The following is a 72089-nucleotide window of genomic DNA, read 5'->3' on the forward strand; positions in this document are numbered from 1 at the left end:
AAGGAATTTAGGACGATCTTTGCTTCCACTCAAAGGATCTTTTCCGAAAATTTCCTTTAATCTTTAGGTCCATAAGGTTCCCCTACTAGCTCATGTCGGACAAAACCATAGAACAGTGTGACGAACGAATTTGAAGTGTTCAAATTCAATTTTTTGGAGCAAATCGTTAAATATATACGATATATTTAACCTAATGTTTAATTGTAAATTAAACAGAAAGAGAGAGAAAATAAGAGATATTTAAATAAGATTTAAATATCAAGATTATGAATAGAAATTCATATAAATAGGGATTAGTGTTGAATTTAATATTAAATTAAATTATTTATTTATTTATTTATTTATTTTTAATTTTAATTTGAAAATTGATTATTAGAATTAATTTTTAAAATTAAATGGATTTGGTCAAAATTGCATTAAAAGTCAAATTGTTGACTAGGTAAAAAAAATGCAATGGAAGTCAAATTGTTGATATTTTATTTTTTGAAAATCAAAAAGTCAAATTTGTTTAAAAGATTTTACTTTGAGAGTCAAACTTTGACCAAGTTAGTGGAAAGATCCAACATTTGTGAGTGGGAAATGCCAACTTTTGCTTGGCTTAGTGTTGTTTTCATTTAAAGACACTTGTCCCACTAAATCCCATTTTTTGAGTTAGTGGATTTTTTAGTGTCAAATTCTCATCAAACTCAAAGTTGCATGTTTGCATGTAATGGTCTTTAAAAGGAGTGTTTAATGCTTTTGAAGACCTCTTGGCCATAGTGGGTTAAGATGAGATTTTTTTTTTCTCAAAGCTTTAGCTTTTTTCTCTCCAAATTAGTCACTCATCGGATTCCACTATCCTGTTCTAATGCTGGAGAATAGTCGGGAAGACTCTCATGGTGGTCTACAAACCATTCTGAGGAGATTGGAGTTGATTTGGAGAAGATTCAAAGACCACAAATGTTGTATTCTTTTCCCCTTTTACTTGTTTGATTCCATACATGCTTATCTTTATAATTAATCTAATTATAGTACTTTAGATTTGTTTTTCTTCCACTGCGCATGTGTTTGTTCCATCAGCTAATTGGGCAGGCAACTAAGAGGATAGAAAGAGCAATTTTGGAGGTTGTTTCTTCTTGGGCAGCAACTTGATTTCGTGGTTCAAAAGAAATAAAATTGTTTCCCTGTCAACGGCTGAAGCTGAATACATTGCAGCCAGAAGTAGTTGTACTCAATTGATCTGGATGAAGCAAATGTTACTGGAGTATGATGTCCCACAAGATGTCATGACTTTTTACTGTGACAACATAAGTGCGATTAATATAGCCAAAAATCCAGTTTAATTCCACCATACCAAACATATTGACTCTTGGGGTCAATGCCCTAAATCTCATTGGGTTCTATAATCGGTAAATATTATTGAACAAACTCATTGTTTATTTAATAAAATATATGATATTTTATTTAAACTCATTGTCTATCTAATAAAATATATGATATTTTAGTTGCATTAACCACAAACCAATAAACTAACATCCAAGGTTATTTTGTAACTTAAACATGTATGTAGAGACATACGGGTGATCATGTATAAGTGATAACCTAAATGGTTTGTAGTAGATGGATAAGGTTGGGTACCCTATCCTGGTGACGCTACGAGTATGGCCCGCTTTGTAGGTGTTACGATTATTGTAAAGTGCTACAAATGATTTGATCCCGATCATTCATGTATAGATATGTGAGCGGGGATATTCTATACAAAGGAGTTTGTATAAGACCGGACCACGAAATGTTTAGTCTCATTATAACATCGTTCATAATGAGACTTACATTTCACCAAGATGATCATAGATAACATGACCTGAATCCTGACTGAGTTGTGAACTTCTGCCTATGATGGCGATCCTTTAATTTGTATGGGTGAGAGTGGCCAGATCACTAATAGCTTGTAGAAATACAAGCTATTGTAGTCTTTTACTTAGAATTATGAGGGTTAATGAGCAGAATATGCGTTGATAATACTAAGAATTCATGTGTAAAAGCGAGCTTGCGTCGACCAGCACTGAAAATCCTCGCTAACCCTATATCATGCATTATTCTGCGTCAAAATGTCTATTTTTGTAGCTATTGCAGGAATTGATCACATGCGTTGATCCCTGACCATCGCAAAGTTGATCGCATGCGTTAATCTTTATGAAGACTAGTTTGTCGCATGGAATGCTGCAGCTACATGAGTGATAACTGTGATAGAAGGTTGATCGCAAGGTGGGTGGAATATGTTGATAATTTAGAAGAAACAATCATGAACGCATTCCTTGGGAGTATAAAAAAGATAAGATGATGCTGACATTTCACCTACTGCGTTAGAAGTGAAAGTGATTGAGAGCGGGACTACCAATGTTGTCGGCATTTTAGCTCTATAAATAGAGCCTTAGAGCCCAACTTCAAGCCATCCGAGTCTCTGCCTTAGGCATATTCTTTTGATCACAAATGAGATTGTGAGCAAGACATTCTTTGAGAGTTCTTCACTTCCACAACCCTTTCCGAGTGACGACCAGAGTTTCATCAGATATAGAGCTCGAGAGAGACTTCTCCACCACTCATCCATGGCATCACCAGCAGCCTTGACGTTTCTGATAGAAGCAAGAGATTGCCTACATCTAGCTTTCAACCTATCCTCTTATCTCTGCATTGTATTACATTTTGGCTTAAGACATTAATATATTTTGTAATCAATGCATCTCTTTAGTTTCTTCAGCACCATCTCATCATCTTCTTCTTCTTTCATTTACGTTCATCGTTTAGTTAAGTGTTGATTGCAAGAGTTATCGTATACTCAATCATGTGGTATAGAAATATGATGCATGCAGTAAACCATCGAGAGGTGTGCGTTGCGTGAGTATAACGAGCAAATCCTCTTTGCTTAGTGCGAGGCTATTGCAATGCTTGTCTATGAGCTGAGTAGCTATAGCTAACTACCCGAGAGGGTAACTCACTAAGCAAAGTAAGCAGTGTTCCTAGAGATAGGAATAATCTTATGCTCAATGAAACCATACGTTACAGAGATATAAACATGTGGCTAACCACCGAGAAGTGTGCGATGCGTTAGTGTGACAAGCTAGGATTACTCTTGCGACCAAGCATAATGATGTGGTAAATTTATTCCCTCCATAATTCTATTTCTTCATGTACCTTATTATACATTAACAGTTGTCGCATCTCTACCAACTCTCATAGACACACTTCCATTGCTCAATCTATTTAGTTAGGAGTAGGAGTAGCGCATAGTCCATTAACTTCTTTTTTTTTTTTTTACTTTTATTCACCACCTCAAATGCATTACTTTACAAACATCATTTAGTTACAAGCCCCTGTGTTCGACCTCAGATCATCCTTCTCGTTATACTTGGCGAGAAAGCAAGAAAACTTGTAACAGGAATACATGGTCATCGCATACACGATTAACGCATATTGCATACCCTTCAGTTCAATGCATGACCATCAACGCATAGAAATCAACGCATATCAAAAAAAGATTACATTTTCTTCTCATCAATTGTCGACTCAACAAGCCTACCATTTTGGGGATTTGTTTAATTGGGGAGCTGTGAACACAGTTACACAAGAAGAAATTCACTTCTTTCCCGAGGTCAGGGTAAGTAGATAAATTGCTCCCTTAAGCACTGATTCTGGGACTTGAACAATGTGACGTCACACCTTCTCCTGGCTCGAGAAGGTTTAGTCATTGTTGGACTATGATCTATTGTTCATTAGAGGGATCAGTAGTACTTAAGAAGTTAGATGTAACTACAGGGGGAAAATGGTAACTTTGGCCTAATTATACTTACAAGCAATTTGTGAAGAGTCATCGTACTGTTGATTGGTTATATCCAATGAATATATATCTGTAGTGTGAAGAGGTGCAACTGTCGATCTTTAGTGAGTGTCCGACAGTTAACGGATGATGAATAATTTAATTAAAGAATTTAATTAATTATTCATGTACCATTGGAGCTTCAAGCTATAGATCCATGAGGTCCCCATGGTAGCTAAATATGATTAATTGAGAATAAGTTTTTGGATTAATTTGAATTTTTCAAATTAGTAGAGGGATTTAATTATATATGATATAATTAAGTTTTTTTAATTATATTTGATATAATTATTATAATATATTTGATACATTATAGCTTAATGAGATGAAATAAATATTTGAATAAGATTCAAATATAGACTATATGAATTGGTAGTTGTTAAATTTAATATAAATGTCATATTAGAGAGAAAAGAAACTATAGATTATATTGTATATGATACAATATTAAAATTATAGGTTATATGTTATATTTGATATAACATATAATTTAGGAAAAATCTTATAAATAAAAAAATTCCTAAAATATTTACATTTTATAACAACAAGTTCTAAAAGTGCTTGTGCTTTTGGAACTTTTTGCTATAAAGTGTAAATATTTTTAAATATTTTTTATATTTAAAAAGACCCCTATAATTATATATATATATATATATATATATATATATATATATATAATATGATAAGTTAGTTATCATATTTATATTTATATTAAATATTATTTTTTAAAAATAAGGAAGAGTGTCTCTCTTTTCTCTCCACCCACGTGAGTGAGTGGTTGATATATTTGGCATGTTGAAAAAGAGATTTTTTTTTCTTCTTCATTATTGTGATTGGAAAACAATAGAAGAGTTCAGTGTGTGGTTTTGAGTTGTTGGTGAACAATTTCAAACCTTCCTCTTTACTACTAAAATTTTCCCAATCCAAAATAGCCAGAGCCAACCACTCATGGGCTCTCTATCTGAGAATACCAAGGAAGCCTTTGTGGTAGTGTTCGTGATCGAAGTTTTCTTGAAGAAAGTCTTCAAGATGTTCGTGTGTTGTTCGAGGGATTCTTGAAGAAAGGTCTTCAAAGGTAATGTTTCTAAAAACCTTTTTTATAGCATGTTGTAATTTATATAAATGCATATTTTGTTCTTTATTTACTGTAAATTTTACATTCAATGAAAAATGGACTTGGGTCGATCTTGCTTCTGCTCAAGGATCTCTTCAGTATGAGTTCCTCCATTGACATGATACACCACTTTATTCCTAACCTTGTGGAAAGTAAGCAAATCAAGTTAAAGCATATCAACACTAAAAATCAATTAGCAGACATTTTTACAAGGCATTAGATGTTGATCGTTTTGAGGCCCTGAGAGTAGCTTTGGGTCTTTGTGTCTTGAAGGCATAACAATTAAATTCGTGGACCGTTTAATTGAGGATTTTGGCCCATCAAGCATGAAAGCCCATGAAGTTATTGTTACAAATAACTACCTTAATGATAGTTGTAGGGAGTTCAGGGAAGTTTAACAGTGTTTTATTTTCAAATTACTTTTTGAATTTGAATTGTTGGAAGTCTAAGCGTGGCAAGACTCCCTGATATCTCATGGGTTTGTCCTTCTCTCAACTGTCTCTTTACAAAATTTGTGTGCTTGCTTGTCATACTAAGCCTCCTCTAATGGTGAGTACTCGTCAAAGGACTCACACTTCTGACTAAAAAATGATAAGATACAAAGAGAAGGCCACGAAAGTTGCATGTGCCTAAGGATGTCCCTCCCGCTTCAATCAACAAATATGGAGTTCATGTGCTTGGACTTCCCTCTCAACAAAATGAAATCAAAGTTCTTCCTCCCTCGGCAAAGTGGAGACGTTTTAGGGTAGGATTGATTTACGAATCAAAAAGAAAAGAAAAGGTGAGCTCCTCTGTCTTGACATTGTCTGACCTGATTGGACCTGAGAAAGAAATCCGTCCAAATATTGAAAAATATACTTTAAGTGATTCTTTTGATCACATGCATGATTTTATATCCATGCCTAGAAACCCTAATAAGATTGTCGAACCACCAATCAAAGATCAAGTAAGAGCTAGGGTTCTCGAGATTAGATTAATTTATAATAAAAATCTTGCATCTTGTTCTAGCACTGTTGAATCTACTGCTCGTGCTTCTTATATTATTTTGGGAAAAAAATGTTATTATTCCTTGTAGTTATGAGTTTAATCATTTGTTTGTACCTTTTGAGTGTACTATTGAGACTATTGCTGAGTTAGTTGAAACTGAAAGGGTGAATGTCTTTGAAGAAAATATTTTAAGGACTGATGTTGAAAATATTTCTTATGCTTTTTCTTGATGTTATTGATTCGGTAAATGCTCCTGCGATTCTGGTTGTGACTAATATTGGGCCTAGTGAAGAGGCTCAAACTGTTGAAGAGAATGTCAAGACTCTGACTGAGTCTTCCTCTTTACCGAATCAAAGACTTGTTTCTGATGATTTGTTGACTACTGAAATTCCTGAGAATGTGAAACATGCTGCTTTATTTGATGATGCTACTGACTCCAATGATTAAAGTCATGTGAATTCTCCCCATTCTGTTCATTCTGATGACAAAGACGATGAAGACAATATGACTATCGCAGAGATTCGATCAAGAAAAATTGTACTTGATGTTGGTGTTTTTTATGTTGTTAATGTGAATGTTGATGCCTCCTCTAAGACATCTGGGAATGAATCTAGAAAATTCGCTTTTGAGGAAGCTTTAGACTAGGGTTTCAAGAGCAGTTTGGACAATGATGATACTGGTTCTGCTCATGTCACTAGGGTTTCCACTTAGGCGAAAAGAAAACAGCCAGCTACTTCCAACATTCCCTCTGTGTCTTTAAATGGTGTTTCTTTCCACTCTGAGGAGGATGCCAACCTATGGAAGTATGTTATTAAATGCAAAATTGTGGATGAGAAAGCATTGTCGAAGTATGTTATTAAATGCAAAATTGTGGATGAGAAAGCATTATCTAACCGTACTCAATAATGTGTTGAGCTTATGAAGTTGATTCATGCTGCTGGACTTGAACGGACTGTTTTGAACTTGGGACCCTACTATCCCCAGCTTGTTCGTGAGTTTATTGTGAATCTTTCTTTTGGATTTTCATATTCAGCCAGGCTAGATTACTAGAGGGTGCATATTAGGCGTCATCCATTTGTTTTCTCTACTGCTTTGATCAATCAATTTCTGCATTGAAATGTGCCTTGAGAATGTGAAGGAACAATGTCCTTTCCTTAGAGATTTAGTGTCTCAACTGACTAGAGGAGCCCGTTCCACATGGCTACGAAGGGGTCAATTGCCTACAGTTGTTTTGAGTGTTAAATATGCCCTTCTGCATGGGATTGGCATTTATAATTAATGTCCCTCCTTTCACAAATTGGGCTTATCCATTTCTCTTGTGACCTTGTTATATCAGATAGGGACTCAAGCTCAGTTTAATTATAGTGTATTTGTGCTGAACCAGATTAAAACCCACATTGGAACCACAGCTCTTAAATTGCCTATTTGTTTTCCTCGTCTTATATGCGGTATTTTGTTGTCTTAGAAGCCTGATTTTCTCTCCCCTACAGAATCTTTTGGGCCTACTCTAAGTCTTTTCTCCATCAACCCAAAGTTTCTATAGGGAAGATTTGAACACTACCACCACAACTCATCATTTTCATGTTCCAAGCAAAGCTTTAATTGAGTTTCTTTTGGTAACCGTATCACTCACTTGTTATCAAATGAATCTCGTGACCTTGAGTCCGTGATGAACAGACTTCAGGAAAGAAAGACTGAGGTTGATGAGGTTCTACAGATTATGCAGTATGTTTTGTCCAAGGATGGAGGAGCTTTTTCTTCTCAACCGAATAGTTGATTTTTTTTTTTTTTTTACAACCAGAAAAGAGGAGTATTTGGTTGTGGTTGTTGTATTTGGCTTTTCTTATGGATTTTTTGTTTGATATTTTGTTAAATATGATCTTGTGTTTGGATTGTTGTTGCTCTAGACTTATGGTTATGTTTTGATTTGCTTTGGAAGCCTTAGCTGCTTGGGCTTGTTTTATGTTGTTACTAATGATGCTATACTTTTTATCAAGCCTTTATTTCAAACATCTTTTTTTCTTTATGAACAGTTGTTGTTGGGATTGGTGTCCTAATTTTCCCGGAGTCTCGTAGTTTGTAAACAGTTTTGCACACATTGTTATTAATAAAATAAGAGTTATTTCATTTGCATTTACTCATATCCAATAAACTAAGATTCGTGGTTATTTTATGAAACTTGAGCATGTATGTGAGACATACAAGTGGATCATGCCTTAAAAAATAACCTAAATGGTCCGTAGTATAAGGATAAATTAGGGATACCTTATCCTGGTGACACTACGGATACGACCCGTTTTGTAGATGTTTTAAGTGTTGTAAACTGTTACAGATGGTCTGATCCTGACCATTCATGTGGAGACATTCGAGCAGAGGTGTCCTATACAAAGAGTTTGTATAAGACCGAACCACGAGATGATTAGTCTCTTTATATAACGCCGTTGATAATTGAGATTTACATTTCACTAAAATGACCATAGGTGACATGACCTTAATCCTGAGTGTTTTGGGAACTCTTGCCTTTGAGGCGGTTCTTTGATTAGTATGGGTGAAAGTAGTCAAATTGCCAACTCAACAAGCCTACCTTTTTGGGGATTTGTCTGATTGGGGAGCTGGGAACTCAGTTACACAAGACAAAATTCACTTCTTCCCCAAAGCAAGGGTAAATAGATAAATTTCTCCCTTAAGGGTTGATTCCGGGTCTTGAACATAGTTGTCACATCCTCTCTTTGGAAGAGAGGACTCAGTCATAGTAGGACTATGACTTATTTTTCATTAGAGGAATCAGTGGTACTTAAGGAGTTAGATGTAACTACAGGGAAAAAACGGTAAATTGGCCCAACTGTACTCACAAGCGATTTGTGAAAGGTTATTGCACAGTTGATTGGCTATATGGACACATAAATATATCTTTTAGTGAGAATAGTGCAGCTATCGGTCTTTAGTGGAGTGTCCGACAGTTAACGAATGGTAAATCTCGTGACTAAAGAGTTTAGTCAGTTATTCATGTACTGTTGGAGCTTCAATCTACAGGTCCATAAGGTCCCATTGGTAGCTTAATGGGTTCAAGTTGAGAATCTGATTTTGGGGTTAGATCGAAGCATTCAAATTAATAAGAGGAAATTCAATTATATGTGATATAATTGGTGTGATGTATGAGATACATTAAATGGAGGAATTAATATAAATATGATTTATATTAAGTACCATAAACTAGAAAAAGAACTATGTTTTATATGTTTCATGTGATGAAATATTAAAACTATATGTTATAAATATAATAAAATATGTTGGTTATCATATTTATTCATAATATATTGATTATATAATAATTAATTTCTTTTTCTCTAATAACCAATTAAATGGGAGGTTACTGGTAGTTTTATGGTAACCGTGAGATAAAAGGAAAATTATTTTCCAAAATTAGAAGTTGTTTCATTCCAAAAGTACTCACGAAAAAGAGCTGTCAAGTAAAATTGTTTTACTAAGTGATACCATTGAGAGACTAAACGATTGTGTAGAGTTGATATACGATAGTTACTTAGCTGATCATTACTACACGATCGAGTAACAAAGTCTATGCGATAGGTGGGCTTACTAAACGATCGAGTACATCGTCTATGCGATAAACAGTGTTTTATCTCCCACTTACTCGATCATAGACCCCTTCTCTTCCTTAAGCCAAGATCACACAGGGCCTACAACTTTTGGATTCTCACACCGAGAATACTAAGGTAACACTTGTGGTGGTGTCTTTACTAAGTTCGTGAATCGAGTTGGACTCAATTGAGTTCGAGGAGCATTGAAACGTTCGTTATGTCCATGTACATGTTGTGTGCTATTCGTTGCATTCGAGTACTGCGTTTGGACACATTGGAGATTGATCGAGGGATTCTTGAAGAATGGTTCTTCAAAGGTACACATACTTTATCCCTTGTTTCTTAAAGTAGCATGCTGTAATTTCGGTTTGTGCATAACTTGTTAATTTTCGGTTAGACTGTAATTGTATGTGTTCATTCGAATGAGATTTAGAACGATCCACTTCCGCTGCTCATGGAGATCCCCGATTGTGATTTTCTTCAGTTGTTTGCTTTTGTTCTTCCTATAAAAAATAATAAAAATATATATACCAAAGGAGGACTTTGCTGGAGATTTGTTTAGTTGGCTTTATATTTTTCTAAGGCAGTGATTTTTGCATATGTCTCAAATAAAGTCTTAACATCTGTCTATGACAATAGAGTATCTTTCTGCAAAATATCTCCTTATCTGAAAATATTCGACTGTAATATTTTGCTGGTATTTTCCTTTATCAAAACGTGTCCTTGTTATTCCGAATGGAGATTTGTTTTCTTTCTTGAATTTGTCTACTTAAAAGAGAATTATGTTTTCCATTTATGCCAGCCACATATTTTATTAAGCAAGACGATTTCCTTCAACAATCGATTTGTTTTACATTGTGTTCTTGCTCCTTGATCATTATTCCACCGTGCAAGTTCTTCATCCATTGAAGTGTAATATCTCGAAGTGAATCACGGTCTTAAAGGGAGCCTAAGACATTACTGTTAGAGAAGGAATTCTCAGTCTTAGGGAAGCCTAAGATTCAACTTCGAAGGAGTTTTCCATCTTAGAAGGGTCCTAAGATTCATCAGTGAAGGGAGTTCGTTGACTTGAGGAAAGATATCATCATGAGAGGAGTCTTAGTCATCGTCAGAAGTCAAGATGATCAACACTAATATTGTCAAGCTTAAGGGAAGCCTAAGTACACTTTGGAGGGAGTTCCACATCTAGAAGGGAGAGTGATCAGTGAGTTGAGTTCTATGTGAGTCACTGTAGTGGTCGTGTATTACAGATAAGTACTATGTTATAAACTACTTAACTCTTTAATATTAGTGGATTATCTTTCTTGGGTACACTGCCCTCAAACGTAGGTGGTTCATCACCGAACTGGGTTACCAACTTCTATGTGTCCTTACTTGTTTATTTGCAGTTAATATGTTTGTTGTTTCAATGGTTGTCAGTGCTTTCCGTTTAACATCTGCATATCAAGTGACGAGTCATCCTAGCACTTTTCAATTGTCTACTTTTTACTAATGTTTTAAAAAATTGGATTAATTTTTAAAACTAAAAAAAATAGTTTTTAGAAAACTTATTTTTGTTTTTGGAATTTGACTAAGAATGCAACTCTTTAGCTTAAGAAAAATGTAAATCATTGCAATAAATTGAAAAGAAATATATTTAATTTTAAAAAATAAAAAACTAAATAGTTTTGAAACAGAGTATAAAATATAGTTTTTAAAAACTTGTTTTTTTGTTATTGAAATTTAACTAAGAATCTAACTATTTTGCTTAAAAAAATGCAAATTCTTATATAAAAAAAAAAAAAAAAGAAAAAAAAGAAAGAAAGAAAATAGACTTAATATTTATAAAAAGAAACAAAAACAAACGGGAGATCTATTGTACCTTTTTAAAATTGTAGGGATCAAATAGATGAATATGTGAAAGTTTAGGACTAATTTTGTAAATTGTTAAATTAAAATTAGATAAAGAAGGGATAAAAGATTCCATTCCACTACTATAACGTACGGATAACTTTTTGCCTATAGTGAGAAACAAAACACGGTCCTTTCTTTCTACGTGAATGTGGGACCCACTTTCGGCCTACTTTCATGGGTCCTGCGAACCCTTTTTTTATAGACCTAAGACACTCAAAATACTGCCATTTTTTTTTTCTTTCCTTTTATATTTCACTTATTTGGGATTTAAATATTTTATAATAGTTATTGATCCAGAATTTGGACCGAAAAAATTACCTGACAATAATAATAAATTCATAATTTAAAAAAGAGAGTACTTATAAAATAAAATAAAAAAACTCCGATGCAAAATAAAACTCTAAAATAGAAAAAATTTTAAAATTTAAGTTTAAAGTGAAATTTCATATCTCATATCTAGTTTAGTTATCTCGTATGAAGTTATAATTAGTAACTAAAGAGAGAATAAGATGAATTCTTCCTTATCCTACATAAGCTAGGATTTGATTTGATGAATATATTTGAACCCAAATCCATTTATCTTGTATTTATCTTCTATTATCCTTTTCTAATTTTTGGCCTATTTTCATCTAGTCCTAATTCACCTATAACGATGGTTTTCATATTTCTTAATTTTAAAAAAATGAATTCTCGAAAATAAATTTTTAATAATTTTTTTTTAAAAAAAAAACATAGAGATCATCACCAGAAATTTAGAGATATAAAAAATGTTTGTATACTTAATTTCTTAAAATCAAATAATTATGGTCTAAAATAATAATAATAAATTATTCATGACCTTTTATACTTGTTTTTAAAAACTTGAACATGGTAAATTTTGAAATCTAGGGACAATTCACCTATTGCTAGAAAAACAAGAGACTGAAAAAAGTGTTTTTTTTTTTTAATTTTTTCAAACCTTTTTATAACTAATCTACGTATTTTAAAATGATCGATAATAGTGGGTAAAAAAAATAATGAGATAAGAATCTAAGCTTAAGAATCTTGTCAGAATTTATTTATTAAATTTGGAAGTGGTCAGAAGAACCAAACAGCTCCATCATTATAATATAAAGAACTTTTCATTTCTATAAATTATAATCAAGACATTCTATATTAAAAATTTCACTCCCTTTTGCATGGATGATACCAAAGTTCGTTATCATAATATTTTTCTCAACTGTCAAGTTGAACAAATCATGTTATTATTTTAACATACAATATACAAGTTGGTTCAAAATAATTATAGAGTCAATATCTGACCTAAAGTATTTATCCTCGATCAAGAATCTTCCATTTTATATATTGTTTGATCTGAGAAAAAAATATATATTATAGAAGAGTATTAGCTAGCTTTTTCTTACTTTGAAGCAAATTTAAAATGACATCGATAATTATATTAAAAAAAATGTTAAATTACAAGTCGATCAACTCTTATATTTGTATCTATTCCTTATTTGAATTTTCAATTTTGTTCAAAGGTGGATAGCTTTTAAGAAATAGTCTAATAAGTTGTTAAATTTTTAAGGATAAAATTTTTAGTTTTTAATTTTGTATCTAATAGTTTTTTTTTTCTTTTTACCTCTATTCAATTTTTTTTAATAAAAAGTTTATGGATTTACCTGATAAAAAGTTGAAATATTTGATTTCATCATACAGGCCATAGTTATTTTCCTAAAAATATAATACATTAGGTAATTTAAAAAGTATACCTCATTTGATTACATTTACCCGTATTCTATAATCGTAATGAAATAGGAGGTCCACAACAAAATCCGTAATCAACAAACACAATTCGATTGTGGAACTAAGGATGATCAATATGATTGTATTTTTTATTATGTGGGGTCCACTAGGAGATACCGTTACTATTACTATTATCATTATAGATATAGTTACAATTACAATTAGAGAATTGTGAATTTGTGATCAATATTTTTACCTTTACAGATACCATGACCAATTGACATTAAACGGTGATGGTGATAGTAACGGTAATGGTAAGAAGGCAATGATACCAAAAAATGCAAAGTAAATAATCTCAACCGTAATCAAATTACGTTTCCAAAATAGTTAAATAAATGTAATCAAAAGTAATTCAATTACATTTGCGATTAATGCTCATGCCCAAAATTCAAATTTCCTCTAATAGATAAATAAGTTTAGAGTTCCATTAGACATAAAATTTTAATTTAAATCTAATAGATAAATTAACTTTTAAAGACTTCAGCATATATGAAAGACCTTTTAAACACATAATTATTAAAAATTTAGAGGCTCTAATTATATAATTTTAATTTAAATCTAATAGATAGATTGATTTTTAAAGACTTCAGCATATATGAAAGACCTTTTAAACATATAATTATTATTAAAAATTTAGAGACTCTAATTATATAATATTTTAGAGGGAAAATATAAATTTATACCTCTGAACTTTGGAGTTGTATCAATCTAAATCCTAAACTAATAATTGATCAATTTAGACCGTAAACTTTTATAAATGTATCAATTTAAACCCCGAATTTTCATAATTCTATCAATGTAAACCCTCCATTAAGTTTTATTTAGATACACTTATGAAGTTTAGAATTTAAATGGATATACTTATGGATGCTCGTGGTTTAAATTGATATACTTATGAAAGTTTAATATTTAAATTGATACAATTATTAATTTGGGCTTTAAATTAATATAACTCCCAAAGTTCAAAGTCTAAATTGATATAACACTCAAAATTCATGATTTAAATTGATATAATATCAAAGTTTAAATTATTCAACCCCAAAGTTAGATATAAATTGATATTTTCTTTTTCTTCTTTATTTTTTTTAATTTATAGATTTATTTATCATCTTCTAAAACTAAAGGACCAAATAAACATAAAGTTTAGAGGTTTAAGTAACTTAACCTAAATACAAAATGGGAACAAATATTGGGGGAAAGAAAATAATTGGAGTGAATGAAAACATTTATGAAGCACAAATACTTCATGTGAGGCAAACAATTTGTATCAGACACACATCAAATATCGATACTTCCATATACTTCTCATATGTATCCGATACCTGATTTGACATATCTATTTTTATACTAACATTTTTTTTAAAGAAAAAGATAAAAAAATTTCCAATCTAAAACTAGGTAGTCTATTCAAAAAGTTCAAGTCCAAAATTAAAAGGGAAGAAAATAAAAGACCAAACCCCAGAATCATCTAATCTTCATCTTCACATTTGCGTCCCCACAAAATCCACCAATATATAACTGATATCTTCAACAATTCAATGAAGAAGTTGTTCATTTATCTTCATAATTCTCTCTCTAATCTTCTTCTTCTTTTTAATCAATATGAGTCACTTTTCTATTGCATTTTATTAACTATTGGGCTTTAACCTCTTAGATATTATTTTTTGTATTATATTTCAGTATTTATATTGTATGTCATACTATTGTCATTAACTTGTATGATAATTTTTTCTATATCCTAGATTTTTTTTTAAGAAAAGTATCAATATTCTAATTTTTTTTAAAAATTGACATATCGACGTATGTCATCATATCTATGTCCCACAATTTTATCCTTGAAAATGAGGGGGAGGTTTTAAAGTAAGTTGCATGAGAAGCGGAAGATACTCGACACGCGCGAAAAAAAAAAGGTTGATGTGGGGCCCACGGCAGCTTTATTTTTGAGGTGTTGATTAAAAAATTGAAAATTGAAAATAATAATGATAAATGTAGAGAGAGAGAAACACGCGGAATGGGAAGAGAGATAAAGACCGTATACGGAAGAGGACCATACGGCCTTGTCCGACAAACCCACGGATACCTCCCTGTAGTGTGGGCCCCACCTCTCCACCTCCTCTTCTGTTTCCGTTACTTCACTTAACTACTTCTCCCTCCCATTTCCCCATTCTACCCCCTTCACTATTCCTTTTCCTTTTCATTCAAAATCCCAAATATTTACTATTTCCCACTCATTTCTAATAATTTGATCACATTTAAGATGTCGAGATGATTGGATTTTATTATCTAATGTTTCTAATGAACGAGTATGGGTATTGTTCCTATTTTCAATCCATTTTATTTAGTGTTTAAGAGGGGTATGGCATATACAAACCTTCAAAATCGTACATGCACACTTTGTCTCATGCCATATACAAACCTTCAAAACCGTACATGTGCACTTTGTCTCTCTATTATGTACTATGTTGCTCCTCAGGATAATAAACCGGTTTCTCTCACATATCTTCACCATTTATTTTTCTATTTTGGGCTTATTCTATTTAACGTTTAAGAGTAACGCCATATATAAATCTTCAAAACCTATCTGCACATTATTTTTATACCATATATTTTGTTGCTTCATTAGATAATAAAGTTGTTTCTTTGTGGGAGTAGGGTCAATGCACTCTTAGTGAACTATATAAATCTTTGTGTTGATTTCTTCTTCTTCTTCTTCTTTTTTATTCTTTGCTTGTCAATTGTTTTTGTCATAACATAGATATAGATATATATATATATATATTGTGTGTGAGATTTAAACTTCTGATCGCTTAAAGAATAACTGGATCATTGGATAGGTTTTGATGGGTCTAAACAATATAGCTAAGAGTTTCACAATCATATATTCAATGACGATCAAGAAAGTGATAGCAACTATGTCGATTGTAAAGACTACTTGGCATTCATTCGATAGTTCTATAATTATAAATTCAACCATTATAAGTACAACAACGAGGTCACATGGACTAGGCATTCATTTTTTGAGAGAGGGTAACAACATGGCTAATATATTTACAATCAGACGTTCAATAATTAAGAAATAATGTACTATTCATAATTGTTGGTACAAATGGGGTAGGGGAGGAATTTGAGAGGAAGGGAGGAAGGGAAGGGCAAGATGGAAAAAAAGAAGAAGGTAAGGGGTGAAAAGGGGAGAAAATGAAAGGGTAGGGGTCATAATCAAAGTGGACCCATATTGTCCCCTAAGAAGAGGATCTTTACACGTTATGAGTGTAAAGGGGCATAAAACCAAAGGCATTGCCATTAACTTTGGCTTTGCCACAAGGCCAAGAGAAAGGAAAAAAAAGAGAGAAAATGGCCTAAGAAGACGAGTCTTTAATCTTTTACACACACACACAGACAGAGAGAAACCCGCCAGCTCTTCCCCCATATGCTTTCACTGCACCACCAGAAACAACAACTACATCTCAACCGACCCTTTTAGCTGTAAACCCTTTCTCAATCTCTATGGGGAAGAAAACCCATCTTCTTCTTTTTCCCATTTCTCTCTGTTTCAGCTGTGAATTTCGATTCTAGTGTTTGAAATAAACCACTGTGCTTTTCTTCTGTTGAGTCTGAGATGTATATGCAGATTTGTTTATGTTTGTGTGTCTAATTTGAATGAGTTTGGGGCGGGTTTGAGTTTTATCGCTGGGATGAGTTCCATTCGTGTAGCTTTTTCTTGTTTCTTTCTTGCATGAGTATCAGGAAAGGAAAATGTAGCTGAAACAGTGAAACCCATTAGACAAGAGGTTAGTTCTGTGTTCTCCAGCTATAGATCTCGTTCTTGCATCGATTGATTTTAGCAAATTTTGAGTGGATTTAGAGTCTACATTGGGAAGGGGAAGGGTTTAAGGATTGAAGGGGGGGAGATTGATGAGATTGATGATATTGGTTAGATTTGGCCACGCCCCATGAGGAATTTAAACTGGTTTAAGCCAATTTCGATTAATGGGAAGCCTGGGAGGAGGCTCTCACTTGGAGAATACCAACGGGCTGTGTCGTGGTCCAAGTATTTGGTGTCATCCGGAGCAGAGATAAAAGGAGAGGGAGAAGAGGAATGGAGTGCTGACATGTCCCAGTTGTTCATTGGCTTTAAATTTGCTACTGGAAGGCACAGTAGGATTTACAGAGGCGTGTATAAGCAGAGGGATGTTGCAATTAAGCTGATAAGCCAACCTGAGGAGGATGAAAATTTGGCTAACTTTCTTGAGAATCAGTTCATTTCAGAGGTGGCATTGCTGTTTCGATTGAGACATCCCAATATCATCACTGTATGTTTTCATTACTTGTTCTTTTTTTTTTTTTTGTGGGTCTGTTATTTTTTTGTCTGAAGCACCTGAATGTTTCATGAAAGGGAATAGTGATGTATTGTGCTAAATTCTTCTTATGTTGTTTACTTTTTTTTTCTTTTTTGTTATGTCCTATTAGCAATCTCATTCCTTAAAAGGGTTTTTGATAAGTTCACATATTCTACTGATTTCTGTAGTGCCTTTTTATGGCAGCATGCAATGCTTTTAGCATCTTATCACGGGAAGTGCAGAGAAAAATGACTTCTATATTCCTTGAAAACGATAAAGATAATATTTTCTTTTACCATAGGGAACCTCTACTTCATAATGTCAGATTTCCTTTGGAGATTCTTTCTGTTTATTGAGTCATTTGATTTTGAGATTAATTAAGTGGTTTTCCCCATTAACTCTAATCTTAGCCCAAGTAAAATAAGATTGAAGCGCAAGTTACTTTCCTTAATATCCCTTGATCCTTTTCCTTCGTTATACACTACAACACAGAAATCTCCAAAAAAGGGGAACTATTGGATGTTGGAGCTAAAGAAGGCAACACAGTAATCTTTCATAGTTGCAAAATGAAGAATGGGAAACTTTAATAGAGCATTGATCTGAGTTCATTTCTTACAAGGGGTTATGAGCAGTCGTTTATTAGGACTTGAGCCCACTTTGGAATTATAAATTTATTGACTTTGTTTTGATTTCCATTTCATGTAATTTTCATTAGAACTTGATCTCCCTCTGCTGATTGTGACCTGCATTTCTAACCTGTTATATAAAGAACTCTGAATTAGATCTGCAAACATTCGCATAATTGAAGGCAAAAGCTATGCTGCTATGCAGTTTCAAAAGTCCCTATACTCATTGATGAGATATTTTATACTGCTAAAATGCTAGTTTCTGCCTTCGTCCTGCAGTTCATTGCAGCTTGCAAGAAACCTCCAGTGTTTTGTATTATCACGGAGTATATGACAGGGGGTTCATTAAGAAAATATCTCCATCAACAGGAGCCACATTCCGTTCCACTAAACTTGGTTCTGAAACTAGCCCTCGAAATCTCACGTGGGATGCAGTACCTTCATTCTCAGGGAATTCTTCACAGAGATCTCAAATCAGAAAATCTTTTACTTGGTGAAGATATGTGTGTTAAGGTAGCAGATTTCGGTATCTCGTGCTTAGAATCTCAGTGTGGAAGTGCGAAGGGATTCACGGGAACTTACCGCTGGATGGCACCTGAAATGATCAAAGAAAAACACCACACTAAGAAAGTTGATGTTTATAGCTTTGGCATTGTCTTATGGGAGCTCTTAACTGCATTGACACCATTTGATAACATGACTCCTGAACAGGCAGCATTTGCAGTCTGCCAGAAGGTAACATTCACTTTTTTATGTTAATTTCTTTTGGTATCAACAATGTCAAATCCTAATATAAGAAAGAACCTCATTTGCTAATTTTCGCTTCAGTTGACCGTTAACCATTTCGTTCTTGTGCTAATTTAATCTTTACTCCGTGTAAACAATCATATTAGCTTATGTCTGTGCTCTTCAGAATGCAAGACCACCCTTGCCTTCTGCATGTCCGCAGGCATTTCGTCATCTGATCCAGAGATGCTGGTCGAAAAATCCCGACAAGCGACCGCATTTTGACGAGGTTGTTTCAATTTTGGAAACTTATGTGGAGTCTTACAATGAAGATCCAGATTTTTTTTGTCATTATGTTCCCTCATCTAGATATACTGCTTTGCAATGCTTACCAAAATGTATTACCAAACAATTATCTACTTCCTTGAAGCCTAGGAATTCTTCATCCTCTTGAATCCTGTATAATTGCCAAATATAGCATCTTCTTATCTCGCTTCAAGCCTTAGGGTATTATTATTAAATCAAGGTTGTGAATTTTTGTGCCCTTTTTTCTTTTTTATGTGGAACAACTATTTTATTTTGATGATGCAAATTGTAAATAGATTCCATGTGCATTATTATTTTTTTTGTTTTTCAATTTCCAAAGCTTCTATATTATATGGTGCTGACTGCTCAGTGATAGAATAGTTATAATAGATATATTTTTATGAGTTTTTATTCAACATATTGACAGTTTGGCCGAGTGGTCTAAGGCGCCAGATTTAGGCTCTGGTCCAAAAGGGCGTGGGTTCAAATCCCACAGCTGTCAATATTATTTTTTCTGTTTTTTTAATGGGCCTTCAAATTAATGAAGCTCGGCCCAACCTTGGCGGGGGAACTAAAGAGCGATTAATTTATTAATAATATTTAATAACCGTTTAAATTAAGAGACTAAATCTGCTTCCAAAAAAACAATTTCGCGATTATCATTATCGTTCTGCTTCTATGATTTCCATTGTGATTCTGTTTTTTAAGAAAGTTATTATTATGGCGTCTCGATCAGGAGCTCTTCCGATGGCGGCAGAGAATGTGGATTAAATATCTCTTTCATCTTTCCAAGATCGAGTATCTTTTTCATTCTGCGTGTTGCGATTTTCAATTGAAGCATCTAATTTTAACTGTTCTTTGTGATTAGTGGAGGAATTTTAGGGCAATGTCAGTGTTTTGAGTGAGTTGAATTGTTGCTATCGATGTTGAAACTAAGAATTTCTTCGAGTTATTAATTGAAGTGTCATGTATGCTTTTCAAGACTAGGATTCTCGTTTAACGTCGGTTCAAAGAATCTTGAAAAGAGATTATATTATCACTATTGAGCTTCCAGGATCGTTCCATCAGCTACCCACTTCGTTTTCAAGTATCACACGAAAGATTGATATTCTGCACGAAGCTTGTTAGTTGGATTATTGGACTCTGATTGGATTCCGATTGCTAATTATATGCAAGCTTTGGAATTAGGTATAAGCCTTTGGCATAAACTACTTATTTTCATTCCTCCCGTATCATTTTTTCAATGGGACCTTTCTGCATGATAGAGAAATTTGTGCCGTTATGTTTGCAATGAATTAGTCTTTTTTTTTTTTTTAATTGCTTTATAAGCATGTAAATGTTGACTTTGTTATTCGATTTTATCAGTATATCAGTTATGCCATTCTGCTTGTAGTCCTTTTAACCTCTTTAAGTCGTCAAGGGATTAACATCTACACCAAATTATATATCCCCAACACTTCAATATATCAAACAAGTCCTATAAGCACTCATATTGGTTGAAAATTATCGCAGTGACAACTATCGAAACTATTGATTCTGGACTACATATTATGAACATAATGCTTGGAGATGCTTTTCTACCACTTCAAAAGTTTCCACGTGATAGAAGTACTTGGTATCTTCATTTTGGCCACAGGGACTGACAAACAACAAAAAGAGGTTCAGCAAGGTGGAAAAGCTAGAGTTGATAAACTAAATTCTACAACCCCCTTGATTGTCAACCTTGAACCTGTTCAACAAGTACAAAATGGTGTGAAGTTCCTTTCATATCCCAAAGTAAGGGGCTCTCCCGTCATCTAAAGAAGATCTTTTCTTGAGCAGAATGGCTTGCAAAGGAGGAGATAGATTAAGCATTTAGGCACGTGCCTGTAAGCAAATGTCTTATTCTATCAGTCATATATGCTTGATTTTTGTCATCCTAAACTTGTGTACCATGGATTGCGATTTACATGCTTTTCAGTTATCTGTCCGACCTATCTCAATATTACAATTAGTCACCACTGATAGTAACACTGTACCCGAATTTTATTCTAATGGGCAAATCCCAGGACCCACCTCCAACAGCAGTGATATCTAGTGGGAGTCAAGGTAATTTATGGACTTGAGCCAGTTATTTTGACATGAATTTTTTGAATTACTTCATCCAGTAGCTTTATAATGAACAGATGAACGGGTGAAGTCACCTTCAAACAATCACCTACAAGCTTCAGTACAAACTTTTCTGCCTTCAGCTAGTGCACCCGTTGCACCCCCCATGGTTGTTTCATCATCGGCTACATTGAAGTGGTCTGATATAGCTGTAGGACTCCTGTCGTTTTCAGGTGCTGGAACAACTTTCATAATTAAAGCAAGAGAGATCGACGTAAGAGTTAACGTGGTTCAGTAACAATGTATTAGTTATGTTCACGGGGTAGGGGGATAACAGTTTTATTAGATTGAGTAATACAGTAAGACTCTTGTACTTGGTCGTTCGAAGCACTACATACTAGATTTAAGGCATTTCAACAAAACTTTATTTTACCATAGCTTATCCAAGCTTTTGATGAATTCCTGCTGACACTGTGAGGAAAGATTGCAATACATCTTAGATGCATTTGGAATTCATTAATGCATATGTGCTTGCACAACTTCTGATTTCACATTACTTGTTTCAGAACGAAATAGTTCCAAGATTGAAATCCTGGATCCGCATGTTTTTATACGATGGACATGAAAATATTGTAAAAGGAGATAGTTCCATATCAAGTTTGGTAGAAGAAGCAGCTTCAGAAGCGGCAATTGATGTAGCAAGAGCAAGCCAGGATATGTTGAACTCAAACTGCCCTATCTCATATTCTTCAAAATACCGGCTAACTATCATCTTTACCCATACCTATTCACATTTTTTTTCTGCATACTGTAATTATCAGAGATTAATTGTGATGATCGAACCTCATTTTGTACGTTGCCAGAGATGCGAAAATTGAGGAAATTATTTTTTTATTACATATGCAACTACGGAAAATGAAGACTCTGACAAGTCTCTTGTTGGGTTCGGAAGGTAATGCTACTTTCATATTTTGATTGAACTCCTAAACTACTTTCGTTTCTTTCAATCATATTTTTCCTGACCACTATAAAATTCATGAATGCCAACAACCTGTGCTATGTGAAGATTTTCTTTTTCTTTTATATTTTTTTATAAAAAAGATTGTCCTTTTATTGTCAAGGAGATTTTTTAGAATAAATATGTTTTTCGCTAGATATCTTCTGCACCTTTGGAGAGAAATACTTGATCGTTAGCAAATTTCCTCTTAGCTCTCCAGATTCAATAACCTTCCCCTATGTAGGTTCGTTCGAAAGATTTCTACGTTGGATTTTGAATAAAACGTTACATCTTTAAGCCTCGGTAGTTGCTTCTGAGCTGCAAATAAACTTGATAGTTCATGAACAATTTTATTTAAAAAAGGTCTTAATCAATATACTAGGAACCTAGGAATGCAACCATTGAACGTCCTCTCTTCTTTTCACATTTTCAGGCGATTCAAAACGAACAAATTATTCTGGTGTAACAGCATGTGGTAACTCCAATCCTTTACACAAATTGCAGAGCCAGGGGGGAAGTTTTTATTCCACGATGCAGAATTATGGGACGAACTATCAGTGGAACGAAAGTATCAAAGTTATAAAAATACTGTAAGTATACTTCTATAGCATTGTAATTATCAAAATTTCTATCCACAATAGACTATAGATCTCAGAGCTGCTCATCTATTTTGAGGTGATGGGTGTCTGTACGTTTATCTATTTTTAGGCAACAAAAGTGTCAGTATGTGCATTGACATGTTTGTTACTATGCATTCTAAACAACATGTGACAACTGCATTTTTCTCACATAGTTATTTGACAACTTAGATACTCTCTCAATAAGCCAAATATGTTTCCTTTTTCCTTGGTGGTCAGTTGAGATTGGAGTGGAAATGTAGAAATTTAAATAACAGTTTAGGGAAGTGCTTCTGGACATGCACATGGGTGGGTTGGCTATTTATTTTAGAAAAAAGAAAAATGTGGAGTAGCAAAAAGACAGAAAAAACTTTAACTTTTAGTAAAGAATACAGATATTGGAGGATACGCTTTGGAAAGAAACTTCATTGTTCCCTTAACAACTGCGTCTCTCTCTACATGATTGACGCTAACCAAACGACAAAGGGATTTGCACTACTGTTTACAGACAAACATTCATTTCAAGGAATTTACCGGAAAACCATAGGTTCTAACTTTAGTGCTTAAAGCCAGAAAAGTCGATTGGAGAAGAAGCTGCAGATTGAAAAATCGGTTAGATAAAAAAAAAAATATATAATAAAAATAAAAAAATAAACAGCAAATTCTTCTTCTTCTTCTTCTTTTTTTTTTTTAAAAAAAGAAAGCTACTAAAGAAGGAAGAAACATACCCGTGGTAATTTTACATGACACTGACACAAGTAGAAAGCCAAAATTACTTGATTTTCAAAGGGTTAAGTTTGTTCCAGCGCCCTGTTCTGTTTCTTATTTTGTGGCGGAAGACGATGGCACCACCACTTTGGCAGCCAGCCGCTGCCTTATTTTTACAACTTAAGGGCTGTTCATTACACAGTTTTGTTATTAGACAATAGACTCTCCAACTAATCCCAATTTGGGAGAAATTTCTAATATGATTAGAGTATCATATTCCTCTTATCTATATTAAAAATTGGTATCCATAAATATATATATTATATTATTGGAATACCTTGAATCTAATATGTGACACTCGAAATCTAAGTTGTTTACGTATTTGTCATCTTTATGTCATTTACGTTTATGACTCTAAGGTGTAAAGAAGTGTATTATGTAAACTCTCTAACTTTAGAGATATAGTTTATATTATTTTCTGTAATAAATTAATTTTTCTTTTACTTCGTGGACATAGCTAACGCATTTTTAATGAGTTACATAAATCTCTGTGTTGATTTGTTTTGCTTTACGTTTCTATTTTTATATATATATCAATTCTATAACGTGTTTATATATAATACTAGTAGAGATAGTGAGAGAATTCTTTCTTTGAAATTTCTCCCTTGCAAAGCCCACCGTTTTGGAATTTTCAAGGAGTCTCGTCTTCTTTTAACGTCCCATTTTCCAAGCTAGGAATTAGCTTTTGCCATTGGATTATTGCCTTTGTCTTCATCCATCATTGTGATTACCCTTTTTTAATCTTGACGATAAGAAATAATTGCAATTACTTTCTTCTTTTATTTTCTTTTTTTTCTCTCTCTCTTTTGTAGGTTTAAACTTACTACTTTAAGAGGCTGAGTTGTTTTCACTATTGAACTATGTTCAATTTTTAATGTTAACATAGTGCTTAACGATTATAATATATATATATATATATATATTTACACTACATTTATTAATAAAAATTAGTTGTAAAGTAAGAATCAGATGTAAAATCCTGTGTAAGCTTAGATTTTCATGTGAATATCATTATTATAGATATTGAAGTATTCAAGATATTACAACTTTACTCAAGACATAGAATAGAATAGGATTTGGATAAATGGATGAGTATCTTTATAAGCTAAGATTTAGGGTAATTGCAATTATTAGTATTTTTTGGGATAATAACCAAGTGTATAACATTATTTTTTATAAATTGCAAATATAGCAAAGTTCATGTACACGATTTTGCTACCATATTTTTGTCAATATTTTGATATCTACCTTATATTTGTTTTTATTAATTTAAACTACATTATTTATTAAAAAATGAAAAAAACCGTAAAAAGTAATCAGCTCCTTTATTATAAGCCATGGTAAAATTCTATTAAAGAGATGACGTGTCTCAATTAAAAGAAAAAAAAAGGATAGTTAAAAGGGGATAAAGCCTTTGATAAAAGGGATTGAAATAAGTACAAGAAGAAAAGTTGGCGGCTGTCAATTTGATTGAAATGAAAATATGTTTTGAAGATGAAAGTTAACCTAATTAAGGACAGGCTATCGATGTGTCAGTGGAACGATTTCATGGTCGAAATTTTCACCCATAGAAAAAATATCAAATTATTTATAGAAATAGTAAAATATATATATATATATATGGATAGACATAGATTCTATCAGTTTCTATCACTGATAAATATTGATAGATTTCTATCCATCTCTATTAAAAAAATATTAAAATTTTACTATTTTGAGTAAATAACTTTTCTTGTTTTGCTATTTTTGAAAATCTTCCTATTATTTATTAGTTAAATTGTAAATTTGATCTCGATGGTTTAGATAAGGTTAAAATTTAATCCTTATAGTTTATAATTAGAATTTTGTTCCTGTGGTTTGATAAACTCTTCTTGAATAACCCTGAACCGATTTTATTAAATCATAATAATTATTTATAAGATTTTATCAAACTACCTGAAATTAGTAATATTGAATTAAATGTTTAGATTGACTAGAGAAAAAAAAATTTAAAAAAACATTTTTATTCAAACTTTTTTGATAAAAACTATTTAAAATATACTTTGAAAAGCTATTTTGAGGGTTGTCAAACAACTCAATTTTTTTCAAAATTATTTATTTTTAAAATTAACACGTAAAAAATTAAACTAAATACACCATAAATTTAAACAAGGAATGGTTTATTTTAATCACAACTATTCTAATTAGTTTCTTTGAATATATCTCATTACAATGGCTAAGATACCAATTATCATCTCAAAATATGGAGTACGATTCTCACACCACAATTGTTGAACTTTGAAAATAGATTGCTTTCCTTAACCTCTATAAGTTTTAGAAGAATAACTTCAACCAAAAAAAATTAAACAGAATAACGTTGATAGACTAATTGACATTTTAAAAGAACATTATAAAAAAAAACAATATATTTTCAAGACGAATACAATCCAAGAATGTGTTAAATAATTTTTTTTTTGTTAAAAAAATATTTTTATCTCTAAACTTACAAAGAAAGTCATAATTTGAATTTTAAACTTTAGTTAGTAATAATTTAATTTCTATATTTTCAAAAATTAAATGGTAATTTAGGTTTTTTAACCATAAAAAAATGGTGTTAGAAAGAATCTCTCTCTTTTATTCCTTTTCCCGATAGAGGAGTTAAAATGTCTTGATATCAAAGAAATTTTAATAATTCAATAAATAATTGAAACATAAATATCCTATTATAATGTATATTGATTAACTCAACATTTCTAATTTTCCATCGTCTCCATTCTGATCATCTTAAGATATGTTTAATTTAACTTTTAAGCATCTAATTTTAAAAATAAATCATTACGAAAAAATTTGATAATCAATTAAAATAATTTTTTAAAATAACTAATTTTTATTAAAAGAGTTTAAATAAAAATGATTTTTTTAAAAAAAAAATAATAATTTTTTTCTTTAATCAATCTAAATTAACCCTTAAACTTACCTAACAAACTCCATCCTAATCCATATAATCATCAAACGCATTAATAAATGTAGAAAACATTTTAATTTGTAAAAAGTTCATTTGGTTATATTAAGAGTTACACATTTTTTGATGTAATTGACAATAATAATTAACGTGAAAAATACCCACCAAATTAAATGATATATTTTGAAATCCATTGATATTAAAAGGCCTATTTAATTTTGTCGATTCGATTACCTTTTCACAAAGGTAAAAGCATACATCTAAACCATAAAGGGTTCCTTACAATTTTTTTTTGTTGAAAAATTCTCGAAATAACTCTCTTCACCTCTCGAGGTTGAACACCAAGATGTGTATAAAAAGTTACATTTTTCAACTCATATCTAAACTATTGATTCGTTTGGATTTTTTCGATACAATCTCAAACAGGATGAAGATCCAAATCTACATAATTTTTTCAAATCTTTCTTAGTCTATGTTGTATCTCATTTATTATTTCACAATTTATCTAGGAAGAAAGTAACAAATATTTTTAAACATTTAGTGAACTCAAGTTCATTCATCTTACAAATTAACATGAAATTTCATAAATAGATAAAGAACCTTTTTTTTTTTTCTTTTTCAATTATAAAACAAAAGATTACAGTCCACACCCCCCCTCCCCGTATATATATCTTCACTACCCTTTTATTATTATTTTTAATTTAAAAAAGATTATATATTATTTCATATTTTAAACGTTAAAGCAACCATTCTAATTTTATCTTGAAAGATTCCTAAGAAACTATGTTATAAATATTATAAAAAATACATTACTATTAGATGTCCATGCTTAGTGTCCATTAACCATATATCATGTACCTATTTTTTCAAAATATCGTCTATGTGTCTTGTAAATACTCATTCTTAGTGTTCGTATAATCCACCTTGTCAAATTACTTATACATAGTGGCCTTTAGTGGGTTTTGAAAGACACATATTGAGCAAATTCCAAAAAGTTTAGAAAAAGTAGAGAAATCCATAATTTGTTATTTTACTTACTTTTGTTATTTATTTTATTTTATATATATATATATATATATATATATTATGTGTAATTTATTTTAATATTTATTTATTCCATATATTTATATTATATTTATTTATTTTAATATTACATTTTATCGGCATCCATATTCCCGTTGTGCTCCACAAATTCACAACACATTATCAGCATGAGCTCCTATCATTTTTTTCACTAAACGTGGGTTATAAAGGTATGTCGATTTTTCTTCTTCATTATAATTAATAAATTTAATGTTATTTTGCATATTTAATATCTATTAAATTTCTAACATAAGTATAATATTTTATGATATTGTTGTCAAGAAAAATCTCACAAAATTAGAATTTGCTACCTTTGATATTAACGCCAATAATTATTTGTCATGAGTGCTTGAAACCGAAATCCACCTGGATGCTATGAATCTTGGAGAGACTATTAAAGAAGGAAATACAACATCTAATCACGACAAAGCAAAAGTTATGATTTTCTTTCATCATTATCTCCACGAGAGATTGAAAATAGAGTATCTTACAATAAAAGATCCTCATATCATGTGGAAAAATTTGAAAGAGATGCATGATCATAAAATATATATATATATATATATATATAAAACATTTATTCTTCCTAAACCTCATTATGAGTGGATGCATTTGAGGCTACAAGACTTCAAATTAGTAAGTGATTATAACTTTGCATTATTTAAAATTAATTCGAAATTGTTATTATGTGGAGAGAAAATTACTGATGTTGATATGTTAGAGAAGACATTTTCTACATTTCACATCTCAATATTCCTGCAGCAGCAATATCGAGAGAAAATTTTCAAACAATATTCTGAATTAATTTCATGTCTTCTCATGGTTGAACAAAATAATAATTTATTGATGAAAAATCATGAATCTCGGCCAATCGGAATGACACAATTCCCTGAAGTGAATGTTGCAATTTTAACAATAATCGTGGTCGTAGTCGAGGTTGTGATCGTGGCAGAGAAAGAAATAACTATTATTTTCGTGGTGGTCGTTCTAATCATTCAAATTTCAAAATAATCACACAAAATGACGATCACAAAGGAAAAACTCCACAAGATAAGAGTTCAAAAAATGTAAAAAATAAATGCTTCCAATGCGAAATGACTGAGCATTGGTCATATACATGTCGTACGTTAAAACATTTAGTTGATTTCTATCAAGCCTCCCTGAAGAAAAAGGAGAAAAATGTGGAAAAATTTGCATACCAGGATAGTGACATATTTGACCCATCTTATATGACAAATTTAGATGTGGCATACTTCTTTGAATCTCCTGAAGAGAAAATCGGCAGAATTGATGGAACATCAAGCATTTCACATGACTTTGAAAATATCTAGATTTAATGTATTTTTTCATCTTCATGTTTTTTTTCTTCTCTTAGAATATGTAACCTTTGTATATTCTAAATGTAGTTTTTCTATTGTAATTATTTTCTTTTAATGAAGAAACCTAGATCATTTTCATATGTTTGATGACTAAAAGATGAGTAAAGAAGTTCTATGTCTAGTAGACAGTGCAACTACACATACAATACTTACAAATAGAAAATATTTTTCCAAACTAACAATGTTCAAAGTAAAAGTCAATACGATATCAGGTTCTACAAATTTGATTGAAGACTTTGGAAAAACAAAATATTATTTTGCCTAAAGGAACAAAATTTACAATTGACAATACATTGTTCTCTAGTCAATCAATGAGAAATCTACTTAGTTTTGAAGATATACGTTGCAATGGTTATCATATTGAGATTGATAGTAAGAATTATGTTGAATATCTATATATCATATCTACTGCCTCAAATGAAAAACGTCTGTTGGAAGAGTTGCATGTTTTATCTTCTAGATTATATTGTATCCATACGAGTAATTAACACATATTCAACAACGAACATGAGGTTCATGAATCCAGACATATTTAGAATTTGACATGACCGATTGGGTCATCCAGGATCTATAATGATGAAGAGAATTATTGAGAATTCAAATGGACATCCATTGAAGAGCTAGAAGATTCTTCAATATAATGAATTATCATGTAATGCTTGCTCTCAAAGAAAATTGATAATTAGACCATCACTAGCTAAAGTGGAGATTAAATCACCTGCATTTTTAGAAGGAATTCATAGTGATATATGTGGACCTATTAACCCACCAAGTTGACCATTTAGATATTTTATGGTATTAACAGACGCATCTAGCATATGGTCACACGTGTGTTTATTATCAAGTCGAAATCTTGAATTTATAAGATTACTTGCTCAAATAATTAAGTTAAGAGCACAATTTTCTAATTATACAATTAAAATCATTCGTCTTGATAATGCTGTGAATTTACATCTAAAGCTTTTGATAATTATTGTATGTCGATTGGGATAAGTGTTGAACATCCTATAGCTCATGTTCATACACAAAATGGTTTAGCAGAATCATTAATAAAACATTTGCAGTTAATTGCTAAACCATTGCTTATGAGAGCTAAGCTTCCTACATCTGCATGGGAATATGCTACTTTGTATGCAACGTCACTTGTACGCATTAGGCTAGTGGCTTATCATAAGTACTCGCCATTACAATTAGCTTACAATCATGAGCCAAATATTTTTCCCATCTAAGAATTTTTGGATGTGCAGTATATGTTTGAATTGCTCCACCACAACATACTAAGATGGATCCTCAAAAGAGATTAGGAATATACGTTGGATATGATTCCCCACCAATTATCAAATATCTTGAACCCCTAACGGGTGATGTATTTACTACCCGATTAGTTGATTGTGCATTTTAATGAGACAAAATTTTCCAACATTAGGGGGAGGAATTAAGAAGTTGGAAAAAGAAATTACATGGAATGCATCGTTATTGTCTCATTTACATCCTCGTACATATCAATGTGAACTTGAAGTTCAAAAGATAATTTATTTACAAAATATAGCAAATCAATTACCATATGCATTTATAGATGCAAAAAAAGTAACTAAAACACATATACCACCTACAAATATTCCATCGAAAATTGATATCCCAACACAGCAAGTTGTCACTAATGAGTCTGGAACACGCCAGAAGCGTGTTAGACCAGTGGGTTCTAAAGATAAAATTCTCTAATAGTCAGTCTGGAACACGCCAGAAGCGTGTTAGACCAGTGGGTTCTAAAGATAAAATCCTCAAAAAGGAAAAATAATTAATAGTCAAGAAGATTTTGGTTGGGGATGTAAATACCCATAAAGAATTCTTGACATGACTAGTAAGGAAGGTGAAATATTTAAAGATAATATTGATATTTTAATAAACTATGTCATGACAAGAAAAAAATGGAACCAAACTCATGTAGTTGTTGAACATTTTTGCGTATAATGTTGCTCTGGATATCATATCTGAAAATGAGAATTCTAAATCAAAATCTGTTGAAGAATGTCGACATAGAAAAAATTGGCTTCAATGAAAAAAAAAACAATCGAAGCATAATTAAACTCACTTTCAGAACCTCGGGTTTTTGGACCAGTAGTCTGAACACCAGAAGGTGTCAAACTTGTGGGATACAAATGGATATTTGTGAGAAAAAGAAATGAAAATAATGTAATCACAAGATATAATGGAAGACTAGTTTCACGAGGTTTTTCACAAATACTTGATATTGATTATGAGGAGATGTATTATCCAGTAGTTGATGCAATTACATTACGATATTTAATTGGTTTGACTTTGTATGAAAATCTGGACATGCATCTTATGGATGTAGTCGTAGCATATTTATATGGATCTCTTGATAATGATATTTATATGAAAATCCCAAAAGGGTTTAAGGTACTTGAAACATATAAATCAAATTCTCGAAAAATTGTATCCAATAAAGTTACAAAGATCATCATATGGATTAAAACAATCAGGACGAATATGTGGTACAATCGCCTGAGTGGATATTTGTTAAAAGAATGATATCAAAATAATCCAATATATCTATGTATGTTTATCAAGAAAACACAGTCAGGGTTTGCTATTATGACTATATATGTTGACAACTTAAATACAATTAGAACTCCTAAAGAGCTTTCAAAGACAATAGAATATCTTAAGAAAAAAATTGAGATGAAAGATTTAAGGAAAACAAAATTTTGCCTAGGCTTGCAAATTGAGCATTTAGCATATGAGATATTTGTTCAGCAGTCAACTTATACAGGAAGAGTTTTGAAAAAATTTTACATGGACAAAGTACATCCATTGAACATTCCAATGGAAGTTTGTTCATTAGATGTGAGGAAAGATATATTTCGATCTCGAGATGATAATGAAGAACTTATTGGTCCTAAAGTACTATATCTTAGTGCAATTAGTGCACTTATGTATCTTACTAATAATACAAGACTAGATATTATATTTTCAATAAATTTATTAGCAAGATATAGCTCTTCTCCAACTAAGAGACATTGGAACAAAATTAAGCGTATACTCTGTTATCTCCGAGTAACGATTGATATGGTTTGTTTTAATCGAATTTTGATCGGATTGGTTATGAAGATTATGGATATTTATCTGATCCACACAAAGTCAGATCTTAATTAGGTTATCTATTCACATGTGGAAGAACTGCTATATCATGGCGATCGGTGAAACAGACTATAACAATCACTTGTTCAAATCATGCTGAAATTCTTGCAATTCACGGGGCTAGTCGAGAATGTGTATGACTAAGATCAATAACTCAGCACATTCGTGGAATATGTGGGTTGTCTTCTAGTAAAAATCTTCCAACAATATTACGTGAAAACAACATAATATGCATATTCCAAATCAAAGGAGAATATATTAAAGGAAATAAAACAAAACATATTTCACCAAAGCTTTTCTACACTCATGATCTTGAAGAAAATGTGACATCATTATACAACAAATTTGTTTAAAGGATAACCTGACGGACTTATTTACAAAGTTATTACCTACACAACTTTTGAAAAATTGGAGCATAACATTGAAATGCGATGATTCGGAGATCTCAAGTGATGTTTCCATGAGAGGGAGTAAAAATATATTATATTCTTTGTAGAAGTATTAGATTATATGAAATATGTACCATTTTTCCTTCATTGGAATTTTTTTTCCAATGAATTTTTTCCTAATAAGGTTTTAATGAGTCATATATATATATATAATGGGCATCTAAGGGGGAGTTATAAATATTATATAAAATAGATGCACATTAGATACTCATGCTTAGTGTCCATTTGACCATGTATTTCATTTTCTAAAGTGTTGTCCATATATCTTAATACCCATTCTTAGTATCCATGTAATCCACCTATACTTATCAAATTGCCTATAAATAGAATTTGATGGGTTTTGAAAGACATACATTGGACAAATTTCATTTGAAGAAAGTTGAAAAATCCATAATTTGTTATTTTATTTACTTTTATTATCTATTTTATTTTATAAATATATTTTATTTTATTATTTATTTATTTCATATATTTATTTATTTTAATATTATATTTTATTGACATTTTTCTACAAACCGGAATTGTTCTACCTACAAACTTATACAACTTTTCGAACATTATCAAAGAAAACAATAATTATTATTAAAATGGATATCAAAAGAATAAAAACAAAGCATATTTAAAGAAAAAAGACAAAAAGCCAAATGTCCCAATGCTTTCGACTCTGGACTTATTAAAAAAAAAAATCAATTTTAATCTCATTCTAAACGAGTTGCTAAAATGATATCCTCTCCTTAAAATGAAATAAAATATTTCCTCATAACTCAATAAACCAATATTAAAAAGACAAACAAATTAAATTCAACCAACACTGAGCTCAATTTCCAAAGTACTCAAACTTAATCCAAAAAAGCAAAAACACGTCCCTATTAAACTAAACAATCTACCAGGGAAAACAAAAAACAAAAAAACAAACCTCTTAATTAAAGATCCAAAGGAAAAATAGCTTTTTAATCTCTAGATTTAGGGTCTAATTTTTAATTAGTCCTTAAGTTTAGTTCTTAAATTTTGAATTTTGTTTCAATTTATTTCTTAGATTCCAAAATGTTACAATTTTATCCTTAACATTTGAATTTTATTTAAATTTAATCCTTAGATTTCAAAATTTACATAATTAACCTCTAGTTTTTACTAAATACTCAATTTTCGTTATGTTAATAAATTTTTTATCACTTTTAAAATTAAATTTAAAAGTTTACTTTATAATTATTTTTAATTAATTAATAGACATTGACGTCAATGTTTGAAAGTGAGTTTTTAATGCAAAATTGAGGTTAGAAACGTAAAATCTTGAAATCCATGTAATAAATTCGAATAAAACTCAAATGTCAAGAGTAAAATTACAACATTTTGAAACCTAAAAACTAAACTGAAACCAAATTCAAAATTGAATGACCAAATATGTAACATTTTTAAATAATAGTAATTAGATCTCAATCTTAGGGACAAAATTTTTTTTTTTTTCCAAGATTCAAAATTAACCTAACCATAAGTTAAGATATCTACACTTTGGGGAAAAGCCACAAATTATTTTTAAAATAATAAAAATCCTACAAGTAATGACAATAGACATTAAAAAAAAAAGTAACTTGATAACTTATTCAATAAAATTTAAACTTAAAAATTAAGTTTGTTCAAAGGAGAAAACACCTCAATTAAAAAAGAAGAAAGGTAGAGAAAGAAGATTATGCTCGTAATAAAGCAATACAAGCGACCCCCAAGGTGGGTGGATGTTTGGTTAACCAAGAAGATAAAGAATCAAATAAATAAAATATATATATATATTTATTGTAAAGTAGAAGTAAATGTTTTTTTTTTAAAAAAAATAAAAATAATAAAAATTCAAGCAAATGCTGGACCTAGATTAGATGTCATTTTCTCAGTGTTTTCATGTGATGCACCAATTTTGACTCTTTTCTATTTATCAAAAACCCAAATTATATATAAACATTTTTCAGTATTTTGTATTCTTTTTAATTCACAGAATACAAAATTCCCTTTCAAAATTAAAATTCAGGTTCTCTAGATACCTTGGTTTCTTTGAAGGACACCCCATGGCCACATTAGCATCTTTTTTTATTTGGTTTTGGGATAATTTACAAATATTTCCAAAGAATATACAAAAAACAACACCACAAAATTTTTCTTCACTAGATACCGCCAATATTTTGTTGCCTATTGTATATATATATTTTTTGTCACATTTCTCAAGCTTTTGACTCAAAAACAAAGGTCAAAATTAAATATTTCATATTCAGAGATATATTATATATAATATATATTGTGAAAATAAATGTACAATATTACAACTCATTCCCAACCATTCACACAATATTTTCTATTTCTATTTAGTAGAAGATTATCGTTTAACAAATTAATTATTCCAAATTAAGGATGATTTTTTTCCCACACAAAACAGGCTAAAAACTCATTAATCAATTAATTAGGTTTTCCCCCCCCTTTTCCTTTCTTCAATCTCTTCTTCCCCAAATCAAATCTTATTTCAAACCCTAATTATGTTCAGAATTTATGTGAGATTTTTGTTCATACCATTGACATTGTTGAATAAATCCGTCATTTCTTGTCTGCACGGAATCGATTGATTTTTCCTATCCGCTTCCTTCGACGAATTCTTTACTTGCTCTCCTTCGTCGGCCGCCGGTGGACTGACATTAGTAGCCGTCGCAGCCGCGGCGGCTGCGGCGGCTGCGGCGACTCTACTGGATTTTACCTTTCCGGAGATCTTTTCGTCTCCGGTACCGGTAGTACCTTTTTCCTTTGAGATTTCAGCGAATTTCTCAACTCTCTTGCTCGATGATAAAAACACGAACGTCTCCTTTCCGTCACTGTTGCTTCTGTATAGAAGGTCTCGGAGTTTCCATCTCTTCGATGATCCCATAGAATTGCTCTTTTTGCATCTCTCGAGCGATTCCTTTGGCGACCAAACGCAGTACGTTCCAGGAAGGACTCCGTCAAGCTCCTCCGCCTCAGACGAAGAACACGAATTCGTCTCGCGCTCTTCGCTCATTAATTTTCCAAGCGACGGACGATGAACTCTCTTCGGCTTCGATTTCTTCAACAACTTTCCGTCGTCGTCCTCGCCGTCAACGTTACTGTTGTTCTTATCAACAATCGCACCACTCAACAGCAGATTCGTGTTGAAAACAGGATAAATCGGCCTAATCTGGCCGTTGTAAAAGATATCCTCGGCTGAGATCGTCACCTCTTGTGGCTCCCTAGGAACAACCGCGAATTCGAACTCATCGTCTGCGATTTCATCTCCAACAGTCTCTGTTTCACCATTACCGTCCTGTACTTGAGGTGCTTGGTTGAATTCTTCCGGTTCGGGTCCGTGTTGGAGAGAAGAAGCGACATCAGGTTTCCAGTTAAAAATATCGGGATCAGGATCAGATTCTTTACGGAATTCCTCGACGACACGGGCGGCGATTTCTGCAAATCTGCCGGAGGAGTAGCTGCTGAAGCTAGGAGAGAGGGAAAGAAGCAACGAACCTTCACCGCTTTGCATCATTGTAGTTCCTGAGATTCTTCAATTTCCACTAATTTTCTGCAGCTCTAACTTCCATTTTTCTTTAACAGAGAGAGGATGAAGAAGAAGAAGAAGGAGGAAAGAGAGAAAAATGAAATGACCAAATTGTAATGGCCGTAACTTGTTGAGAATGATATAATGGGCTGTCCTTTTAGGGAATTTGCTTTTCTTTTTTTCCCCAATAATATTTTTCACTTTTTGAGTTATTTTATTTTATTTTAATTTTTGAAGAAATTCACTTTTCGAGTTTTCATCTGACAACTACGCGCCACTAAAAACGGAGCGTTCTACAGTTTGCTCTCTGGAAAAAGAATAATAATAATAATTTCATTTTGATCAAAAATAAAAATTGCTGACCGTTTATTTTTAACTTTTGAATATGTGCCACAATTTTTTATTTGGAATAGATTTTCTTTTGAAATTTTGTTTTAATCCAGGTTTAAAATGTAAATATTGTCATAAAAATTTTGACAATGTATATAATATGGTAATGTGGATTGTTGTTTTAAGAAAATTATAAAAATTAAAAAGAAATTAAAGTAAATAAATATTCTACGCTTTTGCAAAATAATTTCAAATTATATTCTATTTATGTTAGTAACACTGTGTTGTTTTTTCCTTTAGAATTTTTTTAGGATATTATGAAAATACTGATTCACATATTGAATTCATGAAAATGTAAATTTGCTTAAGTTCCAACATATTGATAATAAATATGCTGCATCATTTAGTATAAGATTCACGCTACACTCTTTCAAAAACTTTTTTTTTTTTTTTTTTGATATTAGCAAGTTTAAAGAGATTTTATATAATTCTTTTAATTAAAATTAGGAAACAAGTTTAGAAAAAAAGAAAAGAAAAGAAAAGAAAAGAAAAGAAAAGAAAATAAAATAAAAGAATATATAAGATATAAATTTTAAAAAAAACATCAATTTATACCCTCAAACTTTAATAGTTACATCAATTTAAACCTTAAACTAATAATATATGGATTGAAATTATAAACCTTTGTAAGTGTATCAATTTATATTTTTTATTATGTTCAATTTGAAAAAATCTCATGTGAAATTTATAATTGATTAATTCAAACCATAAACTTTTGTAAATGTATTAATTAGAAAAAAATTTCTTTGAAAACTATCAATTAAGGATGATAATCAATTCGATTTTGTTGGTTTTGAGGCCAACCAATAACCAAATAAAACCAATTGGTCTTACAAATAAGAGATTCAAACCAATGTTCAATAGAGAACGAAACCATTGGATTGATTTTATTTGAATCGGTTTATTATCAGATTTTGACATTTTCTTTTTTTTTTTTTCTAATTTTTATTTTTATTACCATTTTGTTTTGAATTGATCCTTTTTGCTAATTTAAAATTAAAATTGGGTCTATTTCTTATTTTATAAATTGAAATTTGACATTTTTTTTTATACTTTTCTAAATAAAAAACATACACGGTCCATAATAATTGGTCTATTTTTTTTCTAAACAACAAATATACATGCATTATAATAATTAAAATATTAAAAGATAGTTTATTTTTTAAAGGTATATATACCATTGGATTGGTTTTTCTAATAAAAAACCGATATGAACTAATACTTTTTAGTTTTCTCCAAAGACAAACCAATATATTCAATTTTATACTAAAAAACCAAACCAAACCATTAGATCGATTTGGATTGGTTTGGCTTTACGATTTTTCGGTTTTTTGTTACACTCCTACTATCCATACATTTATGCTAATTGTTCATTGTGTAAATCCAATATTTGAAGAAGCTAACATACATTTGAGAATCAATACATAGATGATTTTAAAAGGTAACTTTAATGAATGGTCTAAATTAATTGGCTTATAAAAATTTAGGAGTTTAATTGACTTAAATTATAAATTTCATTTGCTATTGATTAAATGAAATTTGGAGAAGGTGTTATTTAATACATATGTAAAAATTGAGGGTGAGGGTTTTAATTGCCACTCATTTTAGTTAATAATTTTAATCATACAACTACTAAAAGTTTAAATATAGAAATTGATATTTATCCTAAATTTTATATAACTGTCAAATTTAGAGTTTAATTTAATAAAATTCTAAGTACGAGGTTAAATGGATACATTTTAGTTCTTTTAAAAATAAATATATGAAGGTAAAAATTGTATATATTAATTGAAATTATTGTTTTTTCCCCTTTACAACTCCTGAATTTATTTATATGGGAAGAAAAACTCAAAAACTTTATTGATTATTGTAGTATCTAAAATAAATAATAGGGCCTTTCTAAGTTCTTTACCTCCGAGACACGTAACACGTGCCAAAATACACGTGGACGATAGACAGAGTTCCTACGTGTCGGTAGATATTTTGTACGGTCGAAACGTATTGTGATTCGGGAGCAATTATCATTGGGAAAATATGTTAAATAATAAATTAAGGTATTTTATTCTGTTATATATATATATATATTGAAATATGATCAAAGTTTCACAGAGTTAGAATAGAGAATGATCCAGAAGACCATCTTCCATAATATGAAGTCTTTTCGGTGGAACTAAAATTTATTTAAAATACTCGTATAAAAAGTACAATTTGAAATAAGATTTAAATGCTACTTTCGTCCACCTACCTTTATATTTTGTATTTTCAATTGTAGTTTATTTTTGGTTTATGTACTTTTAATTTAAGTTTTTATCTATGTAATTTTTATTAAAGGTTATCGAGATCCTTCTAAAATCTACAAATAAGTCAAATCCATAAGATATTGAGATGAGGCATAAGAAAACGTGTCCCAAAAGAGAAAAATCAGTGCCTTGGGATTTGGATCGAATCAATCAAGTCGATAAATATACCAATAAAAAATAATGAGTAAATTACAAAAACCACTCCTGAAGTATGGGAATAACTGTAATTACACCCTTAAATTTTTAATTGTAAAAGTCGGGTCCCTAAACTTTCGTATGTGTTAAAATTGAACCCTCAAGCTTACGATAATTATTGAAATTAGACCCACAAACAATAAAAATTGAACTCTCAAATTTATGCAAATGTTACCATTGTAAATTTCAAGGTCTACCAAATTTTAATGCTTATATAAGTTTAAGGACACGATTTTTAAGATTGAAAGTTTAAGAGTATATTGTAACTACACCCATACTTTAAGGGCATTTTTTACAGTTTGCCCAAAAATAATCGAACTATGCTTCATTTGACACTTTACAATCTCGAGCACCGAAACAACTTTGACACTGTCGACATTACATATAACCAGAGGCGAGTATCAGTGGAAGGGCTTGTAAATAGCCCCATTTGACGACTCTATTGGGAAAAAAGTAACCTTCAAATGAGAGTTCAGACCTTACTTCTTGTGTGTCTAGCTAAACTATATGTACTAACTTAGACATCAGAGTATAGTAGGCTCGACACCACATTGGTGTAATAATCTTTTACACAGATTAGCTCGGAAAATGAGACCATACCAAAGAAAGCAGGCCAAACGCCAGGCTCACGAGGGGCCCACAACAACAATGAACACAGACGGGTTTCGAACGCCAACAATATTCAACCTTGCTAATTCTTAAAGATGGTTATTAGATCCCTTTATTTTTATTTTTAAAAGTACATGAACACACAATAAATTAAAGTTGAATATCGAGGAACCAAAAGGAATATTTTGAAAGTACAAGAATTAAAATGAAACAAAATCAGTGGTTTGGCCGGTTTGGTAACATCTCGATCATTTTTATTTTTGAAATTTATACTTGTTTTCTCTCAATTGAATGCCTTTATTATTGTTTTCACCAATTTTAAATAAACACTTAAATTCATAGTCAAATTCTAAAAATAAAAATAAATTTATGGAAAAATATCTATATTTTTTAAATTTTCAAAAAACTTGATGCGTTATTTAAAATATGAGTAGAAAGTAAATAACAAAACATAAAAACATAGGAATGAAAGTATTTTTCTTTTTATCTTTGATAATAGGGGTGGTGGAAAATTGAACGTTTGAACTTCAAGGTTAATATTATATATTTTATATCATTTGAGTTAGGCTCACCTAAACTATAATAATAATAATAATAAAAATAAAAATAAAAATAAATAATTAATCTTATTTTAGTTTTCTGTTTTTCTAAAAAAGACATTGTTTCTTTTTTTTTGTTCTGTCTTTTATCACTTGACTGAATTCTTTTCCACAATTGTCATTCAGTTTTTCTTCTTGTTTAGTTAAAAATAGTGTACCACACCAAATAAAAGGAAAAAAAAAAAAAAAAGTCCAAAATCTAAAGCGACAGTCTGTAGATTAAACTTGATTTGGAATTTAAGGATGCCCGGAATTTCTACGCGCTTGGGGACTGCCTTCATCGTCATGAGCATTGAATCCCAATTTTAATTAAGTGTAATTAATTCTTTAATTTTTGTTTAATAAATAATATTTGGTAAAAGTATTATATCCGGTTTGAAACAAGGTTTATCGAATTGAAAAAGAAAATGAGGATAACTTATTCTTAAATTCTCTTTAATACTCGTAGATATGAGAGATAATTATGTAACAATCTGACTTTCCACTATACTTTCAGAACGTTACTATATACATGCATAAGCTTGACAATGTATATTCTTCGAGAAAAATATAACAAAAGGAACAACTTTTATTTCCAAAATAATCATATCAAGGGGCACCTCTAACTCTAATTTAGAATAAATTGAATAAACCAATAAATTAACTAATGCATAAACGAAATAACCAAAAGTTTTACATGCTAGATCTCTAACCTAAATCATGCTAAAATAAAATAAAATAAAAACGTGAGTGCGGAAGCATTGTCATGTCCCAATGACTGGGTCACAGATCCCTCTTGTCATTCGTGGGTCTATCTTTACCTTTACCAAAAAAATATGAAAAAGAAAATAATGAGTACATAAATATACCTCGTAAGTGATTCATTACTGGGCCTACTAGGTGAACTATTAGCCTTTGTATCAGGACTCAGGTGCTCATTATGCATTTTAGATATATATAAGCATAAGCGGCGAACCCCAAGACACACTTTCATAAGTAGTAACCCCGGAGGGACACAATCATCGGCATAAGGTGTGAACCCAAAGACTCACAGCATACGATGTGCAGGGCCCAATAAAAATACTAACAGTCACTATCAGTCTAACATAGTCATAAGCATACAATCATAGTTTTTAACATGCCTGGAAGGATTCAAAACAATCTCTAAATACATCCATCATTCAAATACCACAACATTCACACACAATCATAATTTTCGTGGTATAAACATAGGTCTCCATAACCCCCCCCCCCCCCCAACAATCCAACATAACAGATCATACAAATTCAATCCAACACATAGGAGTATGCTTTCAATACAATCACATACTTAACAACAATTTGGCGAAGGTGAACCGGTAGTAAAGCACTTACCTCAAATTTAAACCTAAGCAAAATAACAATACAAAGCCCCTTTTTATCTTGGGCAAAATCCTTGAATCAATCCATAACATTAACAAATTTTAAATTCCAATGTTAGGACCTAATTTAAATCACCATAACTAATCTAAAAAAATTCTCCAATTAGCTCACCCAAAGCGTGGTTGAACCAAAACCATCTCAATACTTCCAAATCAGCACAACCTAAATCTAGACGCAAAAAATTTAGGTGTCAACCCGATTTACAACACCAATAATTAATATAATCACCTTAGAAAATACTTATAATCTTAAATATTGACCAAAACCGCCCAAAGTTGATCCTTAACGCGGCTGGACAACGACTCCAAAGGCACCAAACCTTCAATAAAAAAACCCAAATCATAAGATTCAGGCCAAAAACTTAGTGGGGATTAAAGAATCAAACAAAAACAACCCAAAACTCCCAAAATCTTACCCCAAATGGCAAAAGCTGATGAACTCTAGCGAGAAAAAGGAGGTTTCCAAATGGATTGCGGTTGAAGGGCACCGACGAGCGATGGACGGTGTCGCTTTGCATGATTGGGTGATCGACGATCGTGGCACGACTGGCATGAACTGTTGGGAATAGTGTTCTAAATCTCCTCGTAATCTCGTAGTTTATAAACGTGTATAAACATATTGTTGTTAATAAAATAAGTGTTATTTTATAAACCTATACTCAATCCAATAAACTAATATTCGAGGTTATTTCATGTAATTTAAATAAGTATGTAGAGACATACAAGTAGATCTTGTTTAAATAATAATCTAAACGGTCTGTAGTAGATGGAAAAGGCTGGATACCTTATCCTGGTGACCCTATAGATACGGTCTACTTTGTAGGTGTTACAAGTGTTGTAAAGTGCTACAAATGATATGATCCTGATCATTCATGTGGAGTCATGTGAGCAAGGGTATCTTATACAAAGTTTTTGTATAAGACGGGACCACAAAATGATTAGTCTTTTTATATAACGCCGTTAATAATAGAGACTTACATTTCACTAGGATGACCATAGGTGACATGACTTGAATCCTGAGTGAGTTGTGAACTCCTGCTCATGAAGGCGGTCCTTTGATTTGTATGGATGAGAATGGCCAAATTGCCAACTCAACAAGCCTACCATTTTGGGGATTCGTCTGATTGAGGAGTTGGAAACTCAGCTACACAAGATCGAATTCACTCCTTCCCCGATTCAAGGGTAAGTAGATAAATTGCTCCCTTAAGGGCTGATTCTGGGTCTTGAACATAGTGGCCACATCCTCTCCTGACCCGAGAGAACTTGGTCATAGTGGGACTATGACTTAATGTTCATTAGAGGAATCAGTGTTACCTAAGGAGTTAGATGTAACTACAGAGGGAAAACAGTAATTTGGTCTAGCTGTATTGACGAGCAATTTGTGAAGGGTCATCACACTGTTGATTAGTTATATTTAATGGACACGGAAATTTATTTGTAGTGCGAAGAGTGCAGCTGTCGGGAGTGACTGAAAGTTTGAATATTGGGTAATTTAATTAATTATGCAAGTACCGTTGGAGCTTCAATCTACAGGTTTATAAGGTCTCCTTTGTAGCTCAACAAGGATTTAATTTTTGGATTAATTCAAAGTGTTCAAATTAATTGAGGGAATTAGTTATATATGATATAATTAATATACATTATATTAATATGAGAAGAATTTGAATATGATTCAAATACCAATTATATGAATGAGATTAATATAGCTAAATATAAATATGATTTAGAATGAGAGGAATTAAATATTTGGATATGATCCAAATATCATTTATATGGATAAGATTCATATAAGCGGATTTAATATAAATGTGATTTATATTAAATGCCATGGATAGTTAAGAGAGAATAAAATCTATAGTTTTTGTTGTATTTGATGCAATATAAAACTATAGGCTATATGTTATATTTGATATAACATATAGGGAAGGAGTTATGACTCCCTCACCACTTTCTCTCAAAGAAAACTAATGTGTGATAAAATAATTGATGGGATCATCTTCTTCCTAAGAATTCTCATAGATGAGAAGAGTTCTCTGAAAGAGAAAGGTTTTCTGAAGAAATTTCCTTTCCATCCTCTTCATCTCCTTCCCTTTTCCAAGGATCCAAGCAAAGCCCACAACTCTTGTTTGAATCCTTTAATCCCAAAAGAGAATACAGAGAGTTCTCGACTGGTAGTGTCCGTGCGTGAAAAAGGAGATCCGCGAGGAAGAAGTTCTGTTCGTGGCTTGTACGAGGGATTTCTTGAAGAAAGGTTCTTCAAAGGTGAGGTTTCTTGAAACCAAATTTCTTTATAAAGCATGTTATAATTTAATGTTAAATGCATATCTCTTGTATGCTACTGTATATTTTGTATTCGATAATTAATGGAATTTTGTAGATCAATTTCTGCTCAAGGTTTTCCTCATGTTGAGTTTTCTTCATGAACTACAGGTGGCACGGCTGACTAGTCGGCAACAAGCATTGGGTGGCAATGTGAACGAGCGACGACGTAGCTTTGTCTAGAGGCGGTCGTAGACTGAAACATGCGGCTTGCATCTGAAGGCCACTGGCTGGAGATCGGGCGACGTCGGCTAGGCTGACCGTTTGGCAGGACAAGAATTTCCTTCTTTTACTTTTCTTTTTTTCTTTGCTTTGCACGTAAATCGAGGCATCCTTTTATATATTAAAAGAAACTATTAAAACCCTAATCCCCCTTTTTCCCTCAACCAAAATATATAAACAAAAAATATTTCTTTTCCCCAACAACCAAAAAATATATTTTCTCACTTCAAACCCAATAATTAAGATTTCAATAGGATTTTAAATCTCCAGCAAACTTCAATTAAACCCAATTGAAATCCACCCAATTCAAAATCAAAATTAAATTCTTAATAATCGAATTAATTTCATATCTTTGACCCAGATTAATTTAAATTGATTTATCCCTCCAAAATAAACAAATTTCAAATCTCTAAAATTTGAAATCCAAACCTAAATAAATCAAGATAAATACATGCAATTTCCTAGAATTTGGCTTGTTAGGATCTACCCTCCTTAAGAAATTTTCGTGCTGGAAGTTCTAGTCTTGAAAGTGAAGGAACTCTAAATCTAGAGAACCAATGAGCAGAAGTAGATCGTTCCAAAAATAATTGTGAAAGAATACATACATTTACAATCAAACAGACAGATTATGCATTAAGGATAAAATTACAACATGCTTCTAACTAAAGAAAACAAAGGATCAAGTACAATACCTTTGAAGAACCCTTTTCTTCACGTATTCCCTCGATCAAACTCGAATGCGTTGAATAACTCGAATGCAACAAACAAACTCAGAAAACCGCACGAACTGAGATCCTCCCACCATCGAGTATAACTGGATCCTCGATCCTCGAACAGAATTGGACACCACCACTCGATTACCTTGGTATTCTCGGTATGAGAATCCATAAGGTGTAGGCTCTGTATGGATTTGGATAGAGGGATAGAGGAAGAAGTAAATGAGTAAACGATTGAGTAAAGGACAAAACGATTGTGTAGAAGATGTCAGTCTTGAAGGAACTCCTAAACAAGAGCATCCATGAGCGGGTTCGGATCTTTCCTATCTCATCGTGACCGAATTACCACACACACATTCTAACAAACAAATATGCATTTTAACACTAATTATAGGTATGCTTTGACAAATAAAATACAACAAATTGAGTAAACGCACCAGTTGAAGACTATTTTCACTCGAACTCAATCCAACAGAAACGACTCCTCTACGGTCCAAATTGCCTAGCAAATCAGTCGCCTAACAGCACCACGATTGTCTACATGAACAACAGCGCACGAACAAGCAATAATCGGGGATGAAACCACCACTTGGAGCCTTTGGTATTCGAAGTGAGAATATAATGGACTTTGATGGAATTGGTAGAGGGAGGAAGAGAGGACGATCGTGTAGAATGAACAAGCAAGTGCGAGATAGTAGATGACTATCGTATAGTTGGGTGCTTGTTGCTTAGAGAAAGGTACACGATTGTGTAGGTTTTACTAAGCGATCGTCTAGTAAAGAGTAAGCAATCTTTAGATCAGCTTGGCGCACTAAGCGATCGTTTAGAGAAGGTGAGCGATCGTTTAGGCGATGGGCGCTATCGTATAGGCTTTCAACTAAGCGATTGTGAAGTTTCCACACCGTGAGCGATTTTTTCGAACTCTTTACAAAATGAAAACAATTTTCATTTTATTCTTCAATTACAATAACTGAAATTGATCTTTCCACTTACACACGATTTAGGAGAAATTTCCAACCAATTATCTCATAGCCGCCTTAATTAAATAATTAATGAATATAATCATATTATATTCTTAACCTATAGTTTGATATCATATACCTATTATAGTAATTTCTCCTCTACTTGATATAAATCATATTTATCTAAATTCCTCCAAAATAATGTATCTCGTATATTTAGTCAATTATAATATATAATCGAACTCTCTCTTGTCAATTTGAACATTTCAAACTGACCAAAAAATTGATTCTCGACTTTATCCAAACTACCAAGGGGACCTTATGGACCTGTGGCTCGAAGCTCCAATGGTACGTGAATAGTTGAGTAAACTTTTTCGCTACAAGATCCACCATCCGTTAACTATCAGGCATTCCACTACAGACCAACAACTGAACTCTTCTTACCACAGATATATTTCTGTGTCCATAGGATATAACCAATCATGAGTACGATGATCTTTCACAGATGCTCGTAAATACAGTTGAGCCAATTAACAGTTTTGCCCATGTAGTTATATCTCACTTCTTAAGTACCACTGATTCCTCTAATGAACATAGTCCAACTATGTGTGAACAAATCTCGGGCCAAGAGAAGGTGCGTGGCGCCACATCGTTCAAGTCCTAGAATCAGCCCTTAAGGGAGCTATCTACTTGCCCCTGCTTTGGGGAAGGAGTGAATTCTATCTTGTGTAGCTGAGTTCCCAGCTCCCAAATCAGACGAATCTCTAAAGTGCTAGGTTTGAGTCGATGACTTGGCCACTCGCACCCATGCAAATCAAAGGACCGCTTTCAATGGTAGGAGTTCCCAACTCACTCAGGATTGAGTTCATGTTACTTATGGTTATCTTAGTGAAGTGAAGTCTCTGTCATGAATGGTGTTATATAACGAGACGTTAACACTTCGTGGTCGGCTCTTATACAAACTCTTTGGATAGGATGCTCTCGCTCGCATGTCCCCTACACGAATGATTAGGATCAGGCCATGTGTGACAAGTCATAACACTTGTGACCATTCCACAAAACGGACCGCATCCGTAGCATTACCAGGATAATATTTCCTTCCTATATCCATATACTGCAGACCATTTTAGTTATCAGTTAAGACATGATCCACTTGTATGTCACCACATATATGCTTAAGTTACATACTGATAACTAGGGATTTTAGGTTTGTTGGTCTGTGGTAAAGCAAATAAAACAAACAACTGAGCAAAATCAAGAAGTGAAGTTATACATCACAGGCGTTCGTACAAACTGTTTATAAATTACAGAACACGAGACTTTAAGGTAGTAACCCCAACAAGTCTATCGCATAAACTCGTTCCTCATCGTGTAGTAAAATGGCACTATCGTATAGTGAACTCGATACAATCATTTACTCTCTCGACAAGCTATCTGATAACTTGCTTCTTTTTGCATGGAATGAATAATGAGATAACATTTTCCTTCTTTATCCCAGGGTTAGCCAGTAAACTGTCTAAAACCACCCACTAAGGTGGTTATTTGGAGAAAATGAAAAGCAATTATCTCATAATTAATCATTATAAATAAATATAATAACTAATTTATCATATTATATTTATAACCTATAATTTTAATATTACATCATATGTAACATATAAAACATAGTTCTTTTTCTCCTTTATGGCATTAATATAAATCATATTTATATTAATTCCTTCAATCAAATAATGTATCGAATACATCAAATCAATTATATCATATATAATTGAACTAATTTAATTATATAATATATAATCAAATTCCCTCTTATTAATTTGAACACTTCAAACTAACCCAAAAACTGATTCTCAACATGAATCCATTGAGCTACCAAGGGGATCTTATGAACCTGTAGCTTGAAGATTCAACGGTACGTGAATAACTTACTTAACTCTTTAATCACGATATCCACCATCTGTTAACTGTCGGGCACTCCACTAAAGACCGACAACTGCACTCTTCGCACTATAGATATATTTCTGTGTCCATCGAATATAACCAATCAATAGTACGATGTCCCTTCATAAATCGCTCGTAAGTACAGTTAGGCCGAATCGTCGTTTTTCCCCTGTAATTACATCTAACTCTTTAAGTACCATTGATTCCTAATGAACAATATATCATAGTCCCACTATGACTAAACCCTTCTCGAGTCAAGAGAAGGTGTAGTGCCACATTATTCAAGCCTCGGAATCAGCTCTTAAGGGAGTAATTTATTTACTTACCCCTGCTTCAGGGAAGGAGTGAATTCCTCTTATGTAGCTGAGTTCCCAGCTCCCCAATCAGACAAATCCCCAAAGTGGTAGTTTTAAGTCGCGATCTGGCCACTCGTACCCATACAAATTAAAGGACCACCCTCATAGATAGGAGTTAACAACTCACTCAGGATTAAGGTCATGTTATCTATGATCATCCTAGTGAAATGAAAGTCTCTATCATGAACGACGTTATATAACGAGGCTAAACATTTCGTGGTCTAATCTTATACAAAATCCTTTGTATAGAGCATCCCCGCTCGCATGTGTAATACACAAATGATCAGGATCAAACCATTTATAGCACTTTACAACATTTGTAACACTTACAAAGTGGGCCACACTCGTAGTGTCACCAGGATAAGGTTTCCTCCTTTATTCATATACTACAGACCATTTAAGTTATCACTTAAAGCATGATCCACTTGTATGTCTCCACATACATGTTTAAGTTACAACGATAACCATGGATCTTAGTTTATTGGTTTGTGATCAATGAAAATAAAATATCTCATATTTCATAGACTGAAGTGAATAAAATATATCATATTATACATCACAAAGTGTTTTTTCATACATGTGTTTACAAACGACAGGACCCTAAGAGATTTAGGGTATCAACGCCAACAGAAAGAGCTCTGGGTACTCATAGTCTCCTCTGGCTCGCACATTCATCGGACCACACAGGTCTGAATGCACTAACTCTAGAGGCTTTTTGGCCCATATAACCTTTTCCAGTAAAAGGTCTTTTAGTCATTTTGCCTTCAAGGCATGACTCGCACACAGGTAAAGAATTTTCTTCTAACTCGTTTAGAAGTCCATTTTTCATCAACCTTTTAATTCTATTGAAATTGATGTGCCCCCAAACGAAGGTGCCAAAGTTGGGCATTTTCTTTCGGAGAAACTTTAAGTCGTTATTTTGAGTTATGATAGTTTTAAACATCTTTATTCTATGCAGGGAATTTGTTGCTAATGGTCTTAGCACATACAAATTATTTTCTAGTTTAGCTAAACATATTTCAACACCATCTTTCAGAATAAAAACTTTATTAACTGAAAAGTTCAAGGTATATTTACATTCTAGCAACGACTTTACAGAAGTCAAGTTAATCGGAGGCCTCCCACTGCTACAGCTGAGACAGCACGCCCGATGCCAACTTGCATTGTCATGTCACCAGCCTCAAGCTGCCGTCAGAATCTAATCCCCTGAAATGAAGAACAAACATGGTTAGTGGCTCCAGAGTCTATAATCCAGGAAGAATCATCATTCTTCACTAAACAAGTCTCCAAAACCAGTAAATCATATTTACCTTGTTTGGCTTTCTTTTTTTCCTTCAAATAACGTCGGTAATTTCGCTTCCAATGCCCATCCTGGTTGCAATAGAAACACTTTCCTTTGTCAACTGCAGTGGTCGTCTACCCTGTGGAGCGGTAGATTGTGGGTTAGCAGGCGCTTTCCCATTCCCCTTACTACCCCTCTTCTTCTTCCATTTGCTAGTGTTGGAAAAAGTAGGTACAGACATAGTTCCTGAGGTTAAACCTCGGTGGAACTTCTTAGTGATGAAGTAACATTTGCCTCACCAACCTTCTTCTCCTTACTTTTTAGCAAGGATTGGAATGTCTACAATTCTTTGAGGAGAGTTATAAGGGTGTAATCAACCCTGTTCAAAACAGCATTGCTTACGAAGTGTAGGAAGCTTTCTGGCAATATCTCCAGAATTATGCTAACCTGACTGGCCTAATCGATGCGAGATTCATTCATCTCCGTCACATTAAAATAGACCATCATGTTCAAAACATGTTCATGAACAGATATACCCTCCTTCATTTTGGTGTTGAAGATGAACTTTAGAGAGTCATGCTTGAGCTGTGCGAATGGTTGTACAAACATTTCCCTCAGGGACTCCATGATCTCACGGGAAATGATCATGGGCTCATGCTTCTTGGCCAAGACGTCGTTCAGACTGGCCAAGATATACGCTTGGGCCTTCTCGTTCGCCCGTGTCCGTTTCTCGTAAACCTCTCGAACATTTCGAGCGACGTTTTAAGGTGGAATAGGAGGACACTCCTCCATAAGGACGAATGGAGGTCATCGATGATTATTATTGTGTTTATCGTGTTTTTCTAACTAGCGTAGTTATCGCCAGTCAATTGCTCGGTGGCTAAAAGAGCTAAAGTAGCGGTTGCTATTTGAAAAGTTGCTGAAAACAAGAACAAACTTAATGAGTCTACTTGCATTACCACTTTTAACGCTAATTTTAGGTTTTAACAAAATAGTTCAATTTTACCTTAAGTGACATCTATTTTGCAATAATGCCCCGGCGAGGCAGGGCAAAAGTCACTGGTGGGATGATCAAGTGGCCCTTCATTGGGATGAGACATTCTCAACTATTAGATAGAAACAACTCCTTGTAACTGACTCTAATAGTCACCATTGTTCTGTCCAGAATTTGTTAACAACCTTAACAATTTCGCGTAAATGTAGCCCCTTATTTTAGGCCCTAGAGTCTTGCCCTAATGCGCCCACCGTAGGGAAAAAGCTGATTATGACAAGAAACTAAAGCAACCCTATCCTTTTCAGGAGATCAGATAAAGAGTTGTACAAATACGGCCATCCTTTAGGGCGACACTCCTAGGGTGCCTCGAGGCGATGCACGAAAATGTTATCCAACCTAATGAAAGAGACTGTGGGATATGTTGTCACACATCCCGCTCCCACTTACAATGAACATTCTCTCTTTTCACCTTGGTATTGACCTACCCAAACACCATCCTTTAGGGGGACACTCCCAGAGTTCCTCGAGGCCGAAGATAGATCTCACGGTGTAAACTTTAAGGGAGAAACGTGTAGAGGTTTAAGTGAATTATCATATACCCCAAGTACCTCCCACTGAATATTCTACCTAGGGATTCATTGACTTAGTCAATCTAGCTACTGATTTTGACTAAGTGGGTGTTTAATTTGCTAAAAAACAACATTTGCTTTTGATAATTAAACAAGTTATTCAAGTATCATTAAACACTTTAACAAACTATCATCAAATTTGCATGCATGCAACAAATCTATCTAATTCACCTTTCCAGGTAGGTTCCCAAGTAGGGATGTTCCGTTTCCATCAGCTTAAATACCCTAGCCTTGTTAGAACCTGCCTTAGACAAAAAGTCCTTTATAGATAGATTTGGTACATATTTAATATTTTATTAGTCAATTTAATCCTATTAAACCAAATTCAAAGATTAAACTTAGGTTTCTTATCTCATTAGAACCGTGAGATATTTATAACATGATTAAAGCCTAAGTTTGCATGCATGTTTTTCTTATTGATTTTAGTTCTAATTCAGTAATTATAACTCTTATAAAAAATGAAACAACTAAAACCAACCACATTGCTAAGCTAAACTAGGTATTTATAACTTTTATAAATTAACCTAAGTGTCATGCTTCATGCAATGTTCATTCATTACTATGTACAACTCTTATATAACTTGTAATGAACTAAGCATACATGCTTTCATACATCCTTATACTATAACACTTATAATATAAAGATGATGCATGGATATGCTTAATGCATGCATATATTATATGATGCATGAGCATGCTTTAATGTAATTTAATCATGCAAACTACTATATTATAACATTTATAATATAAAAACGATGCATGAATAAAATGCATAACCTATGGTGGGTTTTAAAACTATATGATATACATTATGACATATATTTAAACATACATCACATGTATATTCATTAAAAATTGATGGATCGAGACAATTAGCCTAAAAAATTGGAAATAAAAGCTATCTATTACAAAAAGCATCGAGTCAACTGGTTCAAACAGGCGAATCGGGTCTTGAACCACCCGGGGGAAGCCTCGTCACTTGATCATGTAGCAGCTCCTTATGACCGTCGAGTAATGCTGATCGAGTATAAACGATCGTGTAGTATGGATCGACTGCCTTAGGACTATGTGATGAACATGAAGGCCAAGCGATCGTGCAACGCACATCAAGTAACGCATGCTACGTGATCGTTCAGACAGCGACTATGCGATGGAGGATGATTGTCTAAACGATCGTGGAGCAAGTGTCGACTATCACATACCGGGTGATCGAGTAGCTAGTGACGATACGATAAGCATGTCGGCCTACCACAACCGTCTAGTGCGCATGCCATGCATCAAGTATCATATACTCAGTGATCGTTTACCCCGAGAGTTTACACGATCGAGTAGCCAACACAACACGATCTAGTAAACTCTTTACTCAATCGTGTAGCATTAGCTATGCGATTGTTTTGTAAATATTACAAGATCGAGTAGAAATTTTCTACACGATCGCATAGCCAAATCTAACGATCATTTAGCTTGGGCTACACGATGCAACCAACCTTTGGACTTCTTCCTCGAAGAGAACAACATCTCCATGCATCTGAAGCTCCATCACGAACGATTCAAACAAAACAAAAACTTTAATACAGATTCAATAGCAAGTTAATTATGCCAAAAAACGAAGGGGCCCTTACAAATCAACTTATGGAAATGTAAAAGAAAGCTTAAATAGAGGCAATCATCCCGAAACATCAATAGCATCCACAACCATATTTAACCCTTAAATGCATTGCAGAATACTTAAAACCCACCAAGACCATAAATGAAATTCAATACATCAATGGAATTTAGAATATCAGAACAACCTGGCTCTGATACCAATTGAAGGAACTCTAAATCTAGAGAACAAGTGAGCGGAAGTAAATCGTTCCAAAAATCATTGTGAAAGAACACATACATTTACAATCAAACAGATAGATTATGCATTAAGGATAAAATTACACCATGCTTCTAAATAAAAAATAATGGATCGAGTGCAATACCTTTGAAGAACCCTTTTCTTCACGTATTCCCTCAATCAAACTCGAATGCATTGAACAACACGAACGCAACAAGCAAACTCAGCAAACAGCACGAACTGGAAGATCCTCAATCACCATCGACTATAACTGGATCCTCGTTCCTTGAACAGAATTGGACACCACAACTTGATTACCTTGGTATTCTTGGTGTGAGAATCCAGAAGGTATGGGCTCTATATGGATTTGGATAGAGGGATGGAGGAAGAAGTAAATGAGTAAACGATCGAGGAAAGGATAGAACGATCGTGTAGAATATGTCAGTCTATTGCATAGACTCGTTTCGCGATCGTGTCGTAAAATGGCACTATCGTATAGTGAACTCGATACATTGAATAATTAAATAATGAGATAACATTTTCCTTCTTTATCCCACGGTTAGCCAAAAAACTTTCTAAAACCACCCACTAAGGTGGTTATTTGGAGAAAACGAAAATCAATTATCTCATAATTAATTATTATAAATAAATATAATAACTAATATATCATATTATATTTATAACCTATAGTTTTAATATTATATCATTTGCTGTATATAAACCATAGTTCTTTTTCTCCTTTATGAAATTTAATATAAATCATATTTATATTAATTTCTCCAATCAAATAATGTATCAAATATATCAAATCAATTATATCATATATAATTAAACTAACTTTATTATATCATATATAATCAAATCCCCTCTTATTAATTTGAACACTTCAAACTAACCCAAAAACTGATTCTCAACATGAATCCATTGAGCTACCAAGGGGACCTTATGGACCTATAGCTTAAAGATCCAACGATACGTGAATAACTGACTAAACTCTTTAATCATGATATCTACCATCCGTAAACTGTCGGGCACTTTACTAATGACCGACAACTGCACTCTTCGCACTATAAATATATTTCTCTATCCATCGAATATAACCAATCAAGAGTACGATGACTCTTCACAAATCGCTCGTAAGTACAGCTGGACCAAATTACTGTTTTTCCCCTATTGTTATATCTAACTCCTTAAGTACCACTGATTCCTCTAATGACAATATATCATAGTTCCACTATAACTAAACCCTTCTCGGGCTAAGAGAAGAAGTGGCGCCACATTGTTCAAGCCTCAGAATCAGCCCTTAAGGGAGTAATTTATCTATTTACCTTTGCTTAGAGGAAAGAGTAAATTCCGTCTTGTGTAGTTGAGTTCCCAACTCCCTAATTAGACGAATGCCCAAAGTGGTAGGTTTGAGTCGACGATCTGGCCATTTGCACCCATGCAAATCAAAGGACTACCTTCATGGGCAGAAGTTCATAACTCATTTAGGATTAAGGTCATGCTACCTATGGTCATACCAGTGAAATGAAAGTCTCTGTCATGAACGACATTATATAATGAGACTAAACATTTCGTCGTCCGACCTCATACAAACTCCTTTGTAAAGAGCATCTTCGCTCGTATGTCTAATACACGAATGATAAGGATCAAACCATTTGTAGCACTTTACAACATTTATAACACCTACAAAGTGGGCCACACTCGTAGTGTCACCAGGATAAGGTTTCCCTCCTTTATTCATATACTACAGACTATTTTGGTTGTCACTTAAAGCACGATCCACTTGTATATCTCCACATACATGCTTAAGTTACAACTATAACTATGGATCTTAGTTTATTGGTTTGTGGTTAATGCAACTAAAATATCTCATATTTCATAGACTGAAGTGAATAAAATATCTCATATTATACATCACAAAGCATTTGTTCATACATGTGTTTATAAACTACAGAACCCTATGAGATTTAGAGCATCAACCCCAATAGAAAGAGCTTTGGGTACTAAGCTCTAATTTCCTCCTCTCTTTCCATGTTTCCTCCTCCCTATTGTGCAAAACTTTCACTTCCCTTGCAATAATCTTTACAAGCTTCTCCTCATAACTTAGGTTCTCATTCAACTACAAGGGCTCAAAGTCCACCACATGAAATGGATCCATTACGTACTTCCTCAACATTGAGACATGGAAAACATTGTGTACTACAGAGAGGGACGGTGATAGTGTCAAACGATAAGACACATGGCCAATTCACTCCAAAACCTCGAATGACCTCACAAAACGCGGACTGAGCTTCCTCTTCCTTTCTAACCTCGGGACACCTTTCATAGGTGCTACCTTCAGAAATACTTTATCCTCCGCCTCGAACTCAAGATCTCTATGCCTAACATCGGCGTAACTTTTCTATCTGCTCTGCGTTATTAACATTCGGACCCAAATCTTATGCATGACTTTATTTGTTATCTGCACCAACTTAGTTCCTATCAACTTTCGCTCACCTACCTCACCCCAGGAAATAGGAGACCTGCAACCCTTACCATATAGGGCTTCAAATGGCGACATGCCAATAGTTTGTTATTATATGTAAACTCCATCAATTGCAGGTGACTATCCCAACTCCCTAAAAACTCCAATGCACAGACACGCAACATATCTTCAAAGATCTTGTTCAAGCACTCCATTTGCCCATCAGTTTGAGGGTGGAAGGCGGAAGGCTATACTAAAATTCAACCGAGGGCCCAACGCTGCTTGGAGGCTCTTCCAAAAGCTGGAGATAAAACAAGGGTTTCTGTCAAACACAATTGACACTAGCACCCTATGCAATCTCACCACCTCTTTCATATACAGTTGCACTTACTTATTCACCAGATAAGAGAGTTTCCCTAGAATGAAATACGCCACCTTAGTGAACCTGTCTACCAACACCCATATTATTGTATAACTTTCGTTGTTCTTGGTAAGCCCACAATGAAATCCATGGAAACACTCTCCTACTTCCATTCTGGTACACTCAAAGGTTGTAACAAACCTACTGGCTTTTGTCTCGGGGTCTTCACCTGCTGACAGGCCAAACATTTACTGCCATAATCAACTATCTCCCTTTTCATATCGAACCACCAATAGTACTGTTTCAAGTCTTAATAGATCTTACTGCTGCCAGAATGTATGGAGAATGGGGAGCTATGAGCTTCTACCAACAATCCACTCTTGATATCCTATCCTAACTCCACTTGACGGAACTTCTGCACCAGGTAAGAATCTCCTTGTTGTGCATCTATAATTCTCTGCCTCAAAGTCGGTTGTACTGACAACTGTGCTAGTTGTGAGGTGACTTCCCCCACCGCTACTGTAATCTCATCTCATTAAAAATCCTTACATAGTTGAGCCTGTGTGGTGACTAAGGCTGCTGAGTGAGCCATCTTCCTGAGGTTGCTGAGTGAGCCGTCTTCCTACTGAGAGCATCGACCACCATATTTGCCTTGCCTGGGTGGTACAAAATCTCACAATCATAATCCTTTACTAATTCGAGCCACTAGTGCTGCCTCATATTCAACTCTTTTTGGGTGAATAAATATGTCAAACTCTTATGATCGATAAAAATTCGTATCTTTTCGCTGTACAAATAGTGTCTCTAAATCTTCAAGACAAAAACCATCACTGCTAGCTCTAAGTAATGCGTAGGATAGTTTCGCTCATGGTTCTTCAACTGGTGGAAGGTATAGGCAACCACCTTACTGTGCTATATAAGCATGCGACCTAACCCTTCTTAGAAGCATCAATGCAAACCACAAAACTTTCGAAACCATCTGATACTTTAAGAATTGATGCAGAGACCAGCTTCTGCTTGAGGTTCTCAAAACTGTCCTCACAAGCTTTTTTCCAATCAAATGATGCTCCCTTTCTGGTCAACTGAGTCAAAGGGGTGGCTATGCGAGAGAAATTATCTCCAAACCAATGGTAATAACTTGCCAACCTAGAAAATTATGCATCTCTCTAACTGTCACGAGGTGAGGCCAAGTCATAACCGCCTCAATCTTAGCTGAGTTCATAGATATGTCAGCTTTCTATACCACATGTCCAAGGAAGGACACTTTATGTAGCCAGAATTCACACTTGGAGAATTTGACATACAACTTATTCTCCCTCAATGTTCCCAAGACCTTCCTAAAATGTTCCTCATACTCTGCCTCTATCTTGAAATAGACCAAAATATTGTTAACAAAAACTATCAAGAAAGTGTCAAAAAAATCCTTGAACACTCTATTCATCAGGTCCATAAACACTGTTGGAACGTTGGTCAAACCAAACGACATTACAATGAACTCGTAATGTTCATATCTAGAATGGAATGCAGTCTTAGATATGTCGGTTTCCTTTATCTTTAGTTGGTGGTAACCTGACCTGAGATCAATTTTGGAGAATATTACAGCTCCTTGAAGTTGATCAAGCAAATCATCAATTTTGAGGAGTGGATACTTGTTTTTTATGGTTACCGTATTCAACTCCCTATAGTCTATGCATAGGTGTAATGAACCATCATTTGTCTTCATGAACAATACTGATGCATCCCAGGGTGACACACTCGGATGTATGAAACTCTTGTGAAGCAGCCTTTTGCAATTGGGTCTTAAGCTCTTTCAGTTCTGTTGGAGCCATTCTATAAGGGGCTTTAGAGATTGGGGTAGTGTCTAGTCCCAATTCCATAGTGAAATGTATCTCTATTTACGATGGCAACCTTGGGAGAACCTCCAAAAAACATTTGAATACTCCCTCACAACTGGCTCGGACGACAAGGTGACTTCAGGATCTCTGGTATCAACTACACTAGCCAAAAGTGCCTAAGCACCCTGACTTACCATCTTCTAGCTATTACAACTGAGATTACCCTAGGCTAAGCCTCAGTCTTAGCTCCTCTAGACTTGAAGCTAGTTTCTGCAGGCGGGCTAAAGACAACCTCTTTACGAAAATAATCTATGATGCCATGGTTGGAAACTAACCAATCCATGCCTAAAATAACATCAAAATTTGTCATATCCATGACTAACAAAAGTCACATCTAATATATGTTTTGCTATGACAAGCTGACATGCTATTTCCCTTTTTATCATATGAATAACATCTCTAGATGGAGTGGAAATGGACAATACATAACACAACGACTCTAATTCTATACAAGCATGCTTCACAAACACAGACGATATGAATGAATGCGTCGAACCAGAGTCAAACAATATAAGGGTATAATGTCCCAAAATAGGGAGTGTACTTGTCACTACTGAGTCCGAATTTTCCGCCTTATGCCGAGTCGTAGCATAAACTTGATCCTGTGGTTACTATCAATTTGAACTCCCCTACTGTGAATTCAAAGGCCGACATTACCACTTTCAGAACCACTACTAGGGCATTGGTCAACAATATCTCCCGCCTGCTTACACCTGAAACAAGTCCCTGTATCGATCAAACAACACCCCCAATGTCACTTCCTAAATGATTTGCTCACAAGCCTATCCCTCTAGACTCCTTCTGAACTAGAAGCTTGCTACTTGATATGTCCCAGTGGTTTGTCTGTATTCTGGATTTTCTGTGGAGGCTCTGAGACTCTCTGGTCGGCTTTTCTCTTTTAGCCTGAGCTGGGTTCTACTGCCACGGACTTCAGAAACTTTAGCCTCAATAGACAACCTGAAGGAACTTGTTTTAAAGAGATCTATGAGTGGAAGCGTATCGTCCAAACTCCATTTAGATTGCAAACACGAATTTACTGTAAACATACAAATTATGCATTCTAAGTAAAATCACAACATGCTTTTTAAACAAGAAATATAGTTCAAGAGATTATACCTTTGAAGAACACTTCTTCACGAAAAACCCTCGAACTGTCACGAACTCAACAAACATTAAATTTGAAGACCCTCTTCAAGAAAATCATGAACCAAAAACATAGACACGACCACTTGAAACCTTTGGTATACTCGGAGCGAGAGTTCAAGAGTTGTAGGCTCTGACTATTTTAGTAAGGAGGGATTTTGAGTTTGGAGGAGGAAGAAGATTGAGGAAGATGCTATCGTATAGATAGCTTTTCAATCATGTAATGTAAAATTGTCTATCGTATAGACTCTGTAAATCGTGTAGACTTGTATGGGAAAATTAGAAAATCATTTCTTTCATCCCATTTGCCACAAAAAAATTACTTAACCACCCACTAAGGTGGTTGGAGAGAATAAAGAGATTATTATTGAAAATAATAAATAATATAAATAAATATAATAACCAACTTATCATATTATATTTATAACCTATAGTTTTAATATTGCATCATATACAATATAAACTATAGTTCTTTTTCTCTATTTTATGGCATTTAATATAAATCATATTTATATTAAATTTAACAACTATGAATCTCATTCATAGAAAATATATTTGAATCACATTCAAATATTTCTTCCTCTAATTAAACTATAATGTATCAAATACATTATGTCAATTATATCATATATAATTTAATTAATTTAATTATATCATATATATATCTATTCACTTTTATTAATTTGAACAATTCAAATTAATCCAAAAACTAATTATCAACAAATCTTTTTGAGCTACCAAGGATATCTTATGGACTTGTAGCTTGAAGCTCCAACGATACGTGAATAATTAATTAAACTTTTTAATTACATTATCCACCATCCGTTAACTGTCGGACACTCCACTAAAGACTGACAGCTGCACTCTTCTCACTACATATATATTTCTGTGTCTATTGGATATAACCAATCAACAGTACGATGACCCTTCACAAAGTAATCGTAAGTACAATTAGGCCAAATTACCATTTTGCCCTTGTAGTTATATCTAACTCCTTAAGTACCATTGATTCCTCTAATGAAAAATAGATCATAGTCCTACTATGACTAAACCCCTCTTGGGTAAAAAGAGGTGTAGCGCCACATTGTTCAAGACCCGGAATCAGCCCTTAAGGGAGTAATTTATCTACTTATCTCTGCTTTGGGAAAGGAGTGAATTCTATCTTGTGTAGCTGTGTTCCTAGCTTTTCAATCAAACAAAATGGTAGGCTTGTTGAGTCGACAATCTAGCCACTCTCACCCATACAAATAAAAGGACCACCCTCATAGGCTCGTTCACAACTCACTCAGGATTCAAGTCATGTTGCCTATGGTCATCCCAGTGAAATGAAAGTCTCGATTATGAACGACGTTTACAACTCCTTTGTGTAGAATATCCCCGCTTGCATGTCTAATTCATGGATGATCAGGATTAGATCATTTGTAGTACTTAACAACATTTGTAACATCTACAAAGCAGGTCATACAAATAGTGTCACCAGGATAAGGTACCCAGCCTTTTCCAAAAACTACAGACCATTTAGGGTATCACTTAAACATGATCCACCTGTATGTCTGCACATACATGTTTAAGCTACAATGATAACCTTGGATGTTAATTTATTGGTTTGTGGTTAATGCAACTAAAATATCACATATTTCATAGACAAAGTGAGTAAAATATCAAATATTATTAATCACATACAAGTTTGTTCATACAACGTTTACAAACTATATGACCCTAGGAGATTTAGGGCATCAACCCCAACACAACCTACTCGTGTTGCCGCACAAAATGTTGTTGAATAAGTGGTAGGCTCAAATGCTTGCACAATGCCTCGCACCCCATCCAAAAGTCCCTGAACAAATCTTTTAGTTCTCTTTGCTCAATGGACACCAAGTCGAGGGCGAAACAAGACAGCCTTTCAAACTCCTCCTCATACTCTTCACCGCCATGGTCCCCTGCTTTAGGTTCATAAACTCGACCTGCTTATTGTATCCCACATGGGTAGAGAAGTACTTTTTGTAGAATCGTTCTTTGAATTGGTCCCACGTTGTCTTCCCTCCATTGGCATCTATCATTCTCTCTGTTGAGTGCCACTAATGCTTGGCATTATCAATGAGTACAAATACAACACATTGCAATAGGATTTTAAATCTCCACCAAACTCCAATTAAACCCAATTGAAATTCAGTCAATTCAGAATCAAAATTAAATTCTATTCTCAATAATCGAATTAATTCCATATTTTTGACCAAGATTAATTTAAATAGATTTATTCTTTCAAAATAAACAAATTTCCAATCTCTAAAATTCAAAATCCAAACCTAATAAATCAAGATAAATACATACAGTTTCTTGGCATTTGGTTTGTTACAAATTATCTCGGAAAAAGTTTTAAATTCAATAATATAATTAAAAAAAAAATTCCATTACTTTTAAAAAAAATTGTTAATATTCTTGGAAGAAAATAAGACAAATAACTAACTAAATATAAAACAATAAGACTCTATTTGATAACGTTCTTTTTATAAATAATTTTTCAGCTGGTTTTCACCTTTATTTAAAAGATATTTAAATTTTTAATCAAATTTTAAGAACAATTTTTTTTTAAGATACTTTTTTTTGTTAGCTTTTCAAAAGTTGATTGATTTTTGTAAATATTAGTTTAAAGTGGATAAAAAAACTTATAAATGAAATTAGTATTTATAAATTTAATTTTAATAAACTAAATCAAATGTCAAAATGTGCTTATACTATTATTAACTACATTATACGAATATCTAACTATTTTATCTTTTAATACATTATTTTATTTGTTTATATATGTACCAATTTTATTTTGTGATAATAAATTAAATTAATTAATACATTTAATTTAAATTTAAAAACCAATAAAACTACATTAAATATTTGATAATATTGTATTGACTTAATTATATTTAAATGTAATGAATTAATATTTATTGCTATGTATACTTACTTCTTCTTCTTCTTCTTCTTCTTCTTTTTTTTTTTAACAAATGCTATCTATACTTAATTAATTGGTTATATAATTAATTATTAATTAAAAGACTATGAAAAAACTATATTCATTCTTCTACATTAATTTTGATCATTTTATAATAAAAATAGTAATTATATAAAGATTTATAAGATTAATCTTATAAAACAAGCACAAACACTATTTATTCTAATAAAACTTAATAACATTCTCACATAAAATTAAACATAGTCATTTGATATTGTTGGAAATGGCAAGACCCTCAGACGACGAAATAGTAAAGCAACAAATGGTCAGGACACGACGATCGAGCAAAGAAAGAAACCTGCAAAACAGAATGTCATTATAGGTTTAGTCACAGGACTCACTCTCTTTAAGACGTTTCGCAGCTCTGCCTAAGTATGCAAGTAGGTAAGGAATACAGTCACGCCGTTCCCAGGATAAAACAACCCAAAAAAAGAAAATTCGATCGAAAATGCACTTACCAACTGGAACACACACCCTTTCTGATTGACTGCTCGGAAAACGATAAGTGGAAGAGAAAGTAGGAGAGAAGAGCTTTTGATTAAAGAATGGAAGGAAATGAAAAATGATCTATGCTTTGAACTGTTGAAGGCCACACCTTTTATAGGCTTTCAGAGTGGAACTGCCGCATGAGAAAGAGACGGACAGCCTCAAAACGTGCGAGGGCAGGCCAGAAACAGTGGCTGGAAGACTCGGCCAGAAGACGGGTGCGCGTGGAGGACCAATTTTTTCTTATTTTAATTATTAAAAGAGATAATAAAATAAAATAAAATTTTTATTAAAGAAGAATAATCACACACATGCGCTCGACCGAACGAACGGCAGCGTGCGTATGGGATGTCCACCGAACCCACATAAGTCTATCTTCTCACTCCCTTCAAAACATTGGTACTCCTTGGGGCCCAAATTCAAAGCCCAAGGTTGAAGTACAAAAGGGAGGCTTCCAAATCAAAAATTTTCAATGTGGGATTCTCCAATCAAAGGTTGGTTTCCTCTTATGTTTGAAATTTTAATTTTCACCCAACAATCCCCCACTAGAAAATTTAAACGAAAGAAAAGAGAAAAAAAGTTTTTCATTTAGCAGTTTCAGTTTATACATTACTGTGCATAAGCAAAGGTGTCTTACGAAATGATTCAAAATATACTAGAGTAACACTTAGTTTTGAACTCTATCTCTAATAGCATCTCATACAGAGTGTCATTAGGGTGTAGTTTGAAAGCCCGTGCTTTAAGGCCTAGCATGTGTATCCCAATTTAGTGAAAGCTCTAGAGAGTTTGCTTAAAAACTCCATAGGAAGCGACCCTCACTTCCACATTCACATAGGTGAGTTTATCAAGAGTACTCCTGTAGCTAGGTACCTCATTTGTCATTAAGTATAGATCTCATCAAGAACTCAGTTCAACCTGTCTTACACTTCAGGATATCATGCTTAGACTCTAAGTCATAGGAATGGAACTCTATGTTTTGTTTAGCATGATTCACTATATATAACTTGTAATCAATTATTACCTGTTGAACCTGTTTATTGGGATTTCCAGTCTACAGGTTGGGTTTTCCTTACTGTGATTCATCTTTCTATAGGCATGAGTCCCATCCTTTCGGAGGTTTTGAAAACTTTCTCTCTAGCCAGTCCTTTCTGTTAGGGTTTGTGCCCTAAAGTCTCGTGTCCTGTAGTTTGTAAACAACTTTGTAAGAACACTTGTGATGTATAATATATATGATATTTACTTCACTTCTTGACTTTGCACATTTAGATGTTTTTTATTTTATCACAAACCAATAAACTTAATATCCCTGTTTGTCATTATATTACTTAAGCATGTATGTAGTGACATACAAGTGGATCATGTCTTAGGTGACAACCAAAATAGTTTGTAGTATATGGATGTAGAAGTATATGGATGTAAGACAAAAACCTTATCCTGGTAATACTACAGATGGGGCCCACTTTGTGGAATTGTTACAAATATTGTGACTTCTCACAAATGGTCTGATCCTGATCATTCGTGTAGTGGACATGCGAGGGGGGCATCCTATACAAAGAGTTTGTATAAAAACTGACCTCGAAGTGTTAATGTCTTGTCATATAACTCCATTCATGACTGAGACTTCACTTAACTAGAATGACCATAGGTAACATGACCTCAATCCTAAGTGAATTGGGAACTCCTGCCATTGAGGGCGGTCCTTTGATTTGAATGGGTGCGAGTGGCCAGAGCGCCGACTTAAACCTACCATTTTGGGGATTCGTCTGATTTGGGAGCTGAGAACTTGGCTTCACAAGATGGAGTTCACTCATTCCCCAAAGTAGGGGTAAGTAGATAGATTGCTCTCTAAAGGGCTGATCCCGAGGCTTGAACGATGTGGCGTCATGCACCTTGTAATGGCTCGAGAGGTGTTCACACATAGTAGGACTATGTTGTATTGTTCATTAGAGGGATCAGTGGTACTTAAGGAGGAAGATATAATTACAGGGGCAAAACCATAAATTGGCCTGCTGTAATTACAAGCATCTGTGAAGGGTCATCGTACTGATGATTGGTTATATCCAATGAACTGTCAGTCTTTAGTGGAATGTCTGACAGTTAACGGATGGTGGATATCGTGACTAAAGAGGTTAGTAAGCTATTCATGTACTGTTGAAGCTTCGAGCCTGGTCTATAAGGTCTCCTTGGTAGCTTGGATACAAGTTGAGAGTCAAGTTTTGGGTTAATTTGAAATGTTCAAATTGACAAGAGGGAGTTCGATTATATATGATATAATTAATTTTGTGTATGAGATACATTAATTTGGAGAAAATTGGATATAAATATGATTTATATCTAGTGAAGGAAAAATACTATAATTAATATATGATATTAATTTATATGTTATGAATATGATGAGATCACATTCATTGGATGGTTAAAAGGGAAATGGTACGGCGTCTCTTCTATTTTAATAAAGAAGGAGTGGAAATCGAAACTGAGATTTCTATGAGCAGCGGAACAAGACTATTCCAAATCACAATCATAAATGAACATATATTTACAGTCAACTTGAAAACAAACAGTTATACAAATCATATAGAAATTACAGCATGAACAACAAATGAACAATGAGATACGCATATAGGCAGAAGCGTCTCCACGCTCGGTTGCACGACCGCTCGAACAACAGTGACCACGAACGCTCAAATTACACGACCGTAACACAGCACGAACACTTCGCACTCGTCCTCAACTATCTCCTCGGTCACGAACTCCTCCGCAATAGTGAACGACGACCACAGCACCACGAACGGCCTCCAGAAAACCTCGACAGTGTCGAGTTTAGTCTGACACTACCAACAAGGCGACCTTGGTATTCTTGGTGTGAGAATGCAGAGGGTGGGCTCTGTTCGTACACGACTGGGCACGTGGGAGATGGCAGAGACTTATCATATAGGTCGATGCCCAACATTTAGATAAAGCTAAGTGATCGTCTGGCAAAAGCTTTGCGAACGTTTAGCTCAGTATTTAGTTCGGTCTGTCGCCTACAGAATCTACACGATCGTTTACTTTGGGCAAGCGATCGTCTAGCAAAACTATGCGATCGTTTAGTAAATACTGCACGATCATTTAGCTCGCCACTGTACCATCGTATAGCTCGCCACTGCACGATCGTTTAGCTCATCCAGCCGTTGTTTAGTAAATCTGTATTTACTTGACGACTCTGTGGGTTTCTTTTGCGTGAGAGAGAAAACTCAAAGAAAACTTTTTAGCGTTTTTAAAACTTCTTTTTGAAATAGGAAAACCATTTTCCTTTTAAACTCACGGTTACCATGATTCATAACCACCCACTACTTTGGTTATTTAAAAGAAAAAGAATCAATTATCCAATAATTAATATTATTATAAACATAAATGATAACCAACTAATTCTACTATATTTGTAACCTATAGTTTTAATATTAAATCTCACGAAACATATAAACCATAATTCTTTTTTTATTCCATGGTATTTAATGTAAATCTCATTTACATCAATCCTCCACTAGATGTATCTCATATATCATACCAATTATATCATATATAATCAAAATACCTCTTGTCAATTTGAACATTTTAAATTAACACCAAGAACTGATCCTCAACTGAATCCATTGAGCTACCAAGGGGACCTCATGGACCTGTAGCTCAAAGCTCCAACGGCACGTAAATAACTGACTAAACTCTTTAGTCACGGGATCCACCATCCGTTAACTGCCAGGCACTCCACTAAAGACTAACAGCTGAACTCTCCTTACCACAAATATATTATGTGTCCATCTTAACCAATCAGTAGTGTGACAACCTTTACAGATCGCTCGTAAGTACAGCTGGGCCAATAACCGTTATGCCCCTGTAGCATCTATCTCCTTAAGTACCATTGATCCCTCTAATGAACATAAGTCATAGTCCTACTATGACTGAGTCTTTTCTTCCAAAGAGAAGTAGTGGCCACTATGTTCAAGCCCCAGAATCAGACTTTAAGGGAGCAATCTCTCTACTTATCCCTGCTTCAGGAAAGAAGTGAATTCCATCTTGTGAATTGAGTTCCTAGCTCCCAGATCAGACAAGTCCCCAAAACGGTAGGCATGTTGAGTTGACAATCTAACCACTCTCACCCATACAAGTCAAAGGACCACCCTCAAAGGCAGGAATTCCTAAAACACTTAGGATTGAGGTCGTGTCACCTATGGTCGTTTAGGTGAGATGCGAGTCTCTAGTATCATCGGTGTTATATACAGAGTCTAGTCATCTCGTGGTCTAGGTCTTACAAACTATTTGTATAAGACACCCCCGCTCCACGTCTCCACATGAATGGTCAGGATCTACCATCTATAGTAGTTTACAACACTTGCAAACTTCTTCAAAGCTGGCCGTATCCATAGTGTCACCAGGAACAAGTATCTCACCTTAATCTTTAACTACAAACCTATTTAGGTTATCTCTTCAGGCATGATCCACTTGTATATCACATATACATGCTTAAGTTCACATAAGATAACCAAGGAGCTTCGTTTATTGGATATGAGTAAATGACAAAATTAATACCACTTATTTTATTTATTGAACAATGTGTATCTTTACAAAACAACGAGACTCCGGGAGAATTAGGACACCAATCCCAACAGAAAGATTACTTTGAGATGTATAAATAGCTCATGGTGTGTTAAGCAGGAGATACGCGGACATTGTGTTAAAGAGTTTATCATCGCTTAGAAAATCAGTGCCTATACGATAGTGCCTGCACGATCTCTTACCTATACGATATTGCTAAGCGATCGCTTACTGATTACATCTTCGCGCGCTATTTACTAAACGATCATTTACCTTTTCCTAAGCAATCATTTAGCTCCCAATATCTACTAGACGATCGTATAGACGAGCGCTTAGTTTTTTCTACAAGATCGTTTAGACGAACGCTTACCCTTTTTCCTGCACGATCATTTAAACGACCGCTTACTTTTTCCTACACGATCGTATACTTCACCTAAACGATCAAGCATCTTGTCAATGTGATAGACATGCTCATCTCCCACTTGCTTGATCATTTTGTACGGTCTCTCTTCCTCCTCCTCTCTACCAAATTCGAATAAAGCACACACTTTGGATTCTCACTTCAAGAATACTAAGGGCTCTGAGTGGTGGTGTCGACTCTATTTCCTTCTATTCGTGTGGTGATTGTTCGAGGTAGACGATTGGGTTTTAGATTCATTGTGAAGAAGAAGTCTTCAACTGGTATAATCTCTCGATCTTTTTAGCATTATGAATGTATATTAGTGTGTTTGAATGTATATTTTGTAATTTTATCACAATGAATTGGAAAGATCCGCTTCCACTCATAGGTACTCTTGAATAAGAGTTCCTTCAATTGGAATCAGAGCCAGGTTTCTATTTTTCCAATTCATTGCTGCAAAATAATTGCATTTACATTCACGGTGGGTGCAGCATGTCTACTCTCTGTTTTAATAGTTAATTTGTTTGTTGATGTGTGGATTAATGGAGTTTTCTGGGATGTAACCTCGGTTGGTGGAATTCTCTAGTTTTTTGGCACAATTAATTGCTTTCGAGTCTATAAATTCAAAGTTAATTTGAGTCTTGAGTCATTTGTGATAAAGTTCAGAACAAAGTTGTTGTTGTTTGTGGAAGAAGACGATCAAGTGTTGGACGTGTCGTGTAGACGATAAGGTAGACAATCGTTGTGTATTGGATGCTCGACTATAGTTTAACGCGTGTGCGCACTAGACGATTATATAGCTCAGCAAGCTTCATCGCTTAGTTACTGACTATACAATCGTAGAGTAATTGCATGGTAAATCGTTTACCTTTCGCGTGCTAAGCGATCGTCTAGACGATCAGGCTTCACAACCTCATTGTTGTCTGTGCGATCATTTAGCTTGTACACTATCGTCTAGTGTGCGTTACAAAATCGTTTACCTGGAGGCGTTTACTAAATGATGGGAGCTTCGCCCGGTGGTTCAAGACTCGATTCGCTTGTGAACCAGTTTGCTCAGCTGAATTATGTAAATAGATTGTTTTCTCATTCCGGTTTTGTTTTGGTTCATCCTGGTCCATTAAGCCATGGATTTATACATGTGATGTATGATTTTTTATTTGTCATATGGTATGCACATATAGATAAATCCCACCTTAGGTCATGCATATTCTCTTTATTATAAGTGTTATGATTTAGTGAAACATGATTTAATTTACATAAGTGCATGCTCATGCATCATATAATATAAGGGTTATATTTATGTATGCATTATTTATTTAACGTAATATTTATAAGCGTTATAAATACTTCGTTATGTGGCATGTGTGTTTTAGTTGTTTATTTTATTATTGGTTATAAAAATGAAATTAGAACTAAAATAATTAGTAAAAGATTAATATGTAGCAAACCTGTCTATAATTGACCTTTTATCTAAGGCGGGTTCTATCTAGGCTGGGATATTTAAGGTGACGGCAACGGAACACCCCTACTTGGAAACCTACCTGGAAAGGTGATTTAGATAGATTTGATGCATGCATGCAAGTTAAGGCTAGTCCATCAAAGAGTTTAATGTGACTACTTGGATTTGTTTTGTTTTTTTTTTAGTTTCAAAGACAAATGTTGTTTTCGAGCAAACTTAATAAATGACTTAGATTAATATCAGCAGCCAGATAGTCTAGGTTAATAAACCCTTAGGTAGAACATTCAGTGGGAGAGACTTCGGGCATTTGATGCTTCATTTTGACCTCTTGCGTTTCTGTCCACACCGTGAGATCTACCCTCGGCCTCATGACACCTAGGAGTGCCCCCCTAAAGGATGGTGTTTGGGTAGATCAATATCAAGGTAGATGGAGAGAATGTTTATATTAAGTGGCAAAGGGAAGTGCGACAGCATATCCCACGGTCTCGCTTGTTAGATTGAATAAACTTTCTTCGCATCGTCTCGTGGCACCCTAGGTGTGTCCCTCTATAGAATGGTTGTTTTGCGCATTTCTTTATTTGATCTCCTGTAAGAGGATAAGGTTACTTAGTCTCTTGCCCTAATCTGCTTTTCCCTATGGTGGGTGCATTAGGGCAGGACTCTGGGGCCGAAAATGAGGGGTTACACTTACGCGGGATTATTAAGGGTTAACAGTTCTGGACAAAACAAGAGGTGGCTATTAGGTTCAGCTCCAAGAGTTGGTTCTGCCTAATCGTTAAGAATGTCTCATCTTAGTGAAAGGACATTTGATCACCCCACCGGTGACGTTTGTCCTGCCTCGTTGGGGTATCATTGTAAAATACAAGTTTTTTCACTTAGGGTACTTAGAATCTGTTTTACTAAAACTAATTGGTTAAAAAAATTGATTTTTGCAAAGTCTTATAAAAGATTATTCATTTTTTCAGTGACGGTTTTTAATGGCTACAACCAATATCAGTTTACTTAGCACCGAAAAACTGAACGGCCAAAACTATTCAAGTTGGAAACATATGCTCACGACGATACTCATCATCGAGGATCTGAAGTTTTTCCTTACAGAGGAATGTCCTTCTATTCCACCTCAGGATTGTACTTGAAATGTTAGGGCGGTGTACAAGCGTTGGACATGGGCAAACGAGAAGGCCTGAGCCTATATCTTGGCTAGTCTTAGTGACGTCTTGGCCAAGAAACACGAGTCCATGGTCTCAACACGTGAGATCATGGAGTCCTTGCGGGGAATGTTCGAACAGCTGTCTGGACAGCTCAAGCTTGAGGCTTTGAAAAAACATATTCAGCTCCAAAATAGAGGAAGGCACCTCTGTTCGTGAACACATGTTGAATATGATGGTCCGCTTTAACGTGGCGGAGATGAATGGGTCTAAAATCGATGAGGGTAGTCTGGTTAGCATTATCCTACATTCATTGTCGGAGAGCTTCCTCAACATTGTTAGCAATACGATTCTTAACAAAGTGGACTACTCCCTTACCACTCTCCTCAACGAGTTGTAAACATACCAATCGTTGTTGAAAAGTAAGGAGAAAAAGGGAGGTGAGGCAAATGTTGTCTCGTTCTCTAAAAGGTTCTATTGAGGTTCGACCTCAGGAACAAGTCTGCACCTTCAACTTCTAACTCTGGAAAGGGGAAGAATAAGAAATGTGGTAAAGCGAAAGGGAATGAGCCTGCTAACCTGTCACCTGTCGCCCAGAAGAAGTGTCCACCGTCGGTTGAAAAAGGAAAATGTTTCCACTGTAACCAGGACAGACACTGGAAAAGGAATTGTCCTTGTTATTTGAAGAAAAAGAAGGTAGCCAAGGCTAAGGCTAAGGTAGACAAAGGTAAATATGATTTACTTGTATTAGAAACTTGTTTAGTGGAGAATGATGATTCTTCTTGGACAGTAGATTCGGGCGCCACTAATCATGTATGTTTTTCTTTTTAGGGAATTAGATCTTGGCAACAGCTGAAGCCTGGTGAGATGACGTTGCGAGTAGGCATCGGGCACGTCGTCTCAACTGTGGCAGTGGGAGGCATCCAGTTAACTTTACAGAATAGGTTTTTTATATTAAAACATGTCTTTGTAGTTCCTAAACTAAAAAGGAACCTCACTTCTGTAAAGTGTCTATTAAAATACAATTATACTCTTTCTTTTAAATTGAATAAAGGAATCTTTCCTTGAAGGTAAGATGACTAAAATACCTTGAAAAGGTTATGGAGCCAAAAATCCTCTTGAATTAGTACATTCTGACCTTTGTGGTCCTATGAATGTGTGAGCCCGAGGAGGCTATGAGTAATTTATCAGTTTTACTGATGATTACTTGAGATATGGATCTGTCTATCTGATGCAACGAAAGTCAGAATCTTTTGAAAAGTTCAAATTATTTAAGGCTGAAGTTAAGAATGCTTTGGATAGACGAATGAAAACACTTCGAACAGATCAAGGTGGAGAGTTTTTGGATTCTGAGTTCCAGGACTATTTACTAGAACATGGAATTGTTTCCTAACTCTCGGCATCGGGTACACCTCAGCAAAATGGTGTAGCAGAGAGGAGAAACAGAACCTTGTTAGACATGGTTTGTTCGATGATGAGTTACGCTTCCTTACCGGACTCGTTTGGGGGTATTGCAGTGGAGACTGCGGTATACATTCTCAACTGTGTTCCTTCCAAGAGTGTTGCAAGAACACCTCTGGAGTTGTGGAACGGGCGTAAAGCTAGTTTACGTCACTTCTGCATATGGGGTTGCCCAGCACATGTGCTTGAGGAAAATCCCAAGAAGTTTGAATCACAATTGAGGTTGTGCCTCTTTGTAAGCTACCCCAAAGGTACATGAGGAGGTTACTTTTATGATCCGTCCGAAAACAAGGTGTTTGTTTCCACGAACGCTACTTTCCTGGAGGAGGATCATATCAGGGAACACGGTCCATGTAGTAAAGTCGTGTTAAGTGAGCTTTTCAAAGAAACTACTGAAACTTCAACAATAGTTGTTGAAGAATCTGCTTCATCAACTAGAGTTGTTGATGAGAGTTCATCTGGTAGGTCGGTACCACCTCGACGCAGTGGGAAGGTTACGAATCCGCCTGATCGCTATCTGAGTTTCATGAAAATCCTAGTTATGGTGACAGATGGCGATGTTGAGGATCTGTTGTCCTATAAAAAGGCGATAGAGGATGTTGTCCGGGATGAATGGGTCAAAGACGTGAATCTCGAGATGGAGTCGATGTACTTCAACTCGGTTTGGAATTTTGTAAATCAGCCTGATGGGGTA

At 33.9% G+C, this 72089-nt stretch overlaps 3 protein-coding genes, 1 long non-coding RNA gene and 1 other non-coding gene across 7 annotated transcripts; 3 read left to right on the forward strand and 2 right to left on the reverse strand.

Moving 5' to 3' along the window:
- Window positions 1–16524: 16524 nt before the first annotated feature.
- On the forward strand, window positions 16525–19464 carry LOC120084201 (serine/threonine/tyrosine-protein kinase HT1-like). Its single transcript, XM_039040095.2, has 3 exons — window positions 16525–17541; window positions 18474–18929; window positions 19108–19464. The coding sequence occupies exons 1-3, from the start codon at window positions 17182–17184 to the stop codon at window positions 19372–19374; spliced, it is 1083 nt and encodes a 360-aa protein (XP_038896023.1). The 5' UTR covers window positions 16525–17181; the 3' UTR covers window positions 19375–19464.
- A 184-nt stretch (window positions 19465–19648) lies between these two features.
- On the forward strand, window positions 19649–19728 carry TRNAL-UAG (transfer RNA leucine (anticodon UAG)). The gene has a single exon. It is a non-coding gene; the product is annotated as a tRNA-Leu (tRNA).
- Window positions 19729–19858: 130 nt separating this feature from the next.
- On the forward strand, window positions 19859–22211 carry LOC120082469 (peroxisomal membrane protein PEX14-like). Of its 3 annotated transcripts, none has more exons than XM_090316646.1 (5): window positions 19859–20414; window positions 20863–21084; window positions 21187–21314; window positions 21392–21588; window positions 21881–22211. In XM_090316646.1, exons 3-5 carry the CDS (start codon window positions 21260–21262, stop codon window positions 22190–22192), a joined length of 564 nt encoding a protein of 187 aa, XP_090172772.1. In that variant the 5' UTR covers window positions 19859–20414; window positions 20863–21084; window positions 21187–21259; the 3' UTR covers window positions 22193–22211. The 3 variants fall into 3 exon arrangements, with proteins under 3 accessions (XP_090172772.1, XP_090172771.1, XP_090172770.1); XM_090316645.1 differs by having other exon boundaries at window positions 19867–20414; window positions 20863–21094; XM_090316644.1 differs by having other exon boundaries at window positions 19873–20414; window positions 20739–21084.
- A 1067-nt stretch (window positions 22212–23278) lies between these two features.
- LOC150034643 (uncharacterized) lies at window positions 23279–23924 on the reverse strand. The gene is made up of 2 exons (XR_016531506.1): window positions 23657–23924; window positions 23279–23522 (listed from the first exon to the last, which is right to left on the reverse strand). It is a non-coding gene; the product is annotated as an uncharacterized LOC150034643 (long non-coding RNA).
- An 11019-nt stretch (window positions 23925–34943) lies between these two features.
- On the reverse strand, window positions 34944–36600 carry LOC120082410 (uncharacterized). Its single transcript, XM_039037571.2, has one exon. The coding sequence runs from the start codon at window positions 36237–36239 to the stop codon at window positions 35238–35240; it is 1002 nt and encodes a 333-aa protein (XP_038893499.2). The 5' UTR covers window positions 36240–36600; the 3' UTR covers window positions 34944–35237.
- Between the last annotated feature and the right edge of the window lie 35489 nt (window positions 36601–72089).

The sequence above is a fragment of the Benincasa hispida genome, chromosome 8 (genome assembly GCF_027475165.1).
Source record: "Benincasa hispida cultivar pf3 chromosome 8, pf3_genome.v1.1, whole genome shotgun sequence".
Classification (NCBI taxonomy): Eukaryota; Viridiplantae; Streptophyta; class Magnoliopsida; order Cucurbitales; family Cucurbitaceae; genus Benincasa; species Benincasa hispida.

Coding starts and splice junctions, on each gene's coding strand:
- LOC120082410 (XM_039037571.2), bottom strand. CDS start 36,239: ATGATGCAAAGCGGTGAAGGTTCGTTGCTTCTTTCCCTCTCTCCTAGC.
- LOC120082469 (XM_090316646.1), top strand. CDS start 21,260: ATGGGCAAATCCCAGGACCCACCTCCAACAGCAGTGATATCTAGTGGG. Junction 21,315..21,391: donor GATATCTAGTGGGAGTCAAG/GTAATTTATGGA, acceptor TATAATGAACAG/ATGAACGGGTGAAGTCACCT. Junction 21,589..21,880: donor TTAAAGCAAGAGAGATCGAC/GTAAGAGTTAAC, acceptor TACTTGTTTCAG/AACGAAATAGTTCCAAGATT.
- LOC120084201 (XM_039040095.2), top strand. CDS start 17,182: ATGAGGAATTTAAACTGGTTTAAGCCAATTTCGATTAATGGGAAGCCT. Junction 17,542..18,473: donor GACATCCCAATATCATCACT/GTATGTTTTCAT, acceptor TTCGTCCTGCAG/TTCATTGCAGCTTGCAAGAA. Junction 18,930..19,107: donor CATTTGCAGTCTGCCAGAAG/GTAACATTCACT, acceptor TGTGCTCTTCAG/AATGCAAGACCACCCTTGCC.